This window comes from Lactuca sativa, chromosome 6 (assembly GCF_002870075.4).
Source record: "Lactuca sativa cultivar Salinas chromosome 6, Lsat_Salinas_v11, whole genome shotgun sequence".
NCBI classification, from domain to species: Eukaryota; Viridiplantae; Streptophyta; class Magnoliopsida; order Asterales; family Asteraceae; genus Lactuca; species Lactuca sativa.
This window is the reverse complement of record NC_056628.2, coordinates 187,993,908-188,065,996: the sequence shown is the minus strand read 5'-3', so window position 1 is coordinate 188,065,996 and position 72,089 is coordinate 187,993,908. Positions and strand designations below refer to the sequence as shown.

General features: G+C 39.1%; 1 long non-coding RNA gene across 1 annotated transcript; it reads left to right on the top strand.

Annotated features, from left to right (window-relative positions):
- Positions 1–50,875: 50,875 nt before the first annotated feature.
- On the top strand, positions 50,876–53,266 carry LOC128126674 (uncharacterized). The gene is made up of 3 exons (XR_008224643.1): positions 50,876–51,010; positions 51,477–51,659; positions 52,596–53,266. It is a non-coding gene; the product is annotated as an uncharacterized LOC128126674 (long non-coding RNA).
- The last annotated feature ends 18,823 nt before the right edge of the window (positions 53,267–72,089 follow it).

The window sequence follows — 72,089 nt, the reverse complement described above, 5'->3', positions numbered from 1 at the left end:
GATTTTGAAGAATCCGACGACTCATTTGACTACTCAACTTCTGTCTGTCACCAGCACCGTGTCTAGCGGCAAACGTCCTCTTTCTAACAAGGTAACCACTACCTACCACCACATTCAAAATGGTAAACTAATTCAACCTTTTGGATGCTCATTGGCCCTTGATGAAAAAACTTTCAAAGTCATCGTGTATAGTGAAAATGCACCCGAAATGCTCACAATTTTCAGTTCTTTGTGGAGATAAAATGGAAAAAATGTGTGATAGATGTTGTTACCTACAAAACAATGGTCCATGGCTTTGGAGTTTCAGGTGAGATCCAAAAGGCACGCCAGGTATTTGATGAAATGCTTGAAACAAGGATGCTTCCCTTTGTTGCCACTTACACCACATTCATTCAAGTTCTATGCATGAAATACACTATATAAAACTCCATTGTAGTGTTCGAGGAGATGTTGAAGAAGGGTAATTCACCTAACTCAACAACATACAGTGTACTCATCAGAGGATTGTGTCACGTTGGAAAGATGGAAAAGGCAATGAAGTATCTGGATAGAATGAAATAGGATGAATGTGAACCAAATGTTCAAATTTTCAATGAGATCGTTGGGTATTACTGTGATGAAGGTGAAATTGAAATGGGTTTGGAAGTTTTTGAAAGAATGGGTAGTGGCGAATATTTTCCCAATTTGGATACATACAATATTCTGATCAGTTCAATGTTTGTGAGGAAGATATCAAATGATTTAATGGTGGCAGGGAAACTGTTGATAGAAATGGTGGATAGAGGTTTTATCCCAAGAAATTTTACCTTCAATCAGATCTTGAATGAGCTTTTGCTTACTGGAAATCAAGAGATACTTCGAGAACAGAGTAAATGTTGTCGTTTCCTTTGTCATTTTAGATTATGATACAAGTATTTTGTGTATCAAGAAAATGGTAGGTTTCTATTTTTTTTATTCAATTAAATTTGGAAAAAATGAAAAAATAATAAAAAGTCTATCTTGTTACATCAATGAATTAACAAACAAATAAATATCATACAAACATGATCCATTCTAACAAATAAAATATGTGCCTTGAATCTCGATGAATCAACTGCTATTTATTTATGACTGGTTTTGTGGTATTTGTCTTTAATCTAATGAAATTCAAGTGTTATTATTTTATAATGATCAAGATCATTTTGTCTTTTAAAATGACCATTTTAACCATAAAAACTTGAAAAAAAAATAGGTACACCACAGAAACCAAATTTGTAACTTTCTCTTTGTCTTTGATTTTAATGTACATCTACTATCTACAAAATCATGTAAAAAAAGTATAGTCAATAGTATTTTTGTCAATAATATATGTTCTAAAACATGGTTTGCAAAATTTGTATTGATTCATCATTCACCCTTGAGAAATTAGAAACCAAGTTGACCAATTAAAATTCAAGTTCTTCGGTTTCAACGAAACATACACACACTATTATCTTCTATTTCAAAGTTGAAATAGAAAAAAACAGAAATTCCTATCCAACAATAACCATAGTAAACATAGTCTACATTCCATTCAAGGTACTTACTAAAAATATGCATTAAAATGCATTTATTTTGAAAAATTCTTTTTTCAAATATTAATTATGAAATTTAAGGAATATTTCTGAAGATTTACAAAAAAATAAAAAAAAAATATATGAAATCCAAGTGTTGTTCCATTTTAACCTTCTTCATCCTCGTTGTTGCTACTGCTTTTGACCTATTAAACCCTTCTCCTACATTACTCTTAATAACATTGCCACTATCATGGTTGCATATGTATATGCTTATTCATATACATATATATATATATATATATATATATATATATATATATATATATATATTATTGTGTGTGTGTGTGTCATATACTTATTCATATGCATATGCATATACTAATTCTTATGAATATGTATGTATATATATATATATATATATATATATATATATATATATATATATATATATATATATATATATATCATATACTTATTCTTATTCATATGCATATGCATACGTCATATATTTATGAATATGTATAGTTATTCTTTATGCATATGTTTATGCTTATTCATATGAATATGAATATGTATTTGTCATATACTTATTCTTATACATATTCATATACATATGCATATTGATAAGCATATGTATATGCATATTCATATAGTTATTCGTATGCATATGCATATAGTTATTCGTATGTATATGCACATACTTATACATAAGCATATGTATATGTATATAGTTATTCATATGCATATTTAATATACTTATGAATATGCATATGCATATACATAAGCATAATCATAATCATATATATTTAATTGCCTTATGCATATATTTATTCATATGTATATAGATATGAATATGGTTACTCTTAGGCATATAGAGGTATTAAAAATGTTTTTTTTTAAATGTGCATTTGCATATGCATATATGTTTTTTAAGAATATGCATATACACAAAAAATTTCAATATGCATTAAAAATTCAATTTTTTTTTTGAAAATTTATTTTTTCAAATATTAATTTCTAAATTTAAAATTTTGTAGATTTAATATACAAGATTAAAAAATTTAAAAAAAAGTTAATTTTTTTTTTCAAATATATGAAAATGTACCTTATTTTTCAAAAAATAAGATTTAAAAAAAAAGGATATTTTCAAAAAATATATATTTATTTTAACGCATGTTTATATTTTTTATGCATATATATTTTTTCAAAAAAATATTCATATATACAAACATATAATTTTTTTTTCAAAATTTTTTTAATTCTCTTAGATATATGTATTAACACGTACCTTTCTATACAAATTCACTGAAAAAAAAATTTTGAAAAAAAATTATAAAAAAAAAAAATATATATATATATATATAACTTTTTATTTCTTTTCAGCGAATTTTAAGAAAAAGCTGCGATTTTTTATTAAAAAAAATTCAAAAAATAGTTTTGTGATCTTTAAGTATTTTTTATGCATTTATATGATTTTTAGGGTTATATATATATATATATATATATATATATATATATATATATATATATATATATATATATATATATATATATATATATATATATGTTTAGGTTCTGTGGAAAAGAAAAAAACTCTAAAAATCATAAAAATGCACAAAAAATTCTTAGAGATCACAAATCTTTTTTTTTTTTTTTTTTTGAATTTTTATTCTTAAAATTTTCAACTTTTTATATAATTTCGCTGAATTTTTTTTTGAAAAAAAACCGAAAAATAATTGATTTTTTAATTTTTTTTTAGTGAATTTTTAAATGAAGCTATGACTTTTTTATATATAAAGTCACAAATAAGATTTGTGATCTCTAAGTATTTTTTTTATTTCTTTTGATGATTTTTATGGTTTTTTTGTTTTTCGTATAACCTTTCCTTATATATATATATATATATATATATATATATATATATATATATATATATATATATATATATATATATATAATAAAAGAAAAGGTTTATTCTATTTTTACCATGTGTCATCCTCTTAGGTCTCCTAATTAATGTTATGCCACTTGTCAACCTATTGATTATCCATTTTAATTTTTTCATTGTAATTATATTAAATTAATAACATTATAATAAAATTTAAAATAAAATTAATACAGATTATAAGATCATATATTTATCTAAATCAACAATTATAATTTTATAGAATTAAAATTAAAACCATACAAATTATTACTCAATTTCCATTTTCACTAAGCAATATTTTATATTCTAAATATTTTTTTTGTCATGTTTTAGAAAATTCAAACTTCACTTATTCATGAAATATGTTTAATAATTAATATTGATATAAAAACCATTAGGTTACTTCCACGCCTCAATGTTTTATATCATAGTTTGCAAGATTATCCAATAAATGGGCCCCTTTACAACTCCTTCACACCTTCCAATTATCATACTCATCCTAAAGATTAAATATTCATCAAATTTTTATATTGTTTTGTTTGGTTGCATATTGTCATATCAATGTATTTTAGATCAGCTCTTTTAAATGAATACATTTTAAAATGATATTAATATGTCGAATATATACCTTTTTATATACAAGTCAAAAGAATCGAGTTCGGTCACACCTTTTTTAAGGGTTTTTTTTTTTTTTTTTTTAATTTTATTTTTTGTATTGCATATTATTACCAAAGTATATTATTAATAAAAAAATCATTAAATACTAATTATTGACGATGAAAGTTGAAAAGAAGAACAAAAAACAAAAACTACTCCGTATTACAGTTCAATCTAAGTTTCAGTTTATGAAATTTAGGTGATTTTGCATTAAAAGACTAGGGAGGGATGGCTGGCAGTTTTACAACAAAGTACATCTGTACATGGATGATTATATATAGCGAATAGTGTAATATAATTATTAAATTGTATGGAATTACCGGTTAACATTCAATTATAACATAACTAGGCGTCTCGCGCGTTGCGCTAGAATACCTTATAAACTTTACTATTATTTTTATAATATCCAATCAATATATATTATAAGTTTTTGTATAATATTAATATAATTTACTTTTCTTATGTCCCATAATATTTTTGGATAGAATAAGAAATAAGTTGTTTTGAATGAACTATTAATAACAATAATGAACTAATAAACTTTGTATTACACTATTTATATTACACTAAAACATCCAAGGTTTCATATATGAACGTTCAAATATTAAACATTGAAATTAAAAATAAAGTCATACAAAATATATCAATATACATAAATGTCATCAAGAGTTTTAAAATAAATCGATTAGTAATATGATATTTAATTTTAATTACATATTTTGCAAGGCGTACGTTTGACTTTATGTTGGTACGCCGAAAATCTTCTTCCTTAATTTGTACCTAAAAAATTAAGGTGAATAGGAATATAAAATAGATATTACTAAACATCAATATAAATAATTAAAAAGGGTATGTGGATCTCCTACCATCGGTTAAAGACAACATACCTCTTTAGTGGTATCGATTTCTATGTAAAATTGAATAATTGATGTAGTCATTCTATGTTCACATTGTTTTTATAATTACATAAACAAATATGATGTAGTCATTCTATGTTCACATTGTTTTTATAATTAAAGCCCTGTATCTCTCGTTCTAAGCTATTCTTTGAGAGTTTGAGGTTAGTGTGTGTTTTTTTGAAGGCTTTGAAAGAGGAAGGAAGTAGATCCAGAAGAAGGGAAGCCATCCAAGCGTTATTTGTGTTCTTCCAGCAGTTCCTTTGAGGTATAACTCGTTTTCCCCTTGATTCCATGCTTAAAACTTCATTTGGGTCCTTCTTGGTCAAATCCCCAAGCTTGTATGTGCATTGTATGTCGTAATAAGGCGTTTGGCCTTTGGATCTAGGCAAGATTGAGCTCCAGGGGCTCAGATCTGTTAGCTTTTTGGCCCCATGTTGCTTGTTAGCCCTAGATCTACCCTTTTGAGACATTTTGAGCCTTAAAATCCATATTGGTGAATATCCACACGTAAAGTTGGAAACTTTACGTGTGATTCGTGTCCTAGAAGTCCAGATCTATGAATGACATGGACTGGAATCGAGCAAATCCGTGTATTCAGTAGGTGCATGGAAACGACTCGGCGAGTCTATTCGCGAGTCTCCGAGTTTGTCCCCTTTTTCGTAGTATCGAGTGAGCAGTGAGTCACGGGGTGTGACTCAGTGAGTCGGAAGCTTAACTCATCTATGGACGTACTCGGCGAGTCAATGCCCTGACTCGGCGAGTTCAAGGCAATCTCCTTAGATCAAGAACAGACTCGACGAGTTGCTCGTACAACTCGGCGAGTCTTCGCATAAGTGTTCATCGGATGAAGATGAACTCGGCGAGTTGTTCATACAACTCGGCGAGTAGGATGAAGGACTTGAATATTGGTGAAGAAGGTGAACCCGTCGAGTCGTCGCCTAACTCGACGAGTAGGATCAGGATTCAGGGCAGTCCTTTGCGTAGGGACTCGACGAGTTGGAAAGCCAACTCGGCGAGTCGAGGTCAACTGAAAAGTTGACTCTGACTTTGACTTAGGGCAAGGTCAGGGGTAAAATGGTCATTTTACCCAAAGGTCAGTGAGCAGTGTTTGATTGAGTATATTGTGGGAATTGCAGCCGGAGGGTTTCCGGAGCAGCAGCAGCAGCAGTAGGTGATCAATTCCCACACAGACCAGCAGCTATTTCGAGGTGAGTTTCCTTTCCAGTAGGAACGGGTCCAAGGCACCAAGGCCGACCCGTGTAGACGAGATGCTAGTACTAGAGTGTGGGCCGAGCCCGTATCTCTGGGTTTAGTCAAGTATGATATATGTGTTAATATGATAGAATTGCTTATACTTGTTGTCTGCGTGATACTTGTATGTTATGAGTTAGCGGTTGAGTGTGGGCAGGGCCCGTATCTCTCCGAGGTTAGAGTGTGGGCTAGGCCCGTATCTCCCAGATAGCGAAGTGTGGGCAGGGCCCGTATCTTCACAAGTGTGGGCGAGGCCCGTATCTCCCGGCTAGCGAAGTGTGGGCAGGGCCCGTACCTTCCCGAGTGTGGGCAAGGCCCGTAACTCCTAGCTGAACAATGGTTGTTATATGTTGCATGGTATGTGGTATTATGGGGGAACTCACTAAGCTTTGTGCTTACAGTTTTCAGTTTTGGTTTCAGGTACCTCCTCAACTAGGGGAAAGGAGCCGGCGCGGTAGTGGCACGTCACACACACACACACTCTCCGGTTTCCGCATTTACGAGCTTCACTGGGATTTGTACTATGATATTTTGATTGAATGTATGAATTGGCTTTTAGACATGGTTCACTTGTGTGATAATTCGATCGGACAATGTTTTAGTTCTTAATATTTTCTAAAAGTAATGTTTTTAAAACGAAATTTTTGGTCATGAAAATTGGGTCGTTACACTCTGTAGCACCGCTACTCTTGAAATCTTTGAACGAGGGACGCTTCACCTCTCCTTTTGAAGATTCTCCAGTGGCTTTCTCTTTTCCCTTATCACCATTCTTTTTGTGTTCTTCGAGAGTCTGTCGAATAACACCGGTAAGTTTACCCAAGAGTCGCTCCTCACGAGGAGATACTGGAGTATTCACTTCCTCGGGTTGAGGACCTCCACCAACCTCAGGGGTATGGCTACTAACCTGTTCAGCCATTGCTCTGCAATACGGAGTAACATTGTATTTTAGAATATTAGGGTTTATTATTACCTAATACTTTTACTTATATATTTCCTATGGTTTGTATCCCTATACTTACAATGATTAAGTTCATATATTGAACTTCCAATAGTTTAAGTCTAAATACCAATCCGTGGAATTTAGTTCACTCAAACTACTGCTCTGATACCATGATTGAAAGACCCTAACTTTCGTATTTATGAAAGACCCAAACTTTCATACTCGACAATATAGTTACTCCAAAACATGCTACTTGAATATTCATAAAAAAAACAATATTTTACATTGATAAAGAGATTACAAACTACTGGATACAACCGACTATTTTAAAGTGTTATATATTACATAACTTCCCAGGATTCTATAGTTTTATACATATGGGAGTGCAAAATACAATAGTTTCAAACTATTCATAAGCTTCTATCGATACAATAGTTTCAAACTATTCAAAAATCTTCTACCAGTATATAACTATACTGGATGTCTATCTCCTGCAATTTGTTAAACATCGAGAGGGTAAGCGGACACGCTTAGTGAGTTTGATAATAGATACAATATAACGTTATGCCATATATATACTTTAATAGGGCAGAAGCAAAGAGGAACAAGGAACAACAAGGGCATATGTGAATCATGTGACAAACATTCCATATCAATCATTGATTTGATTTAAAGATGTACAATCAATGAGACATAACAATTTCCATGCTTGATATACATCAATAAAACTTTGGCCCAAACGGCACAGAAGATATACAACTTCGGATTAACATTTCGGTAGATTTCAGGCTTATAGCCATGTCTAACCTTCTGCCACTACCATAAAATAGAATTCATTCTCTTACGGAGACATGTTCCACATGGCCAGAGGCTACATACCAGTACCAACGTGAATCTAAGTCCTTTCACTGATCACATGGTCAAAGGTATTTCTTTGCTATATAAAAATAGCAGTAAAAAATAACCCGGAATAATAACACTGAAAAGCACGTAGCACATATAACACATAACATACAATTATTTCTATATATTAAACTCACCGTAATTAACCGGGGGCTAAAATATTAATTTGGGCAGTACTTCGGCTCTAAATATGACTTTCGTCGTTGAAAACCGGGCTCTGCGAAGGTAGAGCTTCGAAACCGAAAAGATAAATTTTTCGGGATTCTCGGGAGTCTCGGGGCGTGTTTCGGGCTTTAGAATCAGTATCGGGGCTTTGGGGGATGTCGGGATCGTAAAATTATTGAAAGAGGGGGTGAAAATGCCAAATTTTTAAAACTAGCTGAGAGGGCTCGCACCCCTTACATAGGGCTGAGCTTCGGATCCGAAGCGAAGGGAAGGAGACAGGTGGCTGCGAGGTTCGGACCAGATGGCAGCTTTGCAGGGCTCCAGCGAGGCTCGGATGCGAGGAGTCATCAGCTTCAGGCGCGTCATCGGCTGGGTCTTCGGCTCGGACAGCAGGTGGCTCGCACGTGGGTTGCGCATGCGAGGGTGATCAATGCGAGGCGCGTCGGATAGCCATTGGACCGCACCCTCGGTCGAATCAGCATGCGACACGCGAGTAGGGCACGAGGCAGGCTTGCGAGAACCACGTGACGACTTCGGACTCCTGTGCGACACACGTCGCTTCTCGGGCATTGCCACACAGCAGCTTCGGATACGTGGCCAACTCCGAGCGAGGGTGACGTGGCATTTCACTATTCATGCGAATTTTCTCGAAAAATGTGCAAAAACTTCTAAAATCCATGACTTTCACATACGAGCTCCGTTTTTGACGTTCTTTATACGCACGCGAAGCTAGAATTATGCTCTACAACTTTCTTTTAGACTTCGTCGGTTAATTTTGACTTTAATTTTAATATTATTATTTTTAACAGACCGGGACAGGAAAATCCGTTAAAAATTCATAACTTCTTCATCCGACGTCCGTTTTCGTCAGACTTTTTACCGTTGCACTACTAATGACGAGACCTTCAATTCTCGTTTAGGTTGTGTCGGCTAAAAATCACTCGATCTAAAATTCGAGTTTTTAGCTGTCTACTGCTAAGCTGAAACTTCGAAAAATCATAACTTCCTCATACGAAGTCAGATTCAAACAGTCTTTATATGAAAGTTGATTATTTTCACGAGTTCTACAACTTTCATTTACATCACTAAGGCTAAAAATTAGTTTATCGAAAACTAAATTTTTACGCGACAAGGTATTTTTCGGATTTATCACGGATCTTCGTTTGGTCATAACTTCTTCGTTATAACTCGGATTTCGATGAGGTTTTCGCCTAAATGTTTCTAACGAGATTATCTATAACTTTCAATAATAAAATTTTACTTATTCCAAATTTTATATTTTCGCTATATTTCACTATTTGGCTTTTAATTGGAATCTCATAAGACTTCCAATACTTTCTGAATGATTCTAAGCATAGTTTTACTTCAATTCTAGTAAAAACTATCTGTTAGAACTCAACATTCAAATTCACATAATATTTCATAATATTATTTACTCAAAACACGATTTCAAAACGTGTATGTTACAAATACCTCCTCCTTTTGAGGATTTCGTCCCCGAAATTACATCGATTAAAATAAATGGGGATATTTTGCTCTTATCTCATTCTTATTTTCCCAAGTATAATTTGGGCCTTGATGGTGTTTCCACTTGACAAGCACCAACTCCACTTCTTTATTACGTAGATTAGTTGTTCTTTCATTCACGATCTCTTCTGGCTCTTCTACATATCTTAACTTATCATCCAATTTCAGCTCAGATAATGGAACTGTCTCATCATTGATGCTCAAGCATTTGCGCAGATAGCTCACATGAAACACATCATGAATACTTGCCAAATCTTCAGGTAATTCTAAGCGGTATGCTTGTTTTCCAATTCTCTGGATGATTTTGAAAGGACCAACAAATCTAGGACTTAACTTTCCTTTCTTCCCAAATCTCATAAGGCCTTTCCATGGAGATACCTTCAGCATCACGAAATCACCCAATTGGAATTCTATGGGTCGTCTTCTCTTTTCTGTATAGGACTTCTGTCGATCCTGGGCCGCTTTCATTCTTTCTCGTACGATTTGAATTTTGTCGGTGGTATCTTGAATCATTTCAGGGCCTCCAAGGATCTTCTGTCCTATGTCTCGCCAACATAATGGAGTACGACACTTGCGACCATATAATGCTTCGTATGGCGGCATTTTGATTGAAGCGTGGTAACTATTATTATACGAGAATTCGACAAGAGGTAAGTATTTATCCCAGTTACCACCGAACTCCAAGACACATGCACAAAGCATATCTTCTACTGTTTGGATTGTTCTCTCTGTTTGACCATCTGTCTGGGGATGATAAGCTGTGCTGAGAGCAACTCGAGATCCTAATTCCCGTTGCATGCTCGCCCAAAAGTGAGAAGTGAAGCGAGTATCACGATCGGAAATGATCTTTAGTGGCACACCATGTCTTGCCACAATTTCATCCAAGTATACTTGTGCGTATTTCTCCATTGGGGCCGTTTCATGCATGGCAAGAAAATGAGCGCTTTTAGTCAGGCGGTCGACAATTACCCAAATGCTATCATGCTGTCTAGCAGTCTTTGGCAATTTGGTAATGAAATCCATGGACAATTCCTCCCATTTCCATACAGGAACACTAAGACTTTTTGGGGTTCCATAAGGCTTTTGGTGCTCTGCTTTGACTTGTAAGCATACTAAGCATTCCTGTACATAGCTTCCAATGTCTTTCTTTAATCCAGGCCACCAATAATTAGCTCTTACATCATTATACATTTTACTTGTACCAGGATGGATTGACAGTTTAGATTTATGGGCTTCATCTAAAATCTTTTGTCTCAATCCACTAATCTTTGGAATCCACAGCCGATTTTTGAATACTTTTAATCCTCGCGGATCATCAAGTAGAGCATCATTATAATGTATCATCCCTTCTTTCTTCACATTTTCTGGCTTTAGGGCCTCTTCTTGCCATTTCTCTAATTCATCTAAAATAGTGAATTTTACTGTAGTATGAGTAATGGCATAACACATACTATTGCGATAAACTTTTCTGCTAAGTGCATCAGCAACCACGTTAGCTTTTCCAGGATGATATAGGATTTCACAATCATAATCTTTGATCAGCTCCATGGCTCGTTGTTGTCTCATGTTCAAAGTTTGCTGACTGAATATGTACTTGAGACTTTTGTGGTCGGTAAATAATTGACACTTTGTACCAAATAGATAATGCCTCCAAAGTTTTAGGGCAAATACCACTGCAGCGAGTTCGAGATCATGAGTAGGATAATTCTTTTCATAATCTTTCAGTTGTCTTGAGGCATAGGCTATCACTTTGCCACGTTGCATCAACACACAACCGAGTCCCAATCTTGAAGCATCGCTATAAACGGAGAAGTCATCATCACCTTCTGAGAGTGATAAGATTGGAGCATGAGTCAAAAGATCTTTTAGAGTTGAGAAAGCTCTTTCTTGGGTTTCACCCCATTCGAACTTCACTTCTTTCCGTGTAAGACTCGTGAGAGGTACGGCTATACGAGAAAAGTCTTTAATGAATCTCCGGTAATATCCCGCGAGACCTAAGAAACTACGAATTTCGGAAGCATTACGGGGCACTTCCCAATTTTGAATGGCTTCGATTTTGATAGGATCTACGGATACACCATTACTAGAAATAACATGGCCGAGAAATTGAACTTGGCGAAGCCAAAATTCACATTTCGAGAATTTAGCATATAGTTTCTCCTTTCGAAGAAGTTCCAATACCGCACGAATATGAATGGCATGATCAGCTTTAGACTTGGAATAGATTAGAATATCATCAATGAATACGATGAGTGATTTATCAAGCATTGGGCGGCATACCCAATTCATCATATCCATGAATACAGCCGGAGCGTTTGTTAAACCAAACGGCATAACAAGGAATTCATAATGCCCATATCGAGTACGAAAATCAGTCTTCGGTACATCCTGCTCGTGAACTTTCAACTGATGATAGCCAGATCTTAAATCAATTTTTGAGAAATAGCTAACACCCTGAAGTTGATCGAACAAATCGTCGATGCGAGGTAATGGATACTTCTTCTTGATAGTCACCTTATTTAACTCAGGATAATCAATGCACATCCGCATCGATCCATCTTTCTTCTTGACAAACAGTACCGGAGCACCCTTAGGAGAGGTACTCGGTCGAATGAAACCCTTGTCAAGTAGTTCTTGTAGTTGGATCATCATTTCTTTCATCTCAGCTGGCGCAAGACGATAAGGAGTCTTTGCAATCGGAGCAGCACCAGGCACAAGGTCAATTCGAAATTCTACTTGCCTATCCGGAGGAAGACCAGGCAAGTCATCGGGAAAAACGTCAGGATATTCGTTAACAACTAGAACATCATTTACCATTTTCTTCTCCTCTTTTGAGACATTAACTGTGTAGGCCAGATAGATAGAACATCATTTACCATTTTCGTCATGATATTCGTTAACAACTAGAACATCATTTACCATTTTCTTCTCCCCATGTTGCTTGTTAGCCCTAGATCTACCCTTTTGAGACATTTTGAGCCCTAAAATCCATATTGGTGAATATCCACACGTAAAGTTGGAAACTTTACGTGTGATTCGTGTCCTAGAAGTCCAGATCTATGAATGGCATGGACTGGAATCGAGCAAATCCGTGTATTCAGTAGGTGCATGGAAACGACTCGGCGAGTCTATTCGCGAGTCTCCGAGTTTGTCCCCTTTTTCGTAGTATCGAGTGAGCAGTGAGTCACGGGGTGTGACTCAGTGAGTCGGAAGCTTAACTCATCTATGGACGTACTCGGCGAGTCAATGCCCTGACTCGGCGAGTTCAAGGCAATCTCCTTAGATCAAGAACAGACTCGACGAGTTGTTCGTACAACTCGGCGAGTCTTCGCATAAGTGTTCATCGGATGAAGATGAACTCGGCGAGTTGTTCATACAACTCGGCGAGTAGGATGAAGGACTTGAATATTGGTGAAGAAGGTGAACCCGTCGAGTCGTCGCCTAACTCGACGAGTAGGATCAGGATTCAGGGCAGTCCTTTGCGTAGGGACTCGGCGAGTTGGAAAGCCAACTCGGCGAGTCGAGGTCAACTGAAAAGTTGACTCTGACTTTGACTTAGGGCAAGGTCAGGGGTAAAATGGTCATTTTACCCAAAGGTCAGTGAGCAGTGTTTGATTGAGTATATTGTGGGAATTGCAGCCGGAGGGTTTCCGGAGCAGCAGCAGCAGTAGTAGGTGATCAATTCCCACATAGACCAGCAGCTATTTCGAGGTGAGTTTCCTTTCCAGTAGGAACGGGTCCAAGGCACCAAGGCCGACCCGTGTAGACGAGATGCTAGTACTAGAGTGTGGGCCGAGCCCGTATCTCTGGGTTTAGTCAAGTATGATATATGTGTTAATATGATAGAATTGCTTATACTTGTTGTCTGCGTGATACTTGTATGTTATGAGTTAGCGGTTGAGTGTGGGCAGGGCCCGTATCTCTCCGAGGTTAGAATGTGGGCTAGGCCCGTATCTCCCAGATAGCGAAGTGTGGGCAGGGCCCGTATCTTCACAAGTGTGGGCGAGGCCCGTATCTCCCGGCTAGCGAAGTGTGGGCAGGGCCCGTACCTTCCCGAGTGTGGGCAAGGCCCGTAACTCCTAGCTGAACAATGGTTGTTATATGTTGCATGGTATGTGGTATTATGGGGGAACTCACTAAGCTTTGTGCTTACAGTTTTCAGTTTTGGTTTCAGGTACCTCCTCAGCTAGGGGAAAGGAGCCGGCGCGGTAGCGGCACGTCACACACACACACTCTCCGGTTTTCGCATTTACGAGCTTCACTGGGATTTGTACTCTGATATTTTGATTGAATGTATGAATTGGCTTTTAGACATGGTTCACTTGTGTGATAATTCGATCGGACAATGTTTTAGTTTTTAATATTTTCTAAAAGTAATGTTTTTAAAACGAAATTTTTGGTCATGAAAATTGGGTCGTTACAAGTTGGTATCAGAGCCCTGGTTTGAGGGATTCAGACACACCTTTGGGAGTGTCTGAACTCAAATCGAGGGATTAAAAAGGTTTTCTAAATGAAAATGTTTTCAAAAATTTAGAAAAGAGTTCTGAGAAGGAACGAAGTGTGTGATGTGCGCGACCAGCCGAGCTCAAGTAAGTATCCCCAAAGTACCCATACAAGTTTATGTTATGTGTATCAGCTTTTGTAGAACAGCATGCTAGAATAGGACTAAGGATCTAGGAGTGATGCCTTATGTGCCTGCTTTATGTGTTCCAGCCGTATGAGAACTTGCATGCTAATTGTTGAATAAACAGTAAGTAGGATAGCCTGCTTAGGTTATGCCTGGTAGTATGAGTTAGTACTTTATGCTAGCTCAGTTCCTGAAAGTAGATAGAGTTAATTGAGATTGTTACCCTTATCTGAATGCTGCTTGCTTCGTGCTTCGTGGGACTCTGAATAATGGGAGTTAGCCATTAGGCGAATGCGTCACGTCACGTGTGAACAGGGTTGAATAATCTTAGAGTGCCGGATTTGATCCTACTGCGCAGCTCTTGTTTGAGTCCAACCGTTGTAGGGACGAGTCGGGTACTCGAAGGATTATTTGAACCTCGTCACATGTGATGGTATTCGGGTAATGGCAAACTGGCATTACAAGGAGGCCTGCAGCAGCTGAGGACTGGTTAGAGTGGAACTAGAGATTTCCCTAGGGCAAGCCTAGGATGAGTATAGCAGTGATCAGTAGTAGTGAAAGGGATCTGGTGGAGTCGAGGCATTCCTTAAAGAAGGTACGGATAGATGTGGAAGGTAGTATGGGCCCGTACTACTAAAAGCAGAGGATCCGTACCCGAACCAAGGATGGACAAGATAAGACCAGGGAACTTGTAAGTAGATGTGATCCCTCAGGGAGTATCAGTATCACTAATGATTGTTGTGATGTATTGCAGAATGGTGGTGCTTCGATCGAGGCCGGTAGATGGCGGTTCAGGAGAGGGGTCAGGTTCCGAGCCGATTGATGAGGGGCTACGCGAGTTCATCGCGTCAGAGATCACCAGGGGTATCCTTGAGTCGACTCCCATTATCTTTGGGTCGATCAAGGAAGGGATCATGGAGTTGATGGAGGATCGCCTTCGGGCATTCAGGAGTGATATGGCATCTAGCCAGTCAGGATCTCGCACGCTGTCCTTCAAGGACTTCAGGGGCAGCGGTGCGCCGGATTTCCATGGGGTGAAAGACCCCATTGTTGCCAGGCGATGGATTGCAGACATTGAGTCTGCCCAGTTAACTAGCTTCTGCCCCGAGGGGTCGAAGGTGAGGTATGCAGCAGGATGTTTACGGGACCGAGCCCGGGATTGGTGGGAGTCAGTGGGTGACTCGTTGGGAGCCTCAGCTATCGAGGCTATGACCTGGTCGGACTTTGTGACCAGGTTCAGGGCAGAGTTCGCGCCGGCGGTCGAGCTTCAGCAGCTGGCCAGGGAGTTTCTTGACATGAGGCAGACGACGGAGACTATGGCGGAGATCACCGCCAAGTTTCGGGAGAGGGCTTTGTTGGTGCCCCAGTATGCCGGTGACGAGGACATGAGGAGGACTCGTTACCATGATATGCTACGAGCTGACATCCGGGAGCATGTTAGCTTTTCGGCTTGCCCTACCCTGGACTCCATGATTGCCAGGGCGAGGGAGAGGGAGATAGATTTGGAGCACATCCGGAAACGGAAGCTAGAGGAGGGTCAGGCAGGAGGGGCTTCGGGGAAGAAGCCCAAGGGATCAGATGGTAGGCCGAAAGGCCAGTCAGGACCGAGCCGCTGCGGGAAATGCGGCAGGACGCATATGGGGGCATGTAGGATGGGTTCAGTAGGCTGCTACAAGTGCGGCAAGACAGGGCACATTAGCAGGGATTGTACTACTCCAGTTTCAGCTATTTAGACATCGGAGTTGCTGTGTTTTCACTGCAACCAGAGGGGCCACAAGAAGGCCAATTGCCCCCAGTTGACAGTTTCAGCGCCGGTGAAGGCGCCAGCTCCAGCGACCCTGCGGATCACGGATGGTCGGCATGGCAAGGCAGAGGCTCCAGTGGTGAGGAGCCGGGCATTTCAGCTGACTACCGAGGAGGCACGCGCCGCACCCGATGTGGTGACGGGTATGATTCTTTCCCTCTATCTTATTTTTATGATGTTATGTTATTGATATGTGCTCTGTATGTATATGTATGTATTAGGATCGTTCCATGTGAACGGCCTCCCAGTTCAGGTGTTATTTGATTCGGGTGCATCCCGATCATTCGTTTCCCTTGCGCTTAGCAGGAAGTTTCATGAGTCATCGGGCGAGTTAGATTGCCCTTTGGAGGTGGAGATTGCTGACGATCGATCGGTGCGAGCATCGACGGTATTTCGAGATTGCGTGCTGCGTTTGTTTGAGGAGCGCTATTTGGTAGATTTGGTTCCCATTCCGTTGCGTGGGAACAAGGTGATTATTGGCATGGATTGGTTAAGCCCTAATGGGGCGATGATAGATTGCGCGCAGCAGCTAGTGCGGGTCAGGACCCCAAGCGGGGGAGAGTTGGTGATTCATGGTGAGAGACCCCAGTATGGACCCGCTGTATTTTCAGCAGCGAGGGCTAGGCGCTACCTTCAGCAGGGATGCGCAGGATATGTCGCGTATGTGATGGATACCCGGGAGGCGGGTAAGTCGACAGTGAACGAGGTTCCGGTGGTCCGAGACTTTGCAGATGTTTTCCCAGAGGAGCTTCCTGGGATACCTCCGGAGCGACAAGTGGAGTTCAGGATCGACCTTGTCCCTGGTGCGGCTCCGATAGCCAAGGCACCGTATCGGTTGGCTCCTCCCGAGATGCATGAGTTGTCTACGCAGCTGCAGGAGCTGCTAGACAAGGGATTTATTCGTCTGAGCAGTTCGCCCTGGGGAGCCCCAATTCTGTTTGTGAAGAAGAAGGACGGGTCGCATCGGATGTGTATAGATTATCAGGAGCTGAACAAGGTAATGGTGAAGAACCGTTACCCGCTTCCGAGGATTGATGACCTCTTTGACCAGCTTCAGGGAGCAGCTTGGTTCTCCAAGATTGATTTGCGTTCGGGTTATCATCAGATGAGGGTCAGGGAGGAAGATATGCAGAAGACCGCGTTTCGGACGCGCTATGGCCATTATGAGTTCGTGGTGATGCCGTTTGGACTCACCAATGCTCCTGCCGCGTTCATGGACCTCATGAACCGCGTATGCAGACCGATGCTGGATCGGTCTGTGATAGTCTTTATCGATGATATCTTGGTTTATTCCAAGACCCGGGAGGAACATGAGGAGCATTTGAGAGAGGTGTTAGAGACCCTGAGGAGGGAGAGCATGTATGCCAAGTTCTCCAAGTGTGAGTTTTGGTTGCGCGAGGTGCAATTTCTTGGACACCTCGTCAACCAGAACGGGATTCTGGTCGATCCGGCCAAGGTCGAGGCCGTGATGAGGTGGGAGGTTCCGAAGTCTCCATCTGAGATTCGGAGTTTCCTGGGATTGGCAGGCTACTATCGGAGATTTATCTAGGATTTCTCCAAGATAGTCGTGCCCTTGACGCGGCTGACGAAGAAAGCCGTGGTCTTTCGGTGGGGACCCGAGCAGCAGGCGACATTTGAGACGCTGAGGCAGAGATTGTGCGAGGCGCCGATCCTAGCCCTGCCAGAGGGCGTGGAGGATTTTGTAGTTTATTGTGATGCGTCCATTTCTGGGTTGGGCGCGGTGCTGATGCAGAGGGGGCATGTCATTGCCTACGCTTCGAGGCAGCTCAAGCCTCACGAGGCGAACTACCCGACGCATGATTTGGAGTTGGGGGCGGTGGTATTTGCCCTTAAGATTTGGCGACATTACCTCTATGGGGTTCGGTGTACCATCTACACAGACCACAAGAGTTTGAGGTACCTCATGGATCAGCCGAATTTGAACATGAGGCAGCGTCGGTGGTTGGATGTGGTAAAGGATTATGATTGCGAGATCCTTTACCACCCGGGGAAGGCCAATGTGGTGGCCGATGCGCTTAGCCGCAAGGCGGCGCCAATCAGGAACGTCTGCTTGAGGATGACCGTGGTGACTCCCCTGTTGGAGCAGATTCGGGAGGCTCAACAGGAGGCTATCAAGGAGGAGCATCGGAAGAGCGAGCATGTGGTGGGTCAGGTTTCCTCCTTTGATTATGATAGCCGAGGAGTTTTGACACTACACCGTAGGGTGTGGGTGCCGTATCACGGAGGCGTGCGCCAGATTTTGATGGAGGAGGCGCACAAGTCCCGATTCTCTATTCATCCCGGGGCGACGAAGATGTATAGGGATCTTCGTCTTGACTATTGGTGGCCCTGCATGAAGCGGGATGTGGCATGGTATGTCGAGCGATGTTTGACCTGCAGGAAGGTCAAGGCCGAACATCAGAGACCGCATGGCAAGATGCAGCCGTTGGACATTCCACTGTGGAAATGGGAAGATATCACGATGGACTTTATCACGAAGCTTCCCAGGACCGCACGTGGAGTGGATTCGATTTGGGTCATCGTGGATAGATTGACCAAGAGTGCTCACTTTATTCCGATTCAGGAGAGCATATCGGCCGAGAAATTGGCCGACATCTATATCAGGGAGATTGTGGCACGACATGGGGTGCCAGTATCGGTGATCTCGGACAGGGATGTGCGTTTTACTTCCAGGTTTTGGAAGAGATTCCATGACGAGTTGCGCACTCGTCTGCATTTTAGCACTGCCTTTCACCCGCAGACGGATGGGCAGAGCGAGCGGACCATCCAGACTCTGGAGGATATGTTGCGGGCGTGCGTGCTAGATTTCGGTGGTAGCTGGGATACCTATCTTCCCCTGGCCGAGTTCTCCTACAACAACAGCTATCACGCGAGTATCGACCGCCCTCCCTTCGAGATGTTGTACGGACGGAGGTGTAGGACCCCGATATGCTGGGGTGAGGTTGGCCAGAGAGCCATGGGGAGCACCGAAGTGGTGCTCAAAACGACTGAGAGGATCCAGCAGGTCCGGAGCAGGCTTCAGACTGCTCAGAGTCGGTAGAAAAGTTATGCCGACAAGCGTCGATCCGATTTTGAGTTCAAGGTCGGGGATATGGTTCTCCTGAAGGTGTCGCCGTGGAAAGGCGTCATCCGATTCAGGAAGCGGGGCAAGTTGGGCCCGCGATTCATCGGACCGTTCAGGGTCGTAGCCCGGGTGGGCAAGGTAGCATATAGGCTGGATCTGCCAGCCGAGCTTAGCCAGATCCACAGCACTTTCCATGTTTCTCAGTTGCGAAAGTGCCTAGCGGACGATTCTGCAGTAGTACCTTTGGAGGATATTCAGGTTGATGACAGCCTGAATTACATTGAGCGCCCAGCCGCAATCCTCGACAGGAAGTCGAAGGATTTGAGGAACAAGAAGGTGGAGCTAGTGAAGGTGCAATGGCAGCACCGCAAGGGTTCAGAATGGACTTGGGAGCCGGTGGACGAGATGATGGAGCATTATCCCGAGCTGTTTCAGGATCGAGCAGCAGACTTCGAGGACGAAGTCTAAAATAAGCGGGGGAGATTTGTAGCACCCGGTTCCTGGTACGTAAATGTTATTTGAGTATTTCCTTTCTTTTAGCATTGGACTTGGCGAGTCATAGGTCCGACTCGCCGAGTGGATGCGGGACCCGGGACACGTTTAAGTTGGTGACTCGGCGAGTCCATATCCTGGACTCGGCGAGTCACAGCTGTTGGATGAAACCCTAAGTTTCAGGGGTTTGCACCCTATTTAAAGGACTTATCAGCCCCAAGCCGACCCCCATTGACCCTTAAAGCCCTGTATCTCTCGTTCTAAGCTATTCTTTGAGAGTTTGAGGTTAGTGTGTGTTTTTTTGAAGGCTTTGAAAGAGGAAGGAAGTAGATCCAGAAGAAGGGAAGCCATCCAAGCGTTATTTGTGTTCTTCCAGCAGTTCCTTTGAGGTATAACTCGTTTTCCCCTTGATTCCATGCTTAAAACTTCATTTGGGTCCTTCTTGGTCAAATCCCCAAGCTTGTATGTGCATTGTATGTCGTAATAAGGCGTTTGGCCTTTGGATCTAGGCAAGATTGAGCTCCAGGGGCTCAGATCTGTTAGCTTTTTGGCCCCATGTTGCTTGTTAGCCCTAGATCTACCCTTTTGAGACATTTTGAGCCTTAAAATCCATATTGGTGAATATCCACACGTAAAGTTGGAAACTTTACGTGTGATTCGTGTCCTAGAAGTCCAGATCTATGAATGGCATGGACTGGAATCGAGCAAATCCGTGTATTCAGTAGGTGCATGGAAACGACTCGGCGAGTCTATTCGCGAGTCTCCGAGTTTGTCCCCTTTTTCGTAGTATCGAGTGAGCAGTGAGTCACGGGGTGTGACTCAGTGAGTCGGAAGCTTAACTCATCTATGGACGTACTCGGCGAGTCAATGCCCTGACTCGGCGAGTTCAAGGCAATCTCCTTAGATCAAGAACAGACTCGACGAGTTGTTCGTACAACTCGGCGAGTCTTCGCATAAGTGTTCATCGGATGAAGATGAACTCGGCGAGTTGTTCATACAACTCGGCGAGTAGGATGAAGGACTTGAATATTGGTGAAGAAGGTGAACCCGTCGAGTCGTCGCCTAACTCGACGAGTAGGATCAGGATTCAGGGCAGTCCTTTGCGTAGGGACTCGACGAGTTGGAAAGCCAACTCGGCGAGTCGAGGTCAACTGAAAAGTTGACTCTGACTTTGACTTAGGGCAAGGTCAGGGGTAAAATGGTCATTTTACCCAAAGGTCAGTGAGCAGTGTTTGATTGAGTATATTGTGGGAATTGCAGCCGGAGGGTTTCCGGAGCAGCAGCAGCAGCAGTAGGTGATCAATTCCCACACAGACCAGCAGCTATTTCGAGGTGAGTTTCCTTTCCAGTAGGAACGGGTCCAAGGCACCAAGGCCGACCCGTGTAGACGAGATGCTAGTACTAGAGTGTGGGCCGAGCCCGTATCTCTGGGTTTAGTCAAGTATGATATATGTGTTAATATGATAGAATTGCTTATACTTGTTGTCTGCGTGATACTTGTATGTTATGAGTTAGCGGTTGAGTGTGGGCAGGGCCCGTATCTCTCCGAGGTTAGAGTGTGGGCTAGGCCCGTATCTCCCAGATAGCGAAGTGTGGGCAGGGCCCGTATCTTCACAAGTGTGGGCGAGGCCCGTATCTCCCGGCTAGCGAAGTGTGGGCAGGGCCCGTACCTTCCCGAGTGTGGGCAAGGCCCGTAACTCCTAGCTGAACAATGGTTGTTATATGTTGCATGGTATGTGGTATTATGGGGGAACTCACTAAGCTTTGTGCTTACAGTTTTCAGTTTTGGTTTCAGGTACCTCCTCAACTAGGGGAAAGGAGCCGGCGCGGTAGTGGCACGTCACACACACACACACTCTCCGGTTTCCGCATTTACGAGCTTCACTGGGATTTGTACTATGATATTTTGATTGAATGTATGAATTGGCTTTTAGACATGGTTCACTTGTGTGATAATTCGATCGGACAATGTTTTAGTTCTTAATATTTTCTAAAAGTAATGTTTTTAAAACGAAATTTTTGGTCATGAAAATTGGGTCGTTACACTCTGTAGCACCGCTACTCTTGAAATCTTTGAACGAGGGACGCTTCACCTCTCCTTTTGAAGATTCTCCAGTGGCTTTCTCTTTTCCCTTATCACCATTCTTTTTGTGTTCTTCGAGAGTCTGTCGAATAACACCGGTAAGTTTACCCAAGAGTCGCTCCTCACGAGGAGATACTGGAGTATTCACTTCCTCGGGTTGAGGACCTCCACCAACCTCAGGGGTATGGCTACTAACCTGTTCAGCCATTGCTCTGCAATACGGAGTAACATTGTATTTTAGAATATTAGGGTTTATTATTACCTAATACTTTTACTTATATATTTCCTATGGTTTGTATCCCTATACTTACAATGATTAAGTTCATATATTGAACTTCCAATAGTTTAAGTCTAAATACCAATCCGTGGAATTTAGTTCACTCAAACTACTGCTCTGATACCATGATTGAAAGACCCTAACTTTCGTATTTATGAAAGACCCAAACTTTCATACTCGACAATATAGTTACTCCAAAACATGCTACTTGAATATTCATAAAAAAAACAATATTTTACATTGATAAAGAGATTACAAACTACTGGATACAACCGACTATTTTAAAGTGTTATATATTACATAACTTCCCAGGATTCTATAGTTTTATACATATGGGAGTGCAAAATACAATAGTTTCAAACTATTCATAAGCTTCTATCGATACAATAGTTTCAAACTATTCAAAAATCTTCTACCAGTATATAACTATACTGGATGTCTATCTCCTGCAATTTGTTAAACATCGAGAGGGTAAGCGGACACGCTTAGTGAGTTTGATAATAGATACAATATAACGTTATGCCATATATATACTTTAATAGGGCAGAAGCAAAGAGGAACAAGGAACAACAAGGGCATATGTGAATCATGTGACAAACATTCCATATCAATCATTGATTTGATTTAAAGATGTACAATCAATGAGACATAACAATTTCCATGCTTGATATACATCAATAAAACTTTGGCCCAAACGGCACAGAAGATATACAACTTCGGATTAACATTTCGGTAGATTTCAGGCTTATAGCCATGTCTAACCTTCTGCCACTACCATAAAATAGAATTCATTCTCTTACGGAGACATGTTCCACATGGCCAGAGGCTACATACCAGTACCAACGTGAATCTAAGTCCTTTCACTGATCACATGGTCAAAAGTATTTCTTTGCTATATAAAAATAGCAGTAAAAAATAACCCGGAATAATAACACTGAAGCACGTAGCACATATAACACATAACATACAATTATTTCTATATATTAAACTCACCGTAATTAACCGGGGGCTAAAATATTAATTTGGGCAGTACTTCGGCTCTAAATATGACTTTCGTCGTTGAAAACCGGGCTCTGCGAAGGTAGAGCTTCGAAACCGAAAAGATAAATTTTTCGGGATTCTCGGGAGTCTCGGGGCGTGTTTCGGGCTTTAGAATCAGTATCGGGGCTTTGGGGGATGTCGGGATCGTAAAATTATTGAAAGAGGGGGTGAAAATGCCAAATTTTTAAAACTAGCTGAGAGGGCTCGCACCCCTTACATAGGGCTGAGCTTCGGATCCGAAGCGAAGGGAAGGAGACAGGTGGCTGCGAGGTTCGGACCAGATGGCAGCTTTGCAGGGCTCCAGCGAGGCTCGGATGCGAGGAGTCATCAGCTTCAGGCGCGTCATCGGCTGGGTCTTCGGCTCGGACAGCAGGTGGCTCGCACGTGGGTTGCGCATGCGAGGGTGATCAATGCGAGGCGCGTCGGATAGCCATTGGACCGCACCCTCGGTCGAATCAGCATGCGACACGCGAGTAGGGCACGAGGCAGGCTTGCGAGAACCACGTGACGACTTCGGACTCCTGTGCGACACACGTCGCTTCTCGGGCATTGCCACACAGCAGCTTCGGATACGTGGCCAACTCCGAGCGAGGGTGACGTGGCATTTCACTATTCATGCGAATTTTCTCGAAAAATGTGCAAAAATTTCTAAAATCCATGACTTTCACATACGAGCTCCGTTTTTGACGTTCTTTATACGCACGCGAAGCTAGAATTATGCTCTACAACTTTCTTTTAGACTTCGTCGGTTAATTTTGACTTTAATTTTAATATTATTATTTTTAACAGACCGGGACAGGAAAATCCGTTAAAAATTCATAACTTCTTCATCCGACGTCCGTTTTCGTCAGACTTTTTACCGTTGCACTACTAATGACGAGACCTTCAATTCTCGTTTAGGTTGTGTCGGCTAAAAATCACTCGATCTAAAATTCGAGTTTTTAGCTGTCTACTGCTAAGCTGAAACTTCGAAAAATCATAACTTCCTCATACGAAGTCAGATTCAAACAGTCTTTATATGAAAGTTGATTATTTTCACGAGTTCTACAACTTTCATTTACATCACTAAGGCTAAAAATTAGTTTATCGAAAACTAAATTTTTACGCGACAAGGTATTTTTCGGATTTATCACGGATCTTCGTTTGGTCATAACTTCTTCGTTATAACTCGGATTTCGATGAGGTTTTCGCCTAAATGTTTCTAACGAGATTATCTATAACTTTCAATAATAAAATTTTACTTATTCCAAATTTTATATTTTCGCTATATTTCACTATTTGGCTTTTAATTGGAATCTCATAAGACTTCCAATACTTTCTGAATGATTCTAAGCATAGTTTTACTTCAATTCTAGTAAAAACTATCTGTTAGAACTCAACATTCAAATTCACATAATATTTCATAATATTATTTACTCAAAACACGATTTCAAAACGTGTATGTTACAAATACCTCCTCCTTTTGAGGATTTCGTCCCCGAAATTACATCGATTAAAATAAATGGGGATATTTTGCTCTTATCTCATTCTTATTTTCCCAAGTATAATTTGGGCCTTGATGGTGTTTCCACTTGACAAGCACCAACTCCACTTCTTTATTACGTAGATTAGTTGTTCTTTCATTCACGATCTCTTCTGGCTCTTCTACATATCTTAACTTATCATCCAATTTCAGCTCAGATAATGGAACTGTCTCATCATTGATGCTCAAGCATTTGCGCAGATAGCTCACATGAAACACATCATGAATACTTGCCAAATCTTCAGGTAATTCTAAGCGGTATGCTTGTTTTCCAATTCTCTGGATGATTTTGAAAGGACCAACAAATCTAGGACTTAACTTTCCTTTCTTCCCAAATCTCATAAGGCCTTTCCATGGAGATACCTTCAGCATCACGAAATCACCCAATTGGAATTCTATGGGTCGTCTTCTCTTTTCTGTATAGGACTTCTGTCGATCCTGGGCCGCTTTCATTCTTTCTCGTACGATTTGAATTTTGTCGGTGGTATCTTGAATCATTTCAGGGCCTCCAAGGATCTTCTGTCCTATGTCTCGCCAACATAATGGAGTACGACACTTGCGACCATATAATGCTTCGTATGGCGGCATTTTGATTGAAGCGTGGTAACTATTATTATACGAGAATTCGACAAGAGGTAAGTATTTATCCCAGTTACCACCGAACTCCAAGACACATGCACAAAGCATATCTTCTATTGTTTGGATTGTTCTCTATGTTTGACCATCTGTCTGGGGATGATAAGCTGTGCTGAGAGCAACTCGAGATCCTAATTCCCGTTGCATGCTCGCCCAAAAGTGAGAAGTGAAGCGAGTATCACGATCGGAAATGATCTTTAGTGGCACACCATGTCTTGCCACAATTTCATCCAAGTATACTTGTGCGTATTTCTCCATTGGGGCCGTTTCACGCATGGCAAGAAAATGAGCGCTTTTAGTCAGGCGGTCGACAATTACCCAAATGCTATCATGCTGTCTAGCAGTCTTTGGCAATTTGGTAATGAAATCCATGGACAATTCCTCCCATTTCCATACAGGAACACTAAGACTTTTTGGGGTTCCATAAGGCTTTTGGTGCTCTGCTTTGACTTGTAAGCATACTAAGCATTCCTGTACATAGCTTCCAATGTCTTTCTTTAATCCAGGCCACCAATAATTAGCTCTTACATCATTATACATTTTACTTGTACCAGGATGGATTGACAGTTTAGATTTATGGGCTTCATCTAAAATCTTTTGTCTCAATCCACTGATCTTTGGAATCCACATCCGATTTTTGAATACTTTTAATCCTCGCGGATCATCAAGTAGAGCATCATTATAATGTATCATCCCTTCTTTCTTCACATTTTCTGGCTTTAGGGCCTCTTCTTGCCATTTCTCTAATTCATCTAAAATAGTGAATTTTACTGTAGTATGAGTAATGGCATAACACATACTATTGCGATAAACTTTTCTGCTAAGTGCATCAGCAACCACGTTAGCTTTTCCAGGATGATATAGGATTTCACAATCATAATCTTTGATCAGCTCCATGGCTCGTTGTTGTCTCATGTTCAAAGTTTGCTGACTGAATATGTACTTGAGACTTTTGTGGTCGGTAAATAATTGACACTTTGTACCAAATAGATAATGCCTCCAAAGTTTTAGGGCAAATACCACTGCAGCGAGTTCGAGATCATGAGTAGGATAATTCTTTTCATAATCTTTCAGTTGTCTTGAGGCATAGGCTATCACTTTGCCACGTTGCATCAACACACAACCGAGTCCCAATCTTGAAGCATCGCTATAAACGGAGAAGTCATCATCACCTTCTGAGAGTGATAAGATTGGAGCATGAGTCAAAAGATCTTTTAGAGTTGAGAAAGCTCTTTCTTGGGTTTCACCCCATTCGAACTTCACTTCTTTCCGTGTAAGACTCGCGAGAGGTACGGCTATACGAGAAAAGTCTTTAATGAATCTCCGGTAATATCCCGCGAGACCTAAGAAACTACGAATTTCGGAAGCATTACGGGGCACTTCCCAATTTTGAATGGCTTCGATTTTGATAGGATCTACGGATACACCATTACTAGAAATAACATGGCCGAGAAATTGAACTTGGCGAAGCCAAAATTCACATTTCGAGAATTTAGCATATAGTTTCTCCTTTCGAAGAAGTTCCAATACCGCACGAATATGAATGGCATGATCAGCTTCAGACTTGGAATAGATTAGAATATCATCAATGAATACGATGACTGATTTATCAAGCATTGGGCAGCATACCCAATTCATCATATCCATGAATACAGCCGGAGCGTTTGTTAAACCAAACGGCATAACAAGGAATTCATAATGCCCATATCGAGTACGAAAATCAGTCTTCGGTACATCCTGCTCGTGAACTTTCAACTGATGATAGCCAGATCTTAAATCAATTTTTGAGAAATAGCTAACACCCTGAAGTTGATCGAACAAATCGTCGATGCGAGGTAATGGATACTTCTTCTTGATAGTCACCTTATTTAACTCAGGATAATCAATGCACATCCGCATCGATCCATCTTTCTTCTTGACAAACAGTACCGGAGCACCCTTAGGAGAGGTACTCGGTCGAATGAAACCCTTGTCAAGTAGTTCTTGTAGTTGGATCATCATTTCTTTCATCTCAGCTGGCGCAAGACGATAAGGAGTCTTTGCAATCGGAGCAGCACCAGGCACAAGGTCAATTCGAAATTCTACTTGCCTATCCGGAGGAAGACCAGGCAAGTCATCGGGAAAAACGTCAGGATATTCGTTAACAACTAGAACATCATTTACCATTTTCTTCTCCTCTTTTGAGACATTAACTGTGTAGGCCAGATAGATAGAACATCATTTACCATTTTCGTCAGGATATTCGTTAACAACTAGAACATCATTTACCATTTTCTTCTCCCCATGTTGCTTGTTAGCCCTAGATCTACCCTTTTGAGACATTTTGAGCCCTAAAATCCATATTGGTGAATATCCACACGTAAAGTTGGAAACTTTACGTGTGATTCGTGTCCTAGAAGTCCAGATCTATGAATGGCATGGACTGGAATCGAGCAAATCCGTGTATTCAGTAGGTGCATGGAAACGACTCGGCGAGTCTATTCGCGAGTCTCCGAGTTTGTCCCCTTTTTCGTAGTATCGAGTGAGCAGTGAGTCACGGGGTGTGACTCAGTGAGTCGGAAGCTTAACTCATCTATGGACGTACTCGGCGAGTCAATGCCCTGACTCGGCGAGTTCAAGGCAATCTCCTTAGATCAAGAACAGACTCGACGAGTTGTTCGTACAACTCGGCGAGTCTTCGCATAAGTGTTCATCGGATGAAGATGAACTCGGCGAGTTGTTCATACAACTCGGCGAGTAGGATGAAGGACTTGAATATTGGTGAAGAAGGTGAACCCGTCGAGTCGTCGCCTAACTCGACGAGTAGGATCAGGATTCAGGGCAGTCCTTTGCGTAGGGACTCGGCGAGTTGGAAAGCCAACTCGGCGAGTCGAGGTCAACTGAAAAGTTGACTCTGACTTTGACTTAGGGCAAGGTCAGGGGTAAAATGGTCATTTTACCCAAAGGTCAGTGAGCAGTGTTTGATTGAGTATATTGTGGGAATTGCAGCCGGAGGGTTTCCGGAGCAGCAGCAGCAGTAGTAGGTGATCAATTCCCACATAGACCAGCAGCTATTTCGAGGTGAGTTTCCTTTCCAGTAGGAACGGGTCCAAGGCACCAAGGCCGACCCGTGTAGACGAGATGCTAGTACTAGAGTGTGGGCCGAGCCCGTATCTCTGGGTTTAGTCAAGTATGATATATGTGTTAATATGATAGAATTGCTTATACTTGTTGTCTGCGTGATACTTGTATGTTATGAGTTAGCGGTTGAGTGTGGGCAGGGCCCGTATCTCTCCGAGGTTAGAATGTGGGCTAGGCCCGTATCTCCCAGATAGCGAAGTGTGGGCAGGGCCCGTATCTTCACAAGTGTGGGCGAGGCCCGTATCTCCCGGCTAGCGAAGTGTGGGCAGGGCCCGTACCTTCCCGAGTGTGGGCAAGGCCCGTAACTCCTAGCTGAACAATGGTTGTTATATGTTGCATGGTATGTGGTATTATGGGGGAACTCACTAAGCTTTGTGCTTACAGTTTTCAGTTTTGGTTTCAGGTACCTCCTCAGCTAGGGGAAAGGAGCCGGCGCGGTAGCGGCACGTCACACACACACACTCTCCGGTTTCCGCATTTACGAGCTTCACTGGGATTTGTACTCTGATATTTTGATTGAATGTATGAATTGGCTTTTAGACATGGTTCACTTGTGTGATAATTCGATCGGACAATGTTTTAGTTTTTAATATTTTCTAAAAGTAATGTTTTTAAAACGAAATTTTTGGTCATGAAAATTGGGTCGTTACAAGTTGGTATCAGAGCCCTGGTTTGAGGGATTCAGACACACCTTTGGGAGTGTCTGAACTCAAATCGAGGGATTAAAAAGGTTTTCTAAATGAAAATGTTTTCAAAAATTTAGAAAAGAGTTCTGAGAAGGAACGAAGTGTGTGATGTGCGCGACCAGCCGAGCTCAAGTAAGTATCCCCAAAGTACCCATACAAGTTTATGTTATGTGTATCAGCTTTTGTAGAACAGCATGCTAGAATAGGACTAAGGATCTAGGAGTGATGCCTTATGTGCCTGCTTTATGTGTTCCAGCCGTATGAGAACTTGCATGCTAATTGTTGAATAAACAGTAAGTAGGATAGCCTGCTTAGGTTATGCCTGGTAGTATGAGTTAGTACTTTATGCTAGCTCAGTTCCTGAAAGTAGATAGAGTTAATTGAGATTGTTACCCTTATCTGAATGCTGCTTGCTTCGTGCTTCGTGGGACTCTGAATAATGGGAGTTAGCCATTAGGCGAATGCGTCACGTCACGTGTGAACAGGGTTGAATAATCTTAGAGTGCCGGATTTGATCCTACTGCGCAGCTCTTGTTTGAGTCCAACCGTTGTAGGGACGAGTCGGGTACTCGAAGGATTATTTGAACCTCGTCACATGTGATGGTATTCGGGTAATGGCAAACTGGCATTACAAGGAGGCCTGCAGCAGCTGAGGACTGGTTAGAGTGGAACTAGAGATTTCCCTAGGGCAAGCCTAGGATGAGTATAGCAGTGATCAGTAGTAGTGAAAGGGATCTGGTGGAGTCGAGGCATTCCTTAAAGAAGGTACGGATAGATGTGGAAGGTAGTATGGGCCCGTACTACTAAAAGCAGAGGATCCGTACCCGAACCAAGGATGGACAAGATAAGACCAGGGAACTTGTAAGTAGATGTGATCCCTCAGGGAGTATCAGTATCACTAATGATTGTTGTGATGTATTGCAGAATGGTGGTGCTTCGATCGAGGCCGGTAGATGGCGGTTCAGGAGAGGGGTCAGGTTCCGAGCCGATTGATGAGGGGCTACGCGAGTTCATCGCGTCAGAGATCACCAGGGGTATCCTTGAGTCGACTCCCATTATCTTTGGGTCGATCAAGGAAGGGATCATGGAGTTGATGGAGGATCGCCTTCGGGCATTCAGGAGTGATATGGCATCTAGCCAGTCAGGATCTCGCACGCTGTCCTTCAAGGACTTCAGGGGCAGCGGTGCGCCGGATTTCCATGGGGTGAAAGACCCCATTGTTGCCAGGCGATGGATTGCAGACATTGAGTCTGCCCAGTTGACTAGCTTCTGCCCCGAGGGGTCGAAGGTGAGGTATGCAGCAGGATGTTTACGGGACCGAGCCCGGGATTGGTGGGAGTCAGTGGGTGACTCGTTGGGAGCCTCAGCTATCGAGGCTATGACCTGGTCGGACTTTGTGACCAGGTTCAGGGCAGAGTTCGCGCCGGCGGTCGAGCTTCAGCAGCTGGCCAGGGAGTTTCTTGACATGAGGCAGACGACGGAGACTATGGCGGAGATCACCGCCAAGTTTCGGGAGAGGGCTTTGTTGGTGCCCCAGTATGCCGGTGACGAGGACATGAGGAGGACTCGTTACCATGATATGCTACGAGCTGACATCCGGGAGCATGTTAGCTTTTCGGCTTGCCCTACCCTGGACTCCATGATTGCCAGGGCGAGGGAGAGGGAGATAGATTTGGAGCACATCCGGAAACGGAAGCTAGAGGAGGGTCAGGCAGGAGGGGCTTCGGGGAAGAAGCCCAAGGGATCAGATGGTAGGCCGAAAGGCCAGTCAGGACCGAGCCGCTGCGGGAAATGCGGCAGGACGCATATGGGGGCATGTAGGATGGGTTCAGTAGGCTGCTACAAGTGCGGCAAGACAGGGCACATTAGCAGGGATTATACTACTCCAGTTTCAGCTATTTAGACATCGGAGTTGCTGTGTTTTCACTGCAACCAGAGGGGCCACAAGAAGGCCAATTGCCCCCAGTTGACAGTTTCAGCGCCGGTGAAGGCGCCAGCTCCAGCGACCCTGCGGATCACGGATGGTCGGCATGGCAAGGCAGAGGCTCCAGTGGTGAGGAGCCGGGCATTTCAGCTGACTACCGAGGAGGCACGCGCCGCACCCGATGTGGTGACGGGTATGATTCTTTCCCTCTATCTTATTTTTATGATGTTATGTTATTGATATGTGCTCTGTATGTATATGTATGTATTAGGATCGTTCCATGTGAACGGCCTCCCAGTTCAGGTGTTATTTGATTCGGGTGCATCCCGATCATTCGTTTCCCTTGCGCTTAGCAGGAAGTTTCATGAGTCATCGGGCGAGTTAGATTGCCCTTTGGAGGTGGAGATTGCTGACGATCGATCGGTGCGAGCATCGACGGTATTTCGAGATTGCGTGCTGCGTTTGTTTGAGGAGCGCTATTTGGTAGATTTGGTTCCCATTCCGTTGCGTGGGAACAAGGTGATTATTGGCATGGATTGGTTAAGCCCTAATGGGGCGATGATAGATTGCGCGCAACAGCTAGTGCGGGTCAGGACCCCAAGCGGGGGAGAGTTGGTGATTCATGGTGAGAGACCCCAGTATGGACCCGCTGTATTTTCAGCAGCGAGGGCTAGGCGCTACCTTCAGCAGGGATGCGCAGGATATGTCGCGTATGTGATGGATACCCGGGAGGCGGGTAAGTCGACAGTGAACGAGGTTCCGGTGGTCCGAGACTTTGCAGATGTTTTCCCAGAGGAGCTTCCTGGGATACCTCCGGAGCGACAAGTGGAGTTCAGGATCGACCTTGTCCCTGGTGCGGCTCCGATAGCCAAGGCACCGTATCGGTTGGCTCCTCCCGAGATGCATGAGTTGTCTACGCAGCTGCAGGAGCTGCTAGACAAGGGATTTATTCGTCTGAGCAGTTCGCCCTGGGGAGCCCCAATTCTGTTTGTGAAGAAGAAGGACGGGTCGCATCGGATGTGTATAGATTATCAGGAGCTGAACAAGGTAATGGTGAAGAACCGTTACCCGCTTCCGAGGATTGATGACCTCTTTGACCAGCTTCAGGGAGCAGCTTGGTTCTCCAAGATTGATTTGCGTTCGGGTTATCATCAGATGAGGGTCAGGGAGGAAGATATGCAGAAGACCGCGTTTCGGACGCGCTATGGCCATTATGAGTTCGTGGTGATGCCGTTTGGACTCACCAATGCTCCTGCCGCGTTCATGGACCTCATGAACCGCGTATGCAGACCGATGCTGGATCGGTCTGTGATAGTCTTTATCGATGATATCTTGGTTTATTCCAAGACCCGGGAGGAACATGAGGAGCATTTGAGAGAGGTGTTAGAGACCCTGAGGAGGGAGAGCATGTATGCCAAGTTCTCCAAGTGTGAGTTTTGGTTGCGCGAGGTGCAATTTCTTGGACACCTCGTCAACCAGAACGGGATTCTGGTCGATCCGGCCAAGGTCGAGGCCGTGATGAGGTGGGAGGTTCCGAAGTCTCCATCTGAGATTCGGAGTTTCCTGGGATTGGCAGGCTACTATCGGAGATTTATCTAGGATTTCTCCAAGATAGTCGTGCCCTTGACGCGGCTGACGAAGAAAGCCGTGGTCTTTCGGTGGGGACCCGAGCAGCAGGCGACATTTGAGACGCTGAGGCAGAGATTGTGCGAGGCGCCGATCCTAGCCCTGCCAGAGGGCGTGGAGGATTTTGTAGTTTATTGTGATGCGTCCATTTCTGGGTTGGGCGCGGTGCTGATGCAGAGGGGGCATGTCATTGCCTACGCTTCGAGGCAGCTCAAGCCTCACGAGGCGAACTACCCGACGCATGATTTGGAGTTGGGGGCGGTGGTATTTGCCCTTAAGATTTGGCGACATTACCTCTATGGGGTTCGGTGTACCATCTACACAGACCACAAGAGTTTGAGGTACCTCATGGATCAGCCGAATTTGAACATGAGGCAGCGTCGGTGGTTGGATGTGGTAAAGGATTATGATTGCGAGATCCTTTACCACCCGGGGAAGGCCAATGTGGTGGCCGATGCGCTTAGCCGCAAGGCGGCGCCAATCAGGAACGTCTGCTTGAGGATGACCGTGGTGACTCCCCTGTTGGAGCAGATTCGGGAGGCTCAACAGGAGGCTATCAAGGAGGAGCATCGGAAGAGCGAGCATGTGGTGGGTCAGGTTTCCTCCTTTGATTATGATAGCCGAGGAGTTTTGACACTACACCGTAGGGTGTGGGTGCCGTATCACGGAGGCGTGCGCCAGATTTTGATGGAGGAGGCGCACAAGTCCCGATTCTCTATTCATCCCGGGGCGACGAAGATGTATAGGGATCTTCGTCTTGACTATTGGTGGCCCTGCATGAAGCGGGATGTGGCATGGTATGTCGAGCGATGTTTGACCTGCAGGAAGGTCAAGGCCGAACATCAGAGACCGCATGGCAAGATGCAGCCGTTGGACATTCCACTGTGGAAATGGGAAGATATCACGATGGACTTTATCACGAAGCTTCCCAGGACCGCACGTGGAGTGGATTCGATTTGGGTCATCGTGGATAGATTGACCAAGAGTGCTCACTTTATTCCGATTCAGGAGAGCATATCGGCCGAGAAATTGGCCGACATCTATATCAGGGAGATTGTGGCACGACATGGGGTGCCAGTATCGGTGATCTCGGACAGGGATGTGCGTTTTACTTCCAGGTTTTGGAAGAGATTCCATGACGAGTTGCGCACTCGTCTGCATTTTAGCACTGCCTTTCACCCGCAGACGGATGGGCAGAGCGAGCGGACCATCCAGACTCTGGAGGATATGTTGCGGGCGTGCGTGCTAGATTTCGGTGGTAGCTGGGATACCTATCTTCCCCTGGCCGAGTTCTCCTACAACAACAGCTATCACGCGAGTATCGACCGCCCTCCCTTCGAGATGTTGTACGGACGGAGGTGTAGGACCCCGATATGCTGGGGTGAGGTTGGCCAGAGAGCCATGGGGAGCACCGAAGTGGTGCTCAAAACGACTGAGAGGATCCAGCAGGTCCGGAGCAGGCTTCAGACTGCTCAGAGTCGGTAGAAAAGTTATGCCGACAAGCGTCGATCCGATTTTGAGTTCAAGGTCGGGGATATGGTTCTCCTGAAGGTGTCGCCGTGGAAAGGCGTCATCCGATTCAGGAAGCGGGGCAAGTTGGGCCCGCGATTCATCGGACCGTTCAGGGTCGTAGCCCGGGTGGGCAAGGTAGCATATAGGCTGGATCTGCCAGCCGAGCTTAGCCAGATCCACAGCACTTTCCATGTTTCTCAGTTGCGAAAGTGCCTAGCGGACGATTCTGCAGTAGTACCTTTGGAGGATATTCAGGTTGATGACAGCCTGAATTACATTGAGCGCCCAGCCGCAATCCTCGACAGGAAGTCGAAGGATTTGAGGAACAAGAAGGTGGAGCTAGTGAAGGTGCAATGGCAGCACCGCAAGGGTTCAGAATGGACTTGGGAGCCGGTGGACGAGATGATGGAGCATTATCCCGAGCTGTTTCAGGATCGAGCAGCAGACTTCGAGGACGAAGTCTAAAATAAGCGGGGGAGATTTGTAGCACCCGGTTCCTGGTACGTAAATGTTATTTGAGTATTTCCTTTCTTTTAGCATTGGACTTGGCGAGTCATAGGTCCGACTCGCCGAGTGGATGCGGGACCCGGGACACGTTTAAGTTGGTGACTCGGCGAGTCCATATCCTGGACTCGGCGAGTCACAGCTGTTGGATGAAACCCTAAGTTTCAGGGGTTTGCACCCTATTTAAAGGACTTATCAGCCCCAAGCCGACCCCCATTGACCCTTAAAGCCCTGTATCTCTCGTTCTAAGCTATTCTTTGAGAGTTTGAGGTTAGTGTGTGTTTTTTTGAAGGCTTTGAAAGAGGAAGGAAGTAGATCCAGAAGAAGGGAAGCCATCCAAGCGTTATTTGTGTTCTTCCAGCAGTTCCTTTGAGGTATAACTCGTTTTCCCCTTGATTCCATGCTTAAAACTTCATTTGGGTCCTTCTTGGTCAAATCCCCAAGCTTGTATGTGCATTGTATGTCGTAATAAGGCGTTTGGCCTTTGGATCTAGGCAAGATTGAGCTCCAGGGGCTCAGATCTGTTAGCTTTTTGGCCCCATGTTGCTTGTTAGCCCTAGATCTACCCTTTTGAGACATTTTGAGCCTTAAAATCCATATTGGTGAATATCCACACGTAAAGTTGGAAACTTTACGTGTGATTCGTGTCCTAGAAGTCCAGATCTATGAATGGCATGGACTGGAATCGAGCAAATCCGTGTATTCAGTAGGTGCATGGAAACGACTCGGCGAGTCTATTCGCGAGTCTCCGAGTTTGTCCCCTTTTTCGTAGTATCGAGTGAGCAGTGAGTCACGGGGTGTGACTCAGTGAGTCGGAAGCTTAACTCATCTATGGACGTACTCGGCGAGTCAATGCCCTGACTCGGCGAGTTCAAGGCAATCTCCTTAGATCAAGAACAGACTCGACGAGTTGTTCGTACAACTCGGCGAGTCTTCGCATAAGTGTTCATCGGATGAAGATGAACTCGGCGAGTTGTTCATACAACTCGGCGAGTAGGATGAAGGACTTGAATATTGGTGAAGAAGGTGAACCCGTCGAGTCGTCGCCTAACTCGACAAGTAGGATCAGGATTCAGGGCAGTCCTTTGCGTAGGGACTCGACGAGTTGGAAAGCCAACTCGGCGAGTCGAGGTCAACTGAAAAGTTGACTCTGACTTTGACTTAGGGCAAGGTCAGGGGTAAAATGGTCATTTTACCCAAAGGTCAGTGAGCAGTGTTTGATTGAGTATATTGTGGGAATTGCAGCCGGAGGGTTTCCGGAGCAGCAGCAGCAGCAGTAGGTGATCAATTCCCACACAGACCAGCAGCTATTTCGAGGTGAGTTTCCTTTCCAGTAGGAACGGGTCCAAGGCACCAAGGCCGACCCGTGTAGACGAGATGCTAGTACTAGAGTGTGGGCCGAGCCCGTATCTCTGGGTTTAGTCAAGTATGATATATGTGTTAATATGATAGAATTGCTTATACTTGTTGTCTGCGTGATACTTGTATGTTATGAGTTAGCGGTTGAGTGTGGGCAGGGCCCGTATCTCTCCGAGGTTAGAGTGTGGGCTAGGCCCGTATCTCCCAGATAGCGAAGTGTGGGCAGGGCCCGTATCTTCACAAGTGTGGGCGAGGCCCGTATCTCCCGGCTAGCGAAGTGTGGGCAGGGCCCGTACCTTCCCGAGTGTGGGCAAGGCCCGTAACTCCTAGCTGAACAATGGTTGTTATATGTTGCATGGTATGTGGTATTATGGGGGAACTCACTAAGCTTTGTGCTTACAGTTTTCAGTTTTGGTTTCAGGTACCTCCTCAACTAGGGGAAAGGAGCCGGCGCGGTAGTGGCACGTCACACACACACACTCTCCGGTTTCCGCATTTACGAGCTTCACTGGGATTTGTACTATGATATTTTGATTGAATGTATGAATTGGCTTTTAGACATGGTTCACTTGTGTGATAATTCGATCGGACAATGTTTTAGTTCTTAATATTTTCTAAAAGTAATGTTTTTAAAACGAAATTTTTGGTCATGAAAATTGGGTCGTTACACTCTGTAGCACCGCTACTCTTGAAATCTTTGAACGAGGGACGCTTCACCTCTCCTTTTGAAGATTCTCCAGTGGCTTTCTCTTTTCCCTTATCACCATTCTTTTTGTGTTCTTCGAGAGTCTGTCGAATAACACCGGTAAGTTTACCCAAGAGTCGCTCCTCACGAGGAGATACTGGAGTATTCACTTCCTCGGGTTGAGGACCTCCACCAACCTCAGGGGTATGGCTACTAACCTGTTCAGCCATTGCTCTGCAATACGGAGTAACATTGTATTTTAGAATATTAGGGTTTATTATTACCTAATACTTTTACTTATATATTTCCTATGGTTTGTATCCCTATACTTACAATGATTAAGTTCATATATTGAACTTCCAATAGTTTAAGTCTAAATACCAATCCGTGGAATTTAGTTCACTCAAACTACTGCTCTGATACCATGATTGAAAGACCCTAACTTTCGTATTTATGAAAGACCCAAACTTTCATACTCGACAATATAGTTACTCCAAAACATGCTACTTGAATATTCATAAAAAAAACAATATTTTACATTGATAAAGAGATTACAAACTACTGGATACAACCGACTATTTTAAAGTGTTATATATTACATAACTTCCCAGGATTCTATAGTTTTATACATATGGGAGTGCAAAATACAATAGTTTCAAACTATTCATAAGCTTCTATCGATACAATAGTTTCAAACTATTCAAAAATCTTCTACCAGTATATAACTATACTGGATGTCTATCTCCTGCAATTTGTTAAACATCGAGAGGGTAAGCGGACACGCTTAGTGAGTTTGATAATAGATACAATATAACGTTATGCCATATATATACTTTAATAGGGCAGAAGCAAAGAGGAACAAGGAACAACAAGGGCATATGTGAATCATGTGACAAACATTCCATATCAATCATTGATTTGATTTAAAGATGTACAATCAATGAGACATAACAATTTCCATGCTTGATATACATCAATAAAACTTTGGCCCAAACGGCACAGAAGATATACAACTTCGGATTAACATTTCGGTAGATTTCAGGCTTATAGCCATGTCTAACCTTCTGCCACTACCATAGAATAGAATTCATTCTCTTACGGAGACATGTTCCACATGGCTAGAGGCTACATACCAGTACCAACGTGAATCTAAGTCCTTTCACTGATCACATGGTCAAAGGTATTTCTTTGCTATATAAAAATAGCAGTAAAAAATAACCCGGGAAAATAACCCGGAATAATAACACTGAAAAGCACGTAGCACATATAACACATAACATACAATTATTTCTATATATTAAACTCACCGTAATTAACCGGGGGCTAAAATATTAATTTGGGCAGTACTTCGGCTCTAAATATGACTTTCGTCGTTGAAAACCGGGCTCTGCGAAGGTAGAGCTTCGAAACCGAAAAGATAAATTTTTCGGGATTCTCGGGAGTCTCGGGGCGTGTTTCGGGCTTTAGAATCAGTATCGGGGCTTTGGGGGATGTCGGGATCGTAAAATTATTGAAAGAGGGGGTGAAAATGCCAAATTTCTAAAACTAGCTGAGAGGGCTCGCACCCCTTACATAGGCTGAGCTTCGGATCCGAAGCGAAGGGAAGGAGACAGGTGGCTGCGAGGTTCGGACCAGATGGCAGCTTCGCAGGGCTCCAGCGAGGCTCGGATGCGAGGAGTCATCAGCTTCAGGCGCGTCATCGGCTGGGTCTTCGGCTCGGACAGCAGGTGGCTCGCACGTGGGTTGCGCATGCGAGGGTGATCAATGCGAGGCGCGTCGGATAGCCATTGGACCGCACCCTCGGTCGAATCAGCATGCGACACGCGAGTAGGGCACGAGGCAGGCATGCGAGAACCACGTGACGACTTCGGACTCCTGTGCGACACACGTCGCTTCTCGGGCATTGCCACACAGCAGCTTCGGATACGTGGCCAACTCCGAGCGAGGGTGACGTGGCATTTCACTATTCATGCGAATTTTCTCGAAAAATGTGCAAAAACTTCTAAAATCCATGACTTTCACATACGAGCTCCGTTTTTGACGTTCTTTATACGCACGCGAAGCTAGAATTATGCTCTACAACTTTCTTTTAGACTTCGTCGGTTAATTTTGACTTTAATTTTAATATTATTATTTTTAACAGACCGGGACAGGAAAATCCGTTAAAAATTCATAACTTCTTCATCCGACGTCCGTTTTCGTCAGACTTTTTACCGTTGCACTACTAATGACGAGACCTTCAATTCTCGTTTAGGTTGTGTCGGCTAAAAATCACTCGATCTAAAATTCGAGTTTTTAGCTGTCTACTGCTAAGCTGAAACTTCGAAAAATCATAACTTCCTCATACGAAGTCAGATTCAAACGGTCTTTATATGAAAGTTGATTATTTTCACGAGTTCTACAACTTTCATTTACATCACTAAGGCTAAAAATTAGTTTATCGAAAACTAAATTTTTACGCGACAAGGTATTTTTCGGATTTATCACGGATCTTCGTTTGGTCATAACTTCTTCGTTATAACTCGGATTTCGATGAGGTTTTCGCCTAAATGTTTCTAACGAGATTATCTATAACTTTCAATAATAAAATTTTACTTATTCCAAATTTTATATTTTCGCTATATTTCACTATTTGGCTTTTAATTGGAATCTCATAAGACTTCCAATACTTTCTGAATGATTCTAAGCATAGTTTTACTTCAATTCTAGTAAAAACTATCTGTTAGAACTCAACATTCAAGTTCACATAATATTTCATAATATTATTTACTTAAAACATGATTTCAAAACGTGTATGTTACAATAACATACGGTTAATATGTTAACGATTAAACCACAATATACAACGACTGTGTTACAATAATCCAAAAATCGAATTAGTATAACAAACTTACAAATTAAAAACGCTAATATAATAACATATCTCCAAAAGTGGTCATAAGACCTCAACCCAACACAAAAACTTTTAAGTTTGTTTTCTTTCTGAAATTTGTATATAATTTGTATGCATGTATTCCCAAAAGATTGGCCTTTTATAGTAAATTTTTCACTAAATGTAATTAAACATAATATAAGTTATAAAACTTTTGAGTGTTAAATCATAATTAAGAAAACTTTTGAGTTGCATTAGTTAAAAAAAGATGTTTCAAATGAATGTGGTTTGAGGAAGTTAAAAAAGGGGGTTTCAAATGCATGAGATTCATGAAAAAATATTATCTTTATAAGTATGTATGGTAGGATAGCACTAATAGCATTCAATAAATATTAAATATTACAACAGGGAATGATAGGTGCATTTTACGCACCTATTTTGCACGTTTATTTCCGTCTTTTTATAGCATTCTACTTCATAATTCTTACATTTAGTTGATTATTAGGGTAATTTCATATTTCCTTAAGAATGTCTGGTACTTCACTATTTTTGATTTATTTTGCAGGCATTATGGAGCATGGAACGTGGAGCTTGGATGCATGGATGCATGGAGCTTAGATTCTTGGAGCTTTGGAGCATGCAGAGAAGATGAACCGGTCATTCCATGGAGGAAAGCATGAAGACATAACCCGAGTCATTGTTGCATTATCATCATAGCAAAGGACTGCGTTTGAAATGCGGTTCTTGTCACACTGACACGGATCGTGTTTGTCCTTTATCATCTCATATTTGAGCAACATGACTCGTGGTGAAACTAGATTGAAGATGGAGTCAACAGTGAAGACTTTTTGGAATTTTAGCAAAAAGCATGGGCCATGCCAAAAACACATGGTCAAGACAAATGGCCATGCCAAAAACACATGGGCAAAAGGCATGGCCATGCCAAAAACGCATGGCCTCATGGTATGCACGTTAACTTTAATTAAAAGAGCAGAAGAACATCATTTGAAGAGAGAACGGTTTTGGGAGCAGTTTCTGGCGATCTAGGGCAATTTTGGGAGAATTCTTGGAGCTTTTGAGAAGACTTAATCATTGCAAACATTTGGATTTCATTTTTGTAAGGATTAAACATTCCAATTCCATCTTTATTCTTGTTTGATTTGTTCTTAGCCATGTGTGGCTAAGAAACCCTAGTTTCTAGTTCTTGTTCAAAACATGTTGATTGCTTGACTTGAAGCATATGATTTGATGTTTGATTTGTGATTCTATTATAGTGATTATGTTTTTGTTTAAACTAGAACCCTTAAATTTGATTTGTGTTTGATTGGCCACTTTCATGAATTGATTTTTTGTGCAGTTAATTAACTTTTAGGGCACCTAATCATTCTATTAAGTTAATAATTGGTAACAAGCAATAAGTTTTCTTATTGTAAAACATATATCACATGTTTTCACACTTCCGAGCGTATGAGAAGAAATGAAAATTGTTGGGAAGCTTGTACAAAACTTAATGCAGTTTTTCAATACAATCTAAGAGCGTGTTTTGGTTAGATAATTTGGCAAGCGAGAGGTATTAGAGCGTGTTAATATCTTTCAGTACCAACTTAGAATAGCAATCATAAATTACATCAAGTCAATCAAGTTAAACAACAACATTGAGAACTAGAACTGGAAACACTTTTACAACTTGTTTACAAATCTATTTTATTTTGTGCATGTTTTTAAAGTAGATTGTTATTTTATTATATGAATTTTGCAAACAAAACCCCCATTTGTGACTAAAGTACCTTGTGCAAAAAGGTATAGACTTTTGTCCCGTGTCTCTATGGTTCGACCCTGCTTGCCTTGTACTACTTTTTAGTGCATTAAAGGAGTGTATTTGGAGTATATTGTACTCCTATTATTTGCTGGGTTTGACACACCTAACAAATTGGCGCCGTTGCCGGGGACACGGTGTTACTAATTGTTTATACCAAGATTTTTGTGAGCAGGTACATCTCTATAAAAAAAATAACAAAAAATAACAAAAATAACAAAAAACATAACAAAAAGTGTGGCTTGGAGATGAACACTCCTTACATTAAAGACCAAATCTCTGAGCTAGCCCATATTGTTATGATGATTGGAAATGACCAAAGTATGCAGCCCACACCTATTCCTTGTGATTTTTGCACTCAAAATGGACATGACACCAACATGTGTCCATATTTACAAAGGGAATGGGAGGAAGTGCAAGAAAGGGGAAGCTACTACTGGCCAAATCAATGGAGTTATGATCAACCTCAACATGATCAATGGTGGGATAACAACCAAGCTTGGGGAAACAACCAATGCCAAAACCCATACCAAGCTTGGGCAAACGACCAATAACAACCAATTCCACAGTTCCAACCACCATATTCTGTTCCTCCCTAACAAGTTAAAATTTCGAGCATGTCCTTGGAAGACATTGTGAAAAGTATTGCCACTACTACCCAAATCTTCCAGGAGACAACCAAGGCTAGCCTCAAAAGCTTAGAGCAAAAAATTGCACAACTTGCTCAATCTGTGAGTATATTGGAAAATCAAGGCGAATTACCATCGCAAACCACCCAATGCATACTATTTTTGCCATGACCTTGAATGATGGAAATTTTTTTGATGACCCAAGATTGCAATTTGAAGACAGGGAAGAGGAGGGGGAAGTAGAAGTGGAGAATTTTGTCAAAGAAGAAGTAGAAATTGATAAGGTTGTCATGGAAGCTATAGAGGAGGTGTTGGAGGTTGACGAAAGAGAGGTTGAGCTACTCACTACCAATGAGAAACTCCTTTCACTGGTAGACCAACCACGGGAGTCGGAAACGATAAATTTGTTGGACCATTTAAAGGATACATATCCTGCAAAGGAGGACACCCAATCAGTCATCAACTCAACCACCGTATCAAAGAAAGAAGAGTCGATTACTTTACTGGACAAGTACATGAAAGGGCTCAGTTGGATGATTGTTGTCATCAAGGGTCTAAGTCCAGTATGGTTCCTAAGCAAAAAGAAAGTCAGATACAAGATAAGTGTCCAATTTGAGGAAGTAGTAAGAAGTTCTCTGAGTTGGAAAGCCCCAATATTCAAAGAATAACATATTCCAAAGGCCAAGTCGAGCCAAAGACTTGAAACAAGGGCGGCTAATCGAGAGGCAACTCGGGGAGTATTTTCTTTCCATTCTTCTTTTATTTACTTTATTTTATTGTGTTGCAATGTTTTTTTAGTCTTTTTAGAGTTCCAAAAAAAACTATCTAAAAGATTGAGAGGGAGTCATGTGTTAAAAAAAACGTTTGTGTGAGCTTAATAGTAAAAAAAACGTGAATTTTTGAGGTTAACAGAAAAGAAAAGCATGGACATGTGAAATTGGCATGGGCAAGACTCAAAAACACATGACCTAATTTTTTGACCATGCGTGACGACGAGGATTTCAAAAGAAAAAAAAATTCCGCATGGGCCATGCTAAAAAATGCACGGGCAAGGACAAAAACGCATGGGCTGAAACTCACGGCCTAATGCAAAAACTCAATGGCCATGCTAAAAACGCATGGGTTGGACTGAAAACACACGGCCTGGCTTGGACCATGTGTTTTGTGTCATTCTTCCTCCTCACAACTCACGACCGTGCACTCTATCCTCCTAAACACTCATAAACTTTTGACTTTCATTAATCAATCCAACATTAAAGCTCAAAGGTTTGTTGTTTTAAGTTCCTAACTCCATCTTCTTCTTCATCTAGGTAGAATTCCCTCCATGAAAGTGTACAAAATCGAATCTTGCATAAAACCCTAGTTTTTTTTCTTTGTAAATTTTGACTTGATTCTTGTATTAGGTTTCAAAATTTTTTTGTAGGGTTTCAAGATCAAGCTTAGGGAAGTATTTTGTAAAGAAGAAGGGAAGCTTTTACCTCCGTTTGTGCATTCCACCATTGAAGAGCTCAACTTTTCTTGAGGTTGAAGATGAAGTGAAAAAAAAAGTCAAGCACACATTACAAATTCAAGCATATGAATGGTACATTCCTTCCATATCTCAATTTTGATGCATGAATCCTAATATTATTTGACTAGAATTGTTGAGAATTCGTTCATATGCTCTATATAGCTATACATTCATGGTAAGTAGGTTGCCCTACCCTCTCCGAGCATCGCAGACGATGCTTAATCTTAAGCTTGGGGAGGGGTCTTTGTACATTAGCCTCTAGTTTCTGTAGGGTTTCAAAGCACTCCATGGATGATGGCAATGGGCCCCTTTGATGAATTCTAGGTTAAAAGCCCAAAACTTGTCTTTTCCCTATAAATAGTCATGTATTATTCATTATTAGGGTTAAGAGTGTGAGGCAAAATGTAGCCGCCACGTGAGGTTTCTTATGTAGTGTTAGATTCTTTAGTCTATGCTTTAAGTGTAATTTATTCCTCATATTTCAATAAATCGAGTGATCATTCGACATAATCTTCATTATTTGTGTTTGTTCTTATTTTCCGCATCTTGTTCATCAAATCACAATTAGGGTTTTAATCCCAACAAGTGGTATCAGAGCGGGTCTTTGAAGATCTATTGATTTTTGAAGTATCGGTTCTTGATTTGGTGATTTTCTGCACATATATTGAAGATTATTGGTGTTTTGGCGGTATGGAATCAAAATTTTGTTCAAGTTACTGCTCATGGAAATTTATGCTGTTCATCACTGTTCATCTGGTATTTTTTTTTCAATTCATTCTTCTGTTCATATTGGATCTGGTCGATAGCTTAATCCAAAAATCTATTTGATGTTAGTCATTTGTTTCGATCCAATTCGATCTATTCGAATCTAATTTTGATCTGGCCCATATTCTTGGCCGACTCACTGTTCATGGTCCACATATTTGTTAAAGATCTAGTTTTTCTTTGGCCCTAACATTATATCTGCTTTCCGATTGTGTCTTCTGTGTTCAATTCAAGCATCGATCGTTTCTTTGATGCTGCCTTATTCCACTTCATCTTTGTTCTTCTATTCATGAATTGTAATCTGTAACGATAATATTGTCAAAATCGATTCTTTCATTGAATGTAGATGTTGATTAGTGACTTGATTGATCTGAAAAAAAAACGATTTTGGTATTGATCAACAATCGCTTTTGATGGTCCTAGAAAGAAAAGTCGAAATCGGAGGTGTGAATATATTCTTTTTGATCGGAACTGTAAAATCAGATTTTTGGAATAGAAATTGGAACGAAGGAGATTTGTGGTCCTTGTCAGATCTTGAATCATGATTTGGCTTGACGTCCTGTTCGCTTTGCCAAGTAGGTCTCTTAATAGAGGCTTAATAACATCGATTGAATGATGTTGAATTCGCAATCTTACCTACAAACAAACGAAATTGACTGTCATATTCGTGTTACATGAACTGCAAACGAATCAATCTCAATTGGGACAAACATTGGTCAATAGAAAAGTCAAAATCGTTGTGAAATCCTTACCTATGAATGCTCGTTTACTGTGCTTCTCATTGGGGTATAATCGATGAAATTGAAGCGAATCTATGATTGGGTTTGTCTGTTGCCTTGGAACGAAAGAAAGTAAGACAGAAAGCGAACCTGTGATTCGGCTTGGCTAAGGTTTCGCTCCTTATTCTAATCGTGATGCTCGGTTTTGCTTTTGTATCAATGAAACTGGGTTCGGTTGTTAATGGTTGGAGCGAACGAAGGATGAACCGAAAGCGAAAGGAGTTTCGCCTGATGAAGCTTGATATGGAAATAAGAAACGAACCGAACGTTCGGTTGTGTTCGCTTCAGGTGAATAAATGGCGGTCTTGAAACGAACTTAGGTTCGGTTTCTTGTACTTGAAACGAAAGTCTACAAGGAGTTGATTGGAATCGTATGTGTGGTTTCGTTTGTGAACGCTCGTATGAGCCCCCTTCCAGTCGTGTTCTTTAAATCAGGGGTAAATTGGGGAAGATGACTTAACGTTTCTTTTTTTGTCCCTGCAACACCTACGATTTGTCAATTCCGGTCCCTGTATTTTTCATGGCTTGGCGATTATGGACCATTTCCAGAATCTGTTACAAATGAAGGGGCATTTGATGCAAAATTACCTTTTCAGTCCTGGATCTTTCAGCAAAGTGACAGTTTCAGCCCGTTTTTTTTTCGAAAAGTTTGCAAATTTGAGGGCCGATGAACAGTTTTGAATTCTTTAACGCACATATTTTTTTTTGTGAACAGAAAATAAAGATTCCATCAAGTCTTGGCGGTTCGGAAAGTCGTTTTTTTTATAACGTCAAATTTTCACGATTTTTTCGGATTTTATACTTCATTGTGTATATCTTTTTGTCGCGGGGGAGCATAGTAAATTTTTATCCATTCAAGATCATTCTCATGACCATTTGAAGGCTTTATAATCATGTTTTTGATTATAAATCGGGGGAGAATTTGGTATGGCCATTCGAAATTAGATTTGTGACTTTTCAAAGTTGAAGATTTTTGATAAAGCTTGTGGGAGAATTATGAAGGTAGCTTTTACAACAGAAGTTCTTCATCGAGCTCTACTAAAGCTTTTACAGAGAAGTATCCTTTACAGCGGAAATTTTTCATCGAGCTCTGCTAAGGACTTGTTATATCTCCGACTTCTTGTATTTTCTCTATCAAGTGGCGTTACGAATCTTAAAGTTTGGGTTGTTACATGATATTTTTTGATGGCTTATATCATTAGCTTATTTGAAGATCATTGTGACTTGGAGGGGGAGCTCTTCAAAGACAAGAAGTGATTCAGTTTCTTTGTTCTGAAATGGGTTTTATGGCGGGTTTGGTTTTCATGAAGATTCTTTGGGATTACATTCGAAAATGAAGTTTAAAGACATTACTTCAGTGCTTGATTTATATATCCTAGAGCCCGTGTTTGAAGACTATTGAAGAATCAAGATTCGTGGATTGCTTCATATATTCCTCGTTGCAGATCTTTTTATTTGCTAGATGCTTGTTTTGGAAGTTAAAGCATTGTCATCCATTCCATACTTTGAGGGGGAGATTGTAGGGTTTCAAAGCACTCCATGGATGATGGCAATGGGCCCCTTTGATGAATTCTAGGTTAAAAGCCCAAGACTTGTCTTTTCCCTATAAATAGTCATGTATTATTCATTATTAGGGTTAAGAGTGTGAGGCAAAATGTAGCCGCCACGTGAGGTTTCTTATGTAGTGTTAGATTCTTTAGTCTATGCTTTAAGTGTAATTTATTCCTCCTATTTCAATAAATCGAGTGATCATTCCACATAATCTTCATTATTTGTGTTTGTTCTTATTTTCCGCATCTTGTTCATCAAATCACAATTAGGGTTTTAATCCCAACAGTTTCCACATGCATTTCATCAAAAAAAATCCAAAAAAATGGTTTTCTTATTTTCATTTTTTCATGCATTCATTTCAAAGCATACAGCACAAAAAAAAACAAAAAAACAAAAAAAAAACATTCAATCTAAAGAAACATAATCTTCTTGAATAAGTTGAAGTGGTAAATTAGTCGTGGCTTGAGATTAGAACTTGTTCATTTTTCATTAAAAATCTTGAAGCAACCTAATCTCACACGAACATGTCTCCCGAAGCTACTCGTGTAAAACAAAAAATGATAAGGTTATCAACACCGAAGCATAAAGACAGGTATAGGTTAGCCCTTGGAACACACGACCGGTCTTATGAGTAGTAAGTGCTCACTCATATCCAAACTTCAAATTCAAAAGAGCCATAAAATGAATATAAAATTTCAGTGACTCGAATTCTCCAGCGCTCTAAAAAGTTTTTTCTACCTATTCCCTTCTAAATACCCTGCTTGGGGACATTGTTTCCAACTATACTTACGGGTCTTTGCGCGTTTACATCTGTCCCCCTAAAAGAGTCAAGATGAAAATATATGGAAATAAACCTGGCAAACAAAAATAAAAATAAAAAAATAAAATTTTTTTATTAAGTTAATCTGTGACCTTTGGGACTCGAATAAGTAAACCTCGAGGGGTGTTCTACACCTAATTGCCTAAAACAAACTTGTTTGGGACTGATTGGGTTGAAAGTTCGCTACACGAGTTCCATAGAAAGTCATGAAATTAATAATAACAAATAAAGCTAATATGTGCCCTTTGAGGTTCGGGCAAGTAAACCCGAGGGATCCCTTTAAATCTAGCACACTAAGGTCATCTGATTTGGATGTGTTGGTTGGAAGCCCGTTACATGGATTTCAAAGAAAGTCATGAGCTTTATTTGTAGAGAAATACAATTAGATAGTTTGTATGTATTTATGTTTATAGTTTAATCGAATAATATGCTTGAAAAAAATGTTTGGCTGTAAACATTGGGACTGACTGTAAACTACTTTGACTAGTGTAAGTGGTTTGAAACATGTAACCAATCTGGGTAAATATTAGGGAATTTTTAGAAAATATTTTTTAGAAAAAGATTGTTGTTAGTCAACAAATAGCTGGAGTCGGTCATTGTCATGATTTGAAAAATGAAAATGAGCATATTTTTCATCACATGTTTTCACGAGAGTAAGACCATAATTTGTTCCATGTGCTAACCCAATACCTGTAAAAGTGAACAAGTGCTGTAACTTTTGATTTTGTTGAGTTGCGTTAGGGAATGGCTAAAAACCTTGTTTTACATGTTATATATCTCTATGGGGTTAATGTCAAGTTATCTCAAGGCCCGATAGGTACACCTTCGACTTAATGACATAATGAGGTTAATTGGATTGAATATGTTCGTTTTGTTTTGTTTATTGCATTAATGCTTGAAATTTTTTTTTTTGTACATATGTTATTTTCATTAGTTCTTCTTTTATTGCATGCATGCACTCTTAATTCCATTTAGTCCTTTTCGTTCCTTCAACTCTTTTCATCTTAGTTTCTTTTTAGTCACCTATCGTTATCTCTAGGTAGATTCTCAATTTTGTTCTTTCTTGAGGACAAGAAAGGTCTAAGCTTGGGAGGTTTGATAGGTGCATTTTACGCACCTATTTTGCATGTTTATTTCCGTCTTTTTATAGCATTCTACTTCATAATTCTTACATTTAGTTGATTATTAGGGCAATTGCATATTTCCTTAAGAATGCCTGGTACTTCACTATTTTTGATTTATTTTGCAGGCATTATGGAGCATGGAACGTGGAGCTTGGATGCATGGATGCATGGAGCTTAGATTCTTGGAGCTTTGGAGCATGCAGGGAAGATGAACCGGTCATTCCATGGAGGAAAGCATGAAGACATAACCCGATTCATTGTTGCATTATCATCATAGCAAAGGACTGCGTTTGAAATGCGGTTCTTGTCACACTGACACGGATTGTGTTTGTCCTTTATCATCTCATATTTGAGCAACATGACTCGTGGTGAAGCTAGATTGAAGATGGAGTCAACAGTGAAGACTTTTTGGAATTTTAGCAAAAAGCATGGGCCATGCCAAAAACACATGGTCAAGACAAATGGCCATGCCAAAAACACATGGGCAAAAGGCATGGCCATGCCAAAAACGCATGGCCTCATGGTATGCAGGTGAACTTTAATTGAAAGAATAGAAGAACGTTATTTGAAGAGAGAACGGTTTTAGGAGCAGTTTCTGGCGATCTAGGGCAATTTTGGGAGAATTCTTGGAGCTTTTGAGAAAACTTAATCATTGCAAACATTTGGATTTCATTTTTGTAAGGATTAAACATTCCAATTCCATCTTTATTCTTGTTTGATTTGTTCTTAGCCATGTGTGGCTAAGAAACCCTAGTTTCTAGTTCTTGTTCAAAACATGTTGATTGCTTGACTTGAAGCATATGATTTGATGTTTGATTTGTGATTCTATTATAGTGATTATGTTTTTGTTTAAAATAGAACCCTTAAATTTGATTTGTGTTTGATTGGCCACTTTCATGAATTGATTTTTTGTGCAGTTAATTAACTTTTAGGGCACCTAATCATTCTATTAAGTTAATAATTGGTAACAAGCAATAAGTTTTCTTATTGTAAAACATATATCACATGTTTTCACACTTCCGAGCGTATGAGAAGAAATGAACATTGTTGGGAAGCTTGTACAAAACTTAATGCAGTTTTTCAATACAATCTAAGAGCGTGTTTAGGTTGAATTAGTAAAGCTAGGTCTAGTCAAAGAGCGTGTTTTGATTAGATAATTTGGCAAGCGAGAGGTATTAGAGCGTGTTAATATCTTTCAGTACCAACTTAGAATAGCAATCATAAATTACATCAAGTCAATCAAGTTAAACAACAACATTGAGAACTAGAACTGGAAACACGTTTACAACTTGTTTACAAATCTATTTTATTTTGTGCATGTTTTTAAAGTAGATTGTTATTTTATTATATGAATTTTGCAAACAAAACCCCCATTTGTGACTAAAGTACCTTGTGCAAAAAGGTATAGACTTTTGTCCCGTGTCTCTATGGTTCGACCCTGCTTGCCTTGTACTACTTTTTAGTGCATTAAAGGAGTGTATTTGGAGTATATTGTACTCCTATTATTTGCTGGGTTTGACACACCTAACAGGGAACATGAAACTTTTTCATTATAAAATGATTAGCAAATAAAAGGTTTAAAAAATCATTGTTTTTATTGAAATTTTATGGAGTTCAAGACATTATAAGAGAAAAATAATAAAATTATATGAAAACTGGAATAATTATGTAACAATCATTAAACTCTATAGATATCAATATATCATGAATACTTTTATATGCATGCTTTATATTATGTTGACATATTGGTCTAAACTTTAGGTGTGTTTGAGAACGCACCAAAACATGAATGTATTTTGTTATCGTAAAAACTAACCAAATGTTGATGTCGTATATAAACAACACCAAACCATAATACTATATAAACACTACCAAGCCATAAAGAAAATCTAACCTAGTATTGATGCTAATTGACTCTAGGTTAAGTAGGTCAAACTAAATGTCTATAAACTCAATAATTAATGCTTCAAAGTATTAATTTAGTTGATATCCCCTAATCAATAAAAAGAATTTTGTCACTTATCATTTATTAGCCACCACCAAGCTTTTTTACCCACTTAAATCTTGCAACTGAAATTCTGAAATTATCCTTGACCATTAAATTAGTGTTATGCATATCCTCGGTTCTTGATTTTCTTCCTAATTGTTTACCCTATTTCGTATTCCGATACCTGATTTTTTGGATTCAACATTTCTTGAATTCCATTTAATCTCTTTTGAAATCACAATGATTTTTTCTTTGCAAATCAGGAATGTAATCCTATGTAAAACTGAAATCGGCGGACTAAGGCTTCTGTCATAAACATCTCATTCAATAATTGTCCCATTCGAATCATCGATCCAATCAATGGTTTATGGTAATCATTATTCTTCTTTTCTTGAAGTCATGGCACCGTCTCCCCCATCTTGACATTTGTAGGTGGGCTTATTTAGGTTTTTTGATTGAATATTGATAAATGAAATACATATCTTGATATGATTTTCTGTTTCTCCTCTTTACCTCCCCGCCTTTCTCTCCATCTTTGTATTTTTCATTATTTTGAGTTTATTTTTCGAGAATCAGACTCAATGACATAAAAAAATTGAATTTCATAACGATATTAGGTCACCAAGAAGGGTTTTGATTTTGCAAGTAGATTTTGATGCAATATTTCTTTCCTAAATGATTTTGAGTTGTATTCATATGTTTTGTTCTCCAATCATATTTACAAACTCAGTTTCTGAGATGGAGATAGATCTTACATATGTTATCATTTTCTAACTGATTTTCTATGTTTCACATTTAACACTATTTTCTAATATTGATTTGGTTGAACATGTTAGTTCTCTAAGTGACCGGTTTTTGGATGCTCGTGGAAGTATACGCAAACAAGTGGTTGCAATAACTTGAGATGCAACGTCTATGGATTTATCATCCATTTCACCTGAAACCATAAAGCATCTCGTCGAGCGCCTTGAGGACAAATCTGTAAAAACACCTTTTTGTTCTCTATATCACTAACATCGGTGAGATTTCAAATTTTATGGATTTTGATTTTTAATGTTCTTGATGTTACACCGATAACAAGATTATTTTCGAAATCTTGTTAAGTTATCTAAAAACCAATGTGCCCAACTTTCTCATTCCCGTAAGTGAAGTTTATTTTATGATTTTTTTCATCCAATATCAGTACTGAAAATTGATCTTTCTAGGGCTAACATTTATGCTTTTTAGGCTTGAGGATTATTTCATTTTTATGATCTATTGTGTATTCATTATTGTTTATATTATTTCTCACATGTTCGATTATTACATCATGAGTTCAAATCAAGAAATTAAAAAAAAAACTTCCTCGAAGTTTTAAGCGGAGTTGCAAATGAAAATTTCATGTCTACATTGGTGTAAGTTTAAGGTTTTTGTATATGATTCTTCCTTTGGCCATCGATTATGCATTTTGTATTTTGGCTTCTTTGGAAGGATGTAAAGTTGAAAAGAAAATGCATCGTTAAGTTCATCAAAAATTTCATAGTTATACATTAAGAAAGAGTTTTTTGGGTTGTCTTTATCTCGAATTGTTGATTCAATACCTAATTTTGTTGACATCCGGGCTCGTTTCTTTTATAAATCCTTAATTTTTACACTCCCTATTCAATATTTTTTTAATAGCCGATGTTGATGTATTCAATACCCAATTCCTTTAACAACCCAGATGATTGTAATATTTATTTCTTTTTGATGTGAAATGAGTAAATTGAGATGATCCAAAAGGAAATCAACTAAGATTTTTTTGAGACATAATTATTTGAGAGATTACATATTAGGTTATTTACTGAGAGAAGTAGTACGGATTGTTGTTGTCTTCTTTTTGGCGGTGAGGATTGAACTTTCACTTTCTTACTTGAAGTCATATCTCTTTCTTTTTTTTTTTTTTTTTATCTTTTGAGAGTTTTATGTAACTACAGTTCTTTATGGGCTGGGGAAATCTCCTAAATTACAAGAGAGGAAGATAGAGTTAGCATTGATTGGGAAGGAAGGAACTAGAAATCCATTTAAGAGGACTTTACCCGGGAAGGAACTTACTTTTTCTAAAAAGGTGATTTGCGGTTAATTCATTGTCATTTGATAAGTTATTAGGAATATGATGGAACGGAAGACCAAGGAAAGAAAGAACAATGCACCAAAATGCAGGTGTTGCACCAAACACAAGCTGCCAACCAATAAAGGAAACACCTTTATAGACTGAGAACCTCCATGACTAGGACAAAAAAAGACGTTATAGTTCTTGATGAATTATTTGTTTGTTTCGGTGTTGAACTATAATTGTAGTATCTTTAGCCTTTGTCATAAATTGATGGCTTTTAGTTTTCTTGGAAGGAAGAACAATATAGGTGAGATGATCTGGTGCAATAAGAAGAACCAAGGGTATAATGGTCTTTTTTGGGGATTTGTCAATTGTAGCAGGTATATTCAAAACTGTATAGAGCATCTTGACAATAGATAGCAAAGGGAAAAGGTTTTATGCTATAAAACATAATTGGATGATCAAATGAGAAAATCATGATAAAGAAGTGTATTCACCAATATAGTAAGTTAACCTTACTTTATAGTTATCAATTCACAAGCAGTTGAAACCTGTAAATGCTAGCCAATAATTTTTATGAGTTTTATGAATAATTAGTATTATATATGATTAAAAGGCTATAATATCAAATACTAATGTACGTTTTTTTAAAAAAAAAATAGTAATAAGTTGTATCACTAGAAAATGTCTTTTAGATGATTTGTTATTATTTGTCATGTTCCAATCTGTTTGATAAATTGCAATTAAAAGATAATATAACTTGAGCATCTTTAGGTGAGAAAGTTGAAATTTCAGTAGTTAATGGGCAACTTAATTTTGTGATTATATGTATTAATGATAATTCCATCATATTAGTATTTGAAATTACATGTTTAGTTTATTTAGGAACAATGACAGACAAAAATACAAAATAAATGTCTGTTTCATAACGTCATTATTATGTAAAGTTGAGATATGCAAGAAACAACAGCCTTTCACGTATGAACAATATATTTAATGTTAGATATATACTAATTTGATTATTTCTAGAAATTTGAGTATTAATAGTTATATTTATCGTAAATACTATAGGTTGCATGCCATTATATATATATATATATATATATATATATATATATATATATATATATATTAATATACCATTGTATGTATTAATTTTAATCTCCTAATCTCATCCCATCATATCATATCATATCATACTATATTATAAAGGAAGCATTTTCCTATCACCATATTCATTTGAAACTCCCATGCATTTTTCCTTTCACTACATTCATTTGAAACTCCTGTGACTTTTCAATTTCTTTCTAATAATAATTATAAGTTGCTTAATAATGTTAAAGAAATATCAAACCTAAAGTGTAATCATATATAAACTAAATTTCAATATTAAAATAATATATTTACTTCTACTTATAAAGTTGTGTTTTTTTTTAACTTTTAAGATATTATACTTAATTTATTAGTTTTAATATAGTATTGGATGTAAACCATTATCATTTAAAAGATACAATTATGGAACAATTTGTATAAAATACTTAAATTATTAATTTAAATATAATATTACAAGGTCAACTTAAATATAAATTTTAGTTTAACTTAAACAACCCAAAAAATATTTTGTAAATAGTTAAAAGTGATAAATTATAGTGTCTTTCTAATAATGATTATAAGTTGGTCAATAAAGTTAAATAAATATCAAACCTAATCTGTAATCATAAATAAACTAAATTTCAATTTTAAAATAATATCTTTACTTCTGCTTATAAAGTTATGTTTTTAACTTTTAATATATTATACTTAATTTATTAGATTTAAAATGTTGTTGTATGTAAACCATTATCAATTTAAAATTACAACTTTTGAACAGTTTGGACAAAATACTTAAATTATTAATTTAAATATAATATTACAGTATCAACTTAAATATAAATTTCAGTTCCACTTAAAAAACCAAAGAATATTTTGTAAATAGTTAAAGTGATAAATTGTAGTGATAAATGCAAAAACTAAATTGTAATATCAATTTAACTAAAATATTTCCTAAAGATATTTTTATAATTGTTAAAAGTTTTCAAATAAGTAACTTAAAATAACTTACAATGAAAATAGTTAAAAATAACTTTATATAAATTATTATATTGTTACCTTTAAAATAAAAAAAACAATGTTTGATGTTGTAAAAAATAATAATAATAGAAATTAAAACATTAAGCAAATAAATTTAAAAAAAAAAACATTAACAATAAAAACAACTATAAGTAACACTAAAGCACATATTATATTTAATTTTATTTATTTGTAACTCGCGGGTAGAAGTCATTCAAACGATTGACTAAACTACAATATTAAAATCTCATATTATATTTCTATTTACAAAACTATGACTTTAACGTTTTAACTTATTATAGTTAACTTATTAATTTAAATATATTGTCGTATGTGAGCAATTATCATTTTAAAGTCACAAAATTTGTATAATGTATGAGTTGATGCAAAATAGCTAAATTATTAATTTTAATATAATATTAAACAATTAACTTAAATCAAATTTCAGTTAAACTTGAAAAAAATCGAGAGACTATTTTATAGATAGTTAAAGATTATAAATTATAGTGTTAAACCTAAATTGTAATCCTAAATTAACAAAAAGAAAAAAAAAACTATGAAACTATTTTTTATAATCATTAACAATTTTCAAATAAATATCTTAAAAATAACTTACAATACGAATAGTTCAAAGTAATATTATATAAAAAAACTATAATATTTTCTTTAAAAACAAAGACAATGTTTTTTGTTTTAAATAACTACAATCATAAAAACTAAAAATATTCATCAAATAAATTTCAAAAACATTAAATTTCTGAAACCAAATTAAAATAATTAAGAGTTTTGAAATACGTTATTTTATATAACTTACAACAATAATAGTTAAAAATAAAATTATATACAAAAATTATATTGTTGTCTTTAAAAATAAAAATAATGTTTGATGTTTTAAATAATTACAATCATAGAAATTAAAATCTTTAGCAAATATATTTTTTAAAATTAATTAATCATAACAACAACTATAAATATCATTAAATCATATATTATATTTAATTTTATTCATAAGTAACCCGCAGGTAGACATCATTAAGACACTTAGGATTATACAGTTTTAAAAGATATATACATTATTATATAATTCAAAATAAACAATGTTTATACCAACTTATTATAAGATTTATTATATAAAATCCAATAACAATGTCATTGATATATTTAAAAAACATATATTTGTAAAAGAATTTCAAATATATTGTTGTACTCTGCGCAATGCATGGGTATTCGCCTAGTACTATATTATAAAAGAAATTTTTTTTCTTTCACCACATTCATTTGATACTCCAAACTCTTCATATTTCCATATAATATACTTAATTTATTAACTTAAATATGTTTTTAGTTGGAAACATTATCATAAATGGAAGACTTCATGACTTATCAATATGATATATTTAATTTGTTAACTTCAATATATTGTTAAATAAATAATCTACATTAATATATCAAATAAGCTTAAAAATTTAGTGTAAAATTTGAAACCTAAAGTAAAATATCAAATAATGTTTTAAAAATAGTTAAAAGGAAAACATTTAATATAATAAATATAAAAGAACCTAAATCTATGAATCGCATTAACTAAAAGGTGTCTGAAAACTATATTTTATAATAAATAAAATTCAATTAAGTTGTTTTTAAATTAATTTATAATGACAATAGTTAAAAATAATATAAACATAGAAATTAAACTATGTTAGATTACAAACAATTGTTGATAATTTAAATAATCATCATGATGAAATTAAAACACCGTCAATTTTTTTTTAAATTAATAAATCATAATAGTAGTAAATTAAAATAGTTGACAAATATAGCTAATATTATACACACCTAAAATATAAGTAGACCATTAAATTATTTAATTTTAATAAACATTATTTTATCTATTGTTCAAATTAATTATAATTTTATATAGACTAAATGTAATAATTATTATTTTATAGTTAATGGATAATCTACTATAAAAAACCAATCTTTTTGAGTAGACACAAATACCAATCACATATAAAATTCACAAAGAAATAAGTTATAGGTTTTTGTGTTGGTTTGAGGGCTTTGGACCATGTTTCGAGTCATGTTATTATGTTAAAGTTTTTAATTTGTAAGTTTTTTATATACTAATTCTTTTTTTATTTTATTTTTCTTGGCTTAAGTATTATTGTAAGACAATCATTGTATGTTGTGGTTGAAATTTTAATGTAAATTAGATTAGATTCATGTTATCGATCATATGTTATGGAATGTGATATAGATAATATTTAATTAAATATTGTATATATTTATGTATATTTGTGTTGCTTCAAAGCAATAATTAATTAAAAATCATGGATATGTCATATTATCCATATTATCCATGTAAGTCTTTTTTAAAATACAAAGTGTTTATCTTATCACTTTATATTTTAGTATATGTTTAACATTTTAAGTATAATAATAGTGTTTTTTTAAAGTTTTTTTTTCACTTATTCATAATAATAAATGGCTTTAAAATTAACGAACAATAGTTATAAATAATAAAATCAAACTATAAAAATCATGGATATGTCATATTATCCATGCAAGTCTCTTTTGAAATACAAATTGTCAATCTTATCACTTTATTATTTAGTATATATTTAATATTTAAATAATAATATTAAGTGTTTCTTAAAAGTCTTCTTTAACTTAATAATATTAAGTGGTTTAAAATTAATGAACAATAATTTTAAATGATAATTACATCAAATTAAATTTTACATAATGTTAGCTACAAATAAATGTATTTTAAATGAACATCAATAATAAAATTAGAAAATAATTTCAAAAGTAAAAATATAAATTAATCAATTATAACAATTGTTAAAAATAATACTAAATAGATAATTATATTTAATTCTATTAATGAGAAAGGTGGGTTGATGTTAATGAATATTATTATTCAAAATAGTTGAGATTTTATATATAATTATATATATATATATATATATATATATATATATATATATATATATATATATATATATATATATATATATATATATATATAAATATAATAGTGTAATCATATTATGTCAAAGTTAATTTTAATAACATAACCATTATAAAATATATATTTTTCAATATTCTAACAATATATTTTTAACCTGTGCCGCACAAAACGTGTAAATTCATCTAGTACTATACTATTAAGGAAACATTTTACCTTTCACCACATCAATTTGAAACTCTCAACTCTTCATATTTCCATCTAATTTATTTAATTTAATAACTTAAATATGTTGTTAGTCATAAACATTATCATAAATGAAAGACTTCTTGAATTATCAATATAATATACTAAATTTTTTGACTTCAATATAGTGTTCAATACATAACTTAAATTAATATATTAAATAAACTTAAAAACGTAGTGTAAAAATTAAAACCTAAACTAAAATATCAAATAAAGTTTTAAAAATTCAACGTATTTTTTTTTAAAATAGTTAAAAGGAAAATATTAAACACGATAAATATAAAAATCTTAAATCTAAAGTCGAATTACCTAAAAGATGTCCAACAACTATTTTTTATAATAACGAAAACTCAATTAAGTTGATTTTAAGTTAATTTATAATAATAATAATTAATACAACATAAAGTTGTAAATTAAATTATGTTACATTACAAATAGTGGTTGATAATTTAAATAATTTAGGGAACAATTTTTCTTTTACCACATCATTTTAAAACTCCCAACTCTTCATATTTCCATATAATATATTTAATTTATTAACTTTAATATGTTGTAAGTTATAAACGTAATCATAAATTGAAGACTTATTGAATTATCAATATGGTATACTAAATTTATTGACTTCAATATAGTGTCAAATGCATAACCTAAACTAATGCATCAAACAAACATAAAAATATAGTGTAAAGTTTAAAAACTAAAGTAATATATGAAAATCCAACCTATGTTTTTTAAAATATTTGAAAGGAAATTACTAAATACAATAAATATAATAATAGTTAAAAATAACATGAAATTATATGTAACACCGAAAATTTTCAAAAAAAATTTTCCTTTAAAATCACATAATTCACATAACACATTTCACAAAAATCTCATTTATATAATTTACAACTCGCAACTCCATAATTGTTTGATTAAAATCCAGGATCCTCAAAACATAACTCTTTCACTGGTGTGTACAATCAAGCCGGCGCCTTCCCGCGATCCCGAGAGAAACCTAAAACACATAACACATAACACGGTAAGCACGAAGCTTAGTGAGTTCCCCAAAATACCACACACAACTCATTAGCCACTCGAGGCTATAACACAGTAAGACCCTCTGGTCAATGTGTCTCAGTGGGACCCTCCGGAGCCATAACTCAGGTGGACCCTCCGGTCCTAACTCAGTAAGCACAGAATAATACACATCATAAATCACATAGACATAATGCAGGATATCTCAGTACTCAATATAAAAACATAAGACATCTCAGTCACACAAAGATACCACTCATGGTAAGTATAGCGAGAAGACTCACTTCGCAAGCAAGCAAGCAAATAACCTCGTACTCGAATATCGAACTAACCTCCGCCTAACACAAAGGATGAATATCTCTAATTAATACTCTTTTCACGAATCTAATACCCGAAGGCTATTATTTCTCTCTCTAACTCTTGAAGTGGATAAAAGACCATTTTACCCATCCATGATCTACATTACTCATGTTTGTCCCAACCCTAAAGTCAACAAAAGTCAAACTCAAGTCAATAGCCCATGTTTGACCCGACTCGCCGAGTGCACCCATGTGACTCGTTGAGTCCACACTTTTCCTCAGAAGTCTCATGAAGGTCTAGCTCAGCTCGTCGAGTTGACCCCCAACTCGCCGAGTTATCGCATGATCAAGGTCATTGGGACAAACCCTCACTGACTCGTCGAGTCGGCTCATCGACTCGCCGAGTCCATTCAAACTCATTCCTTATTCAGACGATTCAAAACAGATCTACCACTCCAAACACTAGATCTAGCATCTCAAGACTCGGTTATCACGTAAAGCTTCGATCTTTACATTCATGTAGGGTAATTTTTGCTCTAATATACCAAAACATGCTCTCACAAGTGTTAAGCCCAATAGCCCTCATGTAGATGAATAAAGTTGGGACCTTTGGACTCCAGGGACCTCACAAGGTCCAGATATGAGGTTTAAACCCCATGATAACTCTATATGCTCGAAGTCCCAACAAAAGGTGGAAGAAACCCTAATATTCCAATATAATGAGATCTAGGCAAATAAACGAGAAAGGTGCAAACTTTTACCTCCCATTGAAGCCCTAGCATGAAGATACTCTAGATCCAACCGATTCTCTTGCTTCGTTGTTGGATAATCTCCTCTTCTCTTCAAAAGATGCACTAGGTTACTCCAAGTTTAGCTTATAAGACTCTTTTAGCTCACTACACACGTTTAGGGTTTTACACAGGAAGGTTAGGCAGCTGGTGAGGCAGAAATGGGGGCATAAGTTCCTTTATATAGGCCCCAACCCAGGGAAATTAGGGTTTCACAACACAACACCAACTCGGCGAGTTGGCTCTCTGACTCGTCGAGTCCATTCATTAATTCCACCCGGTCAACTCGATTTTACTCGACGAGTTGGACGCACAACTCGTCGAGTCACTCAATAAATCTCAATAATTAAACACACAATAATATACCTGGGAGTCCAGACGTTACAATTCTCCCCCACTTAAATTAGATTTTTCCCTTGAAATCGCTCCTTAACAACATATAGATTGAACCCAATAACCCGAAAAGCACCACCGAAAGGATCTCATACCACACAACTATCTTCCTCCATGGACACCTGAATCCAAACAGGAACTCCCAAACCCGGAGAAGGACAGACCCCTTTGCCGCTATGATACCTAGTCATCTCTCTAGAACCTGGAGACTCTAGTGGCATGTCTTATTGCCATACCGCCCTCTCAAGATATCACCATGTTATTCGTCCCTCGAATAACAAACCCCGATAACTTACTGCCCCTCTGATTCTCTTGTTGTGTCTAATAGAAACAAGTCAATGCCTAAAAATTAGCTACCAATCACTCATACCAGACATACTAAACGATTTAGATCATACTCCAAGGAATGAAAGGGTCACATCACAACAGGGACCCATCCACTGTACTGCAATCAAAACCCATCTGAACAATGAACTCTCAACATCCTGTCCTCAGACACATGAAAATGATCATGCTTGATCAGAATTATCCTCTGACATTTAACAATCATAAGCCCCAACTCCCTTCTCAAATATCCCTTTCAATACTGAGCACCAGGTCAACTCCCGACCAAACAATTGAACCTCCAAAGGTTACCTGTTGCATACCTCAAAACGTCTCACATAATTCCTTCTCACACTAACTATCTCGGTCCAGTGTGACATACAAATCATGAAGTTCACTTTACCCCAAGCGAATACTACAACCCCAACTGAAATCATCTCACCCTCAACCTCTGTCGTCTACTACTCATTAGTTCCATACGTCTCGTGGTCCTTCCCATACAGACGAACCGACCCACTCAGGTCTAAGACATAAGATGACACACAATACCCTACAAAATGGAACCCATCTGTGAATCTGGAACCTCATCTCGCCTGCTCAATACACGAATTGTCCCAAATTCAACTCGAGAGTCTGATTTCACAGTAGAATTGGAGCCACTCATTTCCAATCTGATACTCAACCCATATCCGCGATTCATGAACTTATGCACACACCATCTCTCCAATTCCTTCCGATTACGATAATCCCTCCTCAACCCGGGATACAACAATCCTCGTCCGACACGGAGACCCCAGTCTCGCCCCTGGTGCGGCAACCAGGTTCCAGAAGACTCAAGTGGTAAGGCTATCTAAGCCTAAGAACTCCTTTGCGTCATACTGTGATTAGTGAATACTACAGCTCCCCGCAGAACAGTATTCACTCTTATCAACTATTGAGTGCTATGGTTCCCCCCGTAGGCTTACGCCACCCCCTCACTAACCAGTGGGTACTACGGCTCCCTGCTGTATCACAACACTCTCCCATTAACTAGTGAATACTATAGCTCCCCCGTAGTATCACGACACTCTCTCGCTGACTAGTGAGTACTATGGTTCCCCGCAGTATCACGAAACTCTCTCGATGACTAGCAAATACTATGGATCCCGTAGTACCACGACACCCTTTCCCACTGACTCACCATGGGCTCACTCCATGGTTTCTCCTGATAATCCCAAGCGACTACTCCCACCCGGATCCACTTGCTCTCTTAACACCCCATAATCTCATCATCAAGACATCACTACACTGGGTTCACCAACTCATGCTCCGCAGCTCAACCTAGATAGGTGCTTACACCAACCCAGATTATGCACCACCACTCCATGATGTAAATTCTCGAAGGCAAGGCACTTTTCTCAGCACAGATACACCCTTAGATAGTCCGAATCTGACGACTCTTAACTAGTTCTCTACCCGTACTTGAATGGATCGCTGATCCTCCCAATAGGATACTCAGTTCTCCCCTACTCAGGGTTCGAACCATTACCAATTAGCATACCAACAATCTACTCCAAATTGTTTTACCAGGTACATCACACTTGACTCTTGGAACTTACCACGTAATCACTCAATGATCTTCCCAATGGAAACCAACCAACTCCAAATATCCCGCAACTCAGACAAAAATCTCGAAATCTTCCCAACGTGACTGCCTCTAGTCATCTCGAAGCCTCAGACCGACACACCATCGGATACCCCAACTGTTTCGAATAGACCCGACTCTCAATCTCAAAATAATAAACTATCACACTCCTCGTCATTAATTCCTCGACCGGCCTCCCACCGTGGGAATCATCATAAAAGCAAGAGACCTCACTCTCACAGTCGATACACAATGTAGACAACGAGGACCACCGCCCCGATATACTCCTCTTGATCACTTGGAACTGCTGCTAAAAGTATGCCTCCCTCAATAAGGCACCTCCTTGTTCTCTTCCATCTTAGTCCTACTAATGACTCTCTCATGTTATGAAAATACCTCGCAACAAACATACTACCTAAATACTCTGGCGAAAAGGTTGCAACTCTATGCTACCCCACGGAGTTTACCTCTAAACTATGAAACCGGAAACTCGTTATCTCCTTCGCTTCTCCCAGAAACGGGGATAACACAACTCTTGTCACAGAAGGTGATGTCTCATCTACCGGTCGATTGCTCAACTCAGACCGCGATCCCCTAATAGGCATCATCTCTACTCATCCCTAAGTCATGCGACTCCAACTGGCATCTCACTAAAAAAATCTCTCGGAAACTAACTCGATTTCCTTCTCAAGGTATGCTCCATTGAAACTCGTTCGATAGGGCCCTCGGGCCCCACACTCTATCACATATGATCTCGGTCTAATAAACACTGCGGGATAACTAGGAAAACCAGAAGCACTAACAACCACGAATCATGGTACTCAAACCATGTGATCACCTCTCGATCTGTTACGAATCATGGTACTCAAACCATGTTATCTCTTCTCAATCTGCTATGAATCATTGTACCTGAACCAGGTTATCTCCTCTCAATCTGCTATGAATCATGGTACCCGAACCATGTTATTGATGGGTTTTGGCCATATGAACATTCCTATGTGCACATACAAACCCTAATGCTTGGATCTAGGTTTCTCTAATTAAACATGCATTGGATCCAAGACTTCTAATAGCTAATAGAGTATAAGAACAATATAAAATCAGAGTTAGAAGCTTACCTTGAAACACTTGTTTGATTCTTCTTGTTCTTGGAGCTTTAGAGTCACAAATGTCACTCCTCTAATGGTTTACAAACACCAACTAGCAAGAGGATGATTTGAGATAGAGGAGAGGGAAGAAATCGGCCAGGGTTTCTTTGCTTTAGCAGAGGTGCCGATTTCCCTTGCCCCAAGCGTCTATTTATACTTGTAAGGCTCCTAGGGTTTCACCCTTAAACCCTAATTGGATAACTTTTACTCAAAGTAATCCTTTCCAAGATAAGCCCTTGGACGATTTGTGGCTTATCCCAAGCCCTAGAAATCGTCCAACCCTATCTATGAAGGATTTACAACCCAAAGTGTAACTATCAAACATTTGACAGTTTATACCCTCTTATTTAATTAATCTCTTTAAGTCACCAAATTAATTCTAATTAATTTTATGACTTATATTAATCAAATAACAATATTATTATTCCTTATATTATTCTCATAATATATTAATAATATTTATTCTCTCATAATAAATCATCTTGTCAAGTTGCTATGGTGAAGGCAACCCAAAAGGACCATGCACAATCGGGTCAAATACTTGCCTAATATAGTTATAGCCTCAGACACTATTCCAACAGTCTACCACTTGGATAAGTCTAGTAACTATAAGCAAAAGTACAATTCGATTTGCAATCGTAGCTCTCAAAGACACTGTCAAACTCTGATCTAATCAATCTTGTCCTTTAGATAAGGGATCGTACAGTCCTCTGTTAGATATCATGCTGACAATTCTATGGAATAATTTGTCTAGCATTTGGTTTCTGGATCTCCGATTTATTCGACATAGAACTTAATCGAACACATCAATTCAGTTTTGACTGGGCCCGGCACATAAGTCAAATCAAATCATCGAGCGGCCGAGATATTGCTCTTACCCTCTTGGGATAAAAGTAACAGATAAACTTCGACTTATATGCATTTACTTATTCATTAATCAACTATACACAACAATGCGTTTTATAACACCGAGTTACTGATGCGTTTTCGCATTATCAATGTACAACCAATTAACAAATAACAAACCATATATCTAGGTTTTAAGACTATATGATATTATCATCTTGCGATCACCCTTTTATATCATATTCCATAAGGTGATTCCAGCAAGCGCGGGTTTGTTCCAATGCTCAAAACTAGTTCATAAGCACTCATAAACGTTGCAGCAACCCTTTGCTATGTCTAATACCATTTAGACAATCTACACACCGATTCATGACAATCTTCATTCATATCTACTTCCCACATATGAACGATTGTGGACAATTTGAATAATTCGATTATTCTTAATAAACTCAATTATTCTGGAAGTCAAAACATGCAAAATGAAACAATAGTTAAACAATTAACATAAGACAGTAATATTACTCATAAATAATACTCTTTTATTTAATCATCAAATGTTAATTACATTTATCTATTACACGTTTCTACTATTATCTAATCTATGCTAATATCATCCTTCAGCCCAATACTCCTAGCATGCTGCAAGTGCTTAACCCTACTCAGTCCCTTCGTAAGCGGATCTGCTGGGTTATCTTCTGATGATATCCTCTTCACTACGAGTTGTCCTTCTTCTACACGATGTCTAATAAAGTGATATTTTCTGTCGATGTGTCGAGATCTACCATGATCTCTCGATTCCTTGGTCAAGGTAACCGCTCCTTCATTATCACAGAAAATCTCCATGGGCTCCTTTATGGTGGGTACAACTCCAAGATCACCGATGAAGTTCTTCAACCATATTGCCTCCTTCGACGCTTCGCTCGCTACAATGTACTTTGATTCACACGTTGAATCAGCTACGGTTTCCTGCTTGGAACTTTTCCAAGTCACTGCTCCTCCATTCAGGGTAAAGGCCCAGCCTGACTGCAAACGGTAGTTGTCCCTGTCGGTCTGAAAGCTGGCATCACTATACCCTCGCACCTTCAAGTCATCATTCCCTCTGAGGACTAAGAACCATTCCTTCGTCCTCCGAAGGTACTTAAGGATATTCTTCACCGCAATCCAATGGGCTCTGCTAGGGTTCCCTTGATATCTGCTAACCATGCTCAAAGCAAATGCTACATCAGGGCGAGTACAAGTCATAGCATGCATGATTAGCCAACTGCGGAAGCGTATGGTACTCGGCTCATTTCTGCTATTTCGACTTCGGTACTCGGACTTTGAGTCTTACTCAACTTGGCATTACTTTGTATCGGTAATTCTCCCTTCTTCGAGTTTTCCATACTAAAACGTTTTAGTACCTTATCTAAGTAAGTGTTCTGACTAAGTCCTATTAGTCTCTTACTTCTCTCTCTTACTATCCTTATTCCCAAAATATAGGAAGCCTCTCCGAGGTCCTTCATAGCGAAGCACTTCCCGAGCCAGGACTTAACCTCCTGCAGAGTTGGGACGTCGTTTCCTATGAGTAGTATGTCATCGACATACAAAACGAGAAAGATTACTATACTCCCACTGGCTTTGACATATACACACGATTCATCTTCGCTTCGTACAAATCCAAACTCTTTGACTTTCTCATCGGAGCAAAGATTCCATCTGCGAGACGCTTGCTTCAGTCCATAAATGGACTTCTCAAGCTTACACACTCTATTCGGATGCTTCGGATCCACAAACCCCTCTGGCTGAGCCATGTAAACATCCTCAACCAACTTCCCATTAAGGAAAGCGGTCTTGACATCCATTTTCCAAATCTCATAATCATGAAATGCGGAAATAACTAGCATCACTCTAATAGATTTTATTTTCGCAACTGGTGAGAAGGTCTCATCATAGTCAACTCCGGGAGTTTGAGTAAAGCCCTTCGCGACCAATCGCGCTTTATATGTGTGTATGTTTCCATCCACGTCGGTCTTCTTCTTGAAGATCCATTTGCACCCAACGGTCTTACATCCGGGCACACTATCAACCGAATTCCAAACTTGGTTATCATACACGGATTGGATCTCGCTATCCATTGCCTCTTTCCATTTCGCAGACTCCGGGCCTGCCGTGGCTTCCTTATAGCTATTAGGTTCATCAAGATTTATTAGTGTACCATCACTAATATACGTGTCCCCTTCGGTATTAATATGAAAACCATAAAACTGGGGTTGAACTCTAATTCTTTCGGAACGTCTAAGAGGTAAGGACTCGTCAATCAGTTCAACCGGAGTTTCCTCCTCGGGTTGAGTGCCAGCGGTATAGGTTCCTTCATCTATCGACTCTGGAGTCTCTTCAAGCTCGATTTGCCTCCCACTGTCTCCTTGGCTTATGAGTTCTCGTTCTCGGAAAACTCTTCTTCTCGCAACAAAGACAACATTGTCCTTCGGTCTATAGAAGAGATATCCAAAGGATTTCTGCGGGTATCCGATGAAAATACATCGCTCACTACGAGGTTCGAGCTTGTCGTGAGTATCTCATCTTACAAAAGCCTCACAACCCCAAACCTTGATATGTGACAACGAGGGAGCTTTCCCTGTCCACATCTCGTGAGGTGTTTTGGCAACCTTCTTAGTAGGGACTCGGTTAAGGATATGGGCGACAGTCTCTAAGGCATACCCCCAAAAAGAGATAGGTAGTGATGCACAACTCATCATAGAGCGAACGATGTCCAACAATGTTCGATTACGCCTTTTTACCACACCATTCAATTATGGTGTCCTAGGCGGCGTCAATTGTGAAACCATTCCACACTCCTTGAGGTAATCGTGGAATTCAAGACTTAGGTACTCTCCTCCTCGATCGGATCGAAGCATCTTGATTTTCCTGCCCAATTGATTCTCCACTTCATTCTTGAACTCCTTGAACTTTTCAAAAGTTTCTGACTTTTGCTTGATTAAGTAGATATACCCATATCTACTATAGTCATCGGTAAAAGTTACATAGAAGCGGTTCCCATCCTTCGTGGTTGATATAAACGGTCCACATACATCGGTATGTATTAGGTCTAATAGACCCTCACCCCTTTCACACGTACTTGTGAAGGGTGACTTAGTCATCTTTCCATGTAAACAAGATTCGCATGTGTCATCTTCCCTAAGGTCGAAACACTCCATCCTTTTGGAGTTGGGCTATGAGTTTCTTGTTGACATGTCCAAGACGACAATGCCACAAGGATGCTCTATCCATACTATAGGAAGAATCCATGCATAAAACATCATTTCCTAAGTTATCTACAATCATAACGGTTTCATAAATTCCATTACATGGTATAGATTCAAAATAAAAGACACCATTTAGATAAGCCAAAATAGAACCATTCTCATTATTAAAAGAAAATCTAAAACCTTGTCTAAACAAACCATGAAATGAAATGATGTTTCTAGCCATTTCTGGCGAATAGCAACAATTGTTCAAATCTAAAGATAAACCATTCCTAAGCACTAAAGAATACACTCCAATCTTGGTCACAGGCGACGATCTTCTGTTCCCCATGATTAGATTTATTCTTCCATGCTCAACATCTGTATTTCTTCTTAGTCCCTGCACATTAGAACAAATGTGGTAACCACAACCGGTATCAAGAACCCAAGAAATATCATGAGATGAATCGTTAGATTTAATTGTGTATATACCTGCGAAAGACGGCTTGATCTTTCCTTCCTTGATGGCTTGCAGGTACTCTGGCAGCTTCTCTTCCAATGTCCTATCTTGTGGCAGTGGTGGCACTCTGCCTCCTTTGGGTTAGGGCAGGGTTTAGCAGGATCAACTTTGGTCCCACTAGAAGAGGCACCATCTTGGGGCTTAACCTTGCGATGGTTCTTAGACCAAGCCTTCCTCTTCTTTCCCCTTCCTTGTCTAATAGCCAAGACAGGAGCAGCGGGTGGATTGGGAGTTGGTGCAACAGACTTGTCCTTGAAGTTGCTTTCAGCGACCCTCAAGAGACCTTGGAGCTTGCTTAGGGTGACCTCTTCTTTGTTCATGTGGTAGGTCATCCTAAATTGATTGTAACTTGGAGGCAAAGAGTGAAGCACCATGTCGATCGCCAAGTCTTCCCCAAAGTCAACATTTAACTTGCGAAGACGGTCGACATACCTTTGCATCTTTTGCAAGTGCACGGTAAGAGACTCTCCATGACCCATCTTAGCGGAAATCATGTTAGTGAAAATCTCATAACGCTCTTGTCTCGCGTTTTGGTGGTATCTCTCCAAAAAGTCTTGGTGCATCTCGTACGGGTACATGTCCTCATAGGACTTTTGGAATTCGGAGTTCATGGTGGCTATCATGATGCAATGTACCTTCGTTGCATCACGCTCGTGAGTTTCAAAAGCAGTCATTTCAGTCGGAGTAGCGATTTCAGGGTTGATTTTCTTGAGCTTCTCATCGAGGACATACTCCTTGTCCTCATAGCGAACAATAGTGCGAATGTATCTTATCCATTCGCTAAAGTTCGTCCCATCGAAAGTGACCTTTTGACAAAGGCTCATCAATGTGAATGAACTAGCAGCAGCGTTGTTTGCGTTCAACATCTACAATTAGAAAAGACAAAGATAGATTAGAATATGAATCCCTAATTATCACCCAATAAGAAAAATTAGGGCTAGGATCCAACAACAATATTTACATATTAGAAAAGGGATGCCGTAATCTAACATGCAAACAATTTGAAGGTAAGTCAATGACGATTCACTAATTCTCCACCACAAAACATAACTTTAAGTTCTAAATGTATTGAGAATTCCTAGGTTTAGATGAGATTCATTGAAACTTTTCAATGGCATGTTTAAATCTCGATATGCCCCTCTTGTTTGTGACTGGGATACCGAGGATCACAAAGCGGGTGTGAATTACCATGCAAATTCACATGGTGCCTTCCTTGTAACGATCACCTATTTGATGTGCCGGTAAACCACACACGCTCCATCGAACTATGATAAACAATGAATCACCCTTTGCCACCTTTGCTTAGAACCAATTAGTGTGCCGGTAAACCACACACGCTCCACTAACTTCTTAGCAAGGGTGAAAAGTGTAATTTCATGGGATTGCATCAATTCACTTTTCCTAAAGTAACTAAGATTGGGAAATTTTTAAAAAAATGTAGTTACTTTGTATTTCATATTATACTTTTAATGAGAGGATGAGGTTACCCTATCCTACCCGTTCGGTTAACGACCCTCCACCGATCAAGCAAGCGGTAGGTGTGAGTGTACACCCATTAAGCGCCATTTTATAGGCAGCAACCTTATACCCACCTTATAGATCGGCTTCGTGAATGAGGCCTACTAACGGTAAGACTAGCATTTTAGTTATATATATATATATATATATATATATATATATATATATATATATATATTAATCTTGTAATATTATATTAGTATAGGGTTGGATTTTAAACTTGTGAAATTCTAGGGTTTGAAATTTAAATTGTCTAAATTAAACTTTTAATCACAAAACATAAATTTCAAAACTTGAGGGCAAGTTTTAAACATTTAAAACATAGAGGATCAAATAACAAATAATCTAAATAACAATTAATCACATAATTATCCATATTTGATTTATTTATGATTTCTTGCAAGATAATTTACCAATTTAATCAAAATAATTAATTAATTATCACATAAGGAAATTAAATATTTTATTAATTGATAAATATCTATAATTAGATCAAGATTATAGTCATATATATCAAAAAAATCGGATTAGGGTTGATCTAATATGATAAAGGCAAGTTTCCATAAGATAAATATCAAAAAATCCCGATTTTAGCTCTTCCTGACGCTCGGACTCGCCGAGTGCCCAACTGGACTAGCCGAGTCAGGCCAACTCGCTGAGTCCACCATGGGACTCGCCGAGTCCATGACTCAGAATCACAAAATTCGAATTTTGCAAGCAAGAAACACACAATCAAGCATCAATTTAATAGAAACCAATCTAGGCTTTGATACCACTGATGGGTTTTGGCCATATGAACATTCCTATGTGCACATACAAACCCTAATGCTTGGATCTAGGTTTCTCTAATTAAACATGCATTGGATCCAAGACTTCTAATAGCTAATAGAGTATAAGAACAATATAAAATCAGAGTTAGAAGCTTACCTTGAAACACTTGTTTGATTCTTCTTGTTCTTGGAGCTTTAGAGTCACAAATGTCACTCCTCTAATGGTTTACAAACACCAACTAGCAAGAGGATGATTTGAGAGAGAGGAGAGGGAAGAAATCGGCCAGGGTTTCTTTGCTTTAGCAGAGGTGCCGATTTCCCTTGCCCCAAGCGTCTATTTATACTTGTAAGGCTCCTAGGGTTTCACCCTTAAACCCTAATTGGATAACTTTTACTCAAAGTAATCCTTTCCAAGATAAGCCCTTGGACGATTTGTGGCTTATCCCAAGCCCTAGAAATCGTCCAACCCTATCCATGAAGGATTTACAGCCCAAAGTGTAACTATCAAACAATTGACAGTTTATACCCTCTTATTTAATTAATCTCTTTAAGTCACCAAATTAATTCTAATTAATTTTATGACTTATATTAGTCAAATAACAATATTATTATTCCTTATATTATTCTCATAATATATTAATAATATTTATTCTCTCATAATAAATCATCTTGTCAAGTTGCTATGGTGAAGGCAACCCAAAAGGACCATGCACAATCGGGTCAAATACTTGCCTAATATAGTTATAGCCTTAGACACTATTCCAATAGTTATGTCCTCTAAATCTGCTACGAATCATGGTACCCGAACCATGTTACTTCCTCTCAATCTGCCACAAATCATGGTACCCAAACCATGTTATCTCCTATCAATCTGCTATGAATCATGGTTCCCGGACCATGTTATCACCTCTCAATCTGCTATGAATCATGGTTCCCGAACCATGTTATCTCCTCTCAATCTGCCACGAATCATGGTACCCGAACCATGTTATCTCTTCTCAATTTGCTACTTAGAACCTTTGGAATTCTCCTTGTTTCGAGTATGGGTCCTATGCTTTTAGTGGTATGGGCCCATACTACCTACCACATCTACCCATACTTTCCACACGGATCGTCCCAGATTTTCTAAGTAGCTGCTCAACCTTCTCGATCACTAATCCCGTTAAACCTGGTCGCTCCCCAGCGAATACTCTCCTCTATCAGCGTACTCATCTGACTAAGGCCACTCCCTAGGCTCTTCCTAGGTTCTCACACTTCTCTGCCATCAGCTGCTAAAGAACGCCTTATGATGCCAGCCATCTACCTCCTGAATATCGTCATGTTCACTTAGTAGCTGACTCCCATCATCGAGATTTCCACAAATCACGAAGCAAGCAACATTCATGCATCGAATAATCTCCACCAACACGTAAAACCGCTCTAGGTTACAACTCTATTTGCTCTACTCACACTCAAAAGGTGTCACCGAACTCAAGCAACTATACCCCACGCGGGTATCTAACTACTCTCTCAGTAAGCTCCTCCAATGCTCATCTAGGTATCTTTCCTAGATTACTCCTCTACTCAAAACTCTATCTCTGA